Here is a 60,948-nt window from a genome sequence, read left to right on the forward strand (position 1 = left end):
GGCATCTCACAGAAGAATGCATTGCACTGAGAAAAGAAATTGGATACTAATTGAGCAAGGGGCACTTGAAAGAATTATTGGGGAGAAAAAAATCAAGGACTCAGGATCCTGAAAGGATCCCCGAGAAAGCTCCGGCCCCTCCAGCAGATGCACAAGTAATAAACTTTATTTCTGGAGGATCAGACATTTGTGGCACATCCTTCTTTGCAGCTAAAAGGCATGCAAAGGAAACCAAGATGGATAATGGAGATAGGCTTGTCCGAACATCCAGTGTCTCCAAAGGAAAAGTCATAACCTTTGACGAGGATGATCGTGTTGATATCCAGGATCCTCATCACGATGGTTTGGTTATCACTCTTTTTATTTCTAACCATTTTGTCCGCAGGATCCTTATAGACGGAGGAAGCTCTGTGAACATTATCCAGCTCGATGTTCTAAAGTAGATGGGTATCCCCGAATCAGATATCATACCGAGATCCTCTGTGCTCGTGGGGTTCAGTGGCGATACTAAGAATACTCTGGGGGACATCAAACTCCCAATTTATGTTTTTTGTTTTATTGACTGTTTATCTTGTTGCAATGTTATGAAGGCAGTCCCATCCACCTACCATCAATGTGTGAAGCTCCCTAGTTCTTGGGGAATAGTGAAGATTGATAGTGATCAGTAGGAGGCTAAGAACTGTTACACTTCGTCGATGAAACCATCCTCAAAGTCAAGGGAACAATAGCAATCAAAGTATCCTCCAAGGGATGTCTTGGAGGCAAAAAAAAAGGATGTCGCAGAAATCCTCATCGATCCTGGTGATCCTGAATCCAAAATTTATATTGGATCAGGGATCCTTGGCAAAATGAAAGAAGTCCTCATATCCTTCCTCAAAAGGAGGAAAACTACCTTTGCATGGAAACATGAGGATATGACAGGTATATCTAAGGATATTATCACTCACAAACTTGGCATTGACAGGTCATTCAAACCAATCCATCAGAAAAGGAGGAAGTTTGCACCAGAAAGAAATGCCATTATCCAGGAAGAGGTAGAGAAATTGCTCCGAGCAGGTATGATTAGAGAGGTCAAATATCCAAGATGGTTGGCCAATGTGGTTGTTGTTCAAAAGAAAAATGGAAAGTGGAGGGTATGTGTCGATTTCATAGATTTAAATAAGGCATGTCCCAAGGATCCTTTCCCGTTACCCCACATTGACTCCATGGTGGATGCAACGGCGGGTCATGAACTGTTGACTTTTATGGATGCTTCATCTGGATTTCAACAAATTCAGATGGAACCATCTGATCAAGAGGATACGGCCTTTATGACCCCAACCGGTATATATTGTTATATTGCTATGCCGTTTGGACTAAGGAATGCAGGTGCAACTTATCAAAGGCTGGTGAATATGATGTTCAAGGATCAGATTGGACAAACTATGGAGGTTTACATAGATGATATGGTGGTAAAATCCATAAAAGCTGAGGATCACCTAAGGGACTTGGAGGAAGCATTCGATATCCTTGACAAATATAAAATGAAACTTAATCCTTCTAAATGTCACTTTGGTGTTAAAGCAGGTAAATTCTTAGGATATATGGTGACAAAAAGAGGCATTGAAGCTAGCCTAGAACAAATCAAAGCCTTAGTGAATATCAAATCTCCTACCAATGCTAAGGATGTCCAGAGGCTAACAGGCAGGATAGCAGCTTTGAACAGATTTATATCCAAATCCTCAGATAAGGTCAAAGAATTCTATGATATCCTAAGGAAAAACAAGAAATTTGAGTGGACTGAGAAGCATGAAAGTGCCTTAAGAGCTCTCAAGGATTACCTATCCGCAGCCCCGGCCATGATGAAACCAGAAAAAGGAAATGTGCTATCCTTATATCTTGCAGTATCCTTAAAAGCAGTAAGTGTAGTCCTTGTTAAGGATCATGAAGGTACACAACATCATGTCTATTATGTAAGTAAGAGTTTACTTGATGCTGAATCCATGTATTCACACCTTGAAAAGCTTATCCTTGCTTTAATTATGGCATCTACTAAATTAAGACATTATTTTGAAACTCATGCTATTATTGTTAAAACTAATTTTCCAATTAAGAATGTCCTCAGGAAACCTGAAATGTCAAGGAGGATGGCTAAGTGGGCAGTGAAGCTTAGTACATATGATATAAGATATGAGCCTAGGACAGCCATTAAATCCCAAGCATTAGCTGACTTTGTGGCAGATTTCAGTAGTGATTTGCAAAAGGAAGCTGACTTGGAAGTCCAGCACCTAGAAGAGACAAAGGATCCTTGGATACTCTATACTGATGGATCCTCAAATGTCAAAGGCACAGGGTTGGAATACTACTAAAATCGCCACAAGGGGACATAATACCCCACTCTATAGCTTGTGAGTTCCAAACCACTAACAATGAGGCTGAGTATGAAGCCTTGATAGCTGGTTTGCAAATTGCTAAGCATATGGGGATCAGGTATCTTGAGGTACATGTAGATTCATTGCTAATCACTAATCACTTTAATGGATCCTATGCAGTTAAAGGTGAAAAGCTAACCAAATATTTAGAGATAGTCAAAGAATTAGCACTCTCTTTTGTTTCCTTTAGTTTGACACAGGTACCAAGGGAAGAAAATACAGAAGCTGATGCATTGGCTAATCTAGGATCATCTTTGAAGATCCTGGAGGATATAAGTATCCCCATTATCCATATCCTGGCTCCTGCCATCGAGGATCATGTGGCCATGGAAATAGGAGAGGATTCTGCAATTACCTAGTGAGGATACTCGATCTCATTCAGGATCAGGATCATGGATCCTACCAATCATGAGATACTTACAACATGGAGAGATTCCTACAGGAGAAAACCCTAGAGCTTTCAAAGTTAAGGTATCTCAATTCACAATTCTAAATAATATGTTGTATAAGCGATCTCTTGTAGGACCATATTTAAGATGCATTGAGGATCCTGAAATCCAAGAAGTTTTAAAAGACTTCCATGAAGGAGATTGTGGAAACCACACTGGGGGCAGGGCATTATTCTCAAGGATCCTGAGGACAGGATACTACAGGCCAACTATGAAAAGAGATGCTGTAGAATATGCTAAGAAGTGTGATCCTTGTCAGAGACACAGCAATATCCTTCATCAGCCGGCCGAATTTTTGCATCCCATATCCTCCTCTTGGCCATTTATGAAATGGGGTATGGATATAGTTGGTAAGCTCCCTAAGGCACCTGGTGGAAAAGTGTTCATGCTTGCTATGACTGATTACTTCTCCAAATGGATAGAGGCTGAAGCTTTTGCCCAAGTCAGAGAAAAGGAAGTTATATCCTTTATTAAAAGAAATATTATAACTAGATTTGGTATTCCTTCTGAAATTATATGTGATAATGGTTCCCAATTTATTGGGGGCTGAACTACTAACTTTTGTGACAGCTGGGGGATTAAGATGATAACATCAACACCAGTCCACCCACAAGCTAATGGTCAGGCAGAATCATCCAACAAGATCATTATCAATAATTTGAAGAAGAAGCTTGGATCTAAAAAAGGGAAATGGGCAGAAGAACTACCTTATGTGCTTTGGGCTGATAGGACAACCCCCAAGAATGCTACAGGCCAGACTCCATTCTCTTGGGTATTTGGGGCAGAATCAGTGATCCCTACAGAAATGGTGGTTCCAACTGCTAGAACAAGTATCCGTGATCTTGAGGAAAATAATGAGAACTTGGTTCAATACCTGGATACTATTGATGAAATCAGGGATATGGCTAGGATAAGGATGGCCAGTTATCAACAAAGAATGGCTGGTATTTACAACAAAAATGTCAGGATCAGGAAGTTTCAAATTGGTGATATGGTGTTAAGGAAAGCATTTCATAATACCACCAATCCTGCTGATGGAAAATTGGCACCAAAATGGGAAGGCCCTTACATGATTGAAGCTGAGGCAGGAAAGGAGGCATATCGATTGCTGACTATGGAAGGTGATTTGCTACCAAGAGCCTGGAATGCTGTCCATTTGAAGAAATATTTCATGTGAGCAGGATCCTCATAGAACAGATGATCCTTACATTATGGGTATCCTTGAAGGATCCTTAAAGCACAGATGATCCTTACTTTGGTAATATCCTAGTCTCAAACTATTTCATTTCCTTATTTTCTCATATAAGGATAAGGATCATGTATCCTTTATCCACCTCTCACGTGATTCTGAGTTTTGAAAGTTTAGGTATCCTTAGCAAAATGTTGGTTATCCACAGAAGCAATCAGTTCCTTCCCCAGTTATTTGCGCTTGACCCCAGTTCCGCCTGTAGCGCATGATGATCCTGGTATAGTTCATGGCAGTGGGACCAGTACTCGCTTTAGGGGCTGATAATTCCATTGTACTGGCTATACCTAGGATCCTACGTATAATGGTAGACGTACCATACATCCGTTCCTAAGGTTTCTAACGTTTTCACGTTAGCTAAGGTTTTGGCATCTTCATGTCACTAAGTTTGGATAATCGTCAGTTAGGGCCATACTCCAGTTTACATACGATCCTTGGGCTTGTCCCCAGTTACCCTTGGGCTTGTCCCCAGTTATCCTTGGGCTTGTCCCCAATTGCTAACTTTTATCTTATATTGGCTTAGTCCCAAGTTATGCTCTATTTCAGGTCTTTGAAGTTAAACAACTAAGGATCCTTGATCCTTACTTCTCTCTAAGGCTTGTCTTATAGTTATCCTGGTTATGGTATTAAGGGTTTAGGATCCTAACTTGGATCCTCGGGTATGATCCTTAACTATTTTAATTTTGTTCATTGTTTATTTGAATAACCCTTGTAACTTGACAACTGAACTTATGATCCTTAAAAATATACTACTTTTTGGGATTTTTCAACTATAGGATATTTGATCCTAGATCATATCCTAAATATTTTCAATCTAACTTATTCAAGATTTCATATTTAGATAAGTATACGTCAAAACAATTGAAAATTAAAAAGACAAAAAAGGATAACAACACAAGATAAGCCAAAAAAGATTAAAGTTATTTTATTAACAAAGATTAAACCACCAAAAGTTGTCAAGATTGCCAACCCACGTTTCTACCAGCAAAACGTGGCCCGTCCACATGGGTTGGCAACGGGTGTCCATTGTTTGTGTGGTCTTAGCATGCAGGTAATTAAAAGGCGGCAGGATCACAATGGCTTCATCCCCCAAGCAGAGGATCCCTCCACCATTTGCAATCCTACCTATTATCTAAAGGATCCTGGATCCTTAACCCTAAAACTATTGTTCAAGTACAAACCAACAATTGTTTAACAAAAACAACCATGAAACTAAAAAATTGGGCTCCGGCTATGTCTAGAAGTGTCCATCATTGCCCAATCACGCAGCTTAGACCTTCGCTGCATCACCACCACCAGCTCCACTTGCTTCACCACCTTGATCCTTGCCACTGCCTCCAGCCTCAATCGTCAGGATCTCCTCAGCCTCCTCTTCATCATCCAGCTCAGCCAGCCTTGCCTTCCAGCCTTCCACATCCCAGTTGCTCCTGTCAAAATCAGGATCCTGAGCTTCCAAGGCCATCTGCAGTTTGGTCTTGTACATCGCTATGGCGGCAGAGACTTTGGCATCCTCGGTGATCTCGTGCTTCTCGTAGTCAACATTGATCAACACCTTGGCCGTCTCATTTTTGGCATTCTGGAGTTCCTTCTGAAGGTCGGAAATCTTGAGATCCTTAAGCAGTGCAACCTGTTGGAGGTCAGCAATCTTCCTATCCTGATCCTCAACGTTGCCCACGTAATCCTCAATCTCAGCTAATTTCTGCAAAAGAGGATAAAGGATAGTTCAAGACCAGGTAATCCTCAAACAAGCAGGATATACAAGCAAGGACAGTGATCCTTACCTCATTGAAGTACTCAAGGAATTGTTGGCGGATCAAGGGCAGACCTTGCAGATCCTCAGCTTCAGAGGCCTTTCTTTTCTTGCCTCCCCTTCCCTTGGAAGGTGCCTTGGGGATTGAAGCAGTTGGGCTAGCAGGAGTCTTCTTCTTGGAGGATCTGACATTGGCATGATCAGTGACGCTGAACTTTGAGGTAGACTTTGAGGATTTTCCAGCACCTGCACAAACAAAACAAGATAAGTATCCTTTTCCTACTTATATTTAACTATTTATTAGAATTTTTAAACAAGATACTTACTTGACATCGTGACAGAACCTGAGGATACCTCTTGTGAATCCTGGGTGGTTGTCTTGAATGATCTTATTTCAGGATTGAGTCTTTTGAAGGCAGCAAGCCTCTCTTTGGCAGCAGGAGACAGTCGGAGGTGTGAGACGGTAATAGCTGCATAACAAAGAACAAAAGGGTGTTAGTGATCCTCATACAAAAGGAGACTGTCTGGTGATCCTTCTCAGGATCCTCTATCCTACCATGGATGGCCCATTTTCTTGGTAGATCCTTTCCATTGGGGATAGTATCTCTTCTGACAAAAAAGAAACGCCATTTCCAGCTGGTGTCATTCTTGGTGGCTTTAAAGATCGGGTGTTCTTCACCAGGCTTTCGTTTGAACAAGTACCGGTGGGATCCAAAGGTAGTGAGATCATACATCTCTCCCAGCTCTGACATTCCTAGGTCATTCCCCTCCTGCTCAATGATCCTTTCAAGGGTATTCAAAACCCTCCAGATCATCGGCATGGCTTGGATATAAGAGATGCCAGTTAGAGAGAAGAAAGATTGGGTAAACGCCAGGAAAGGATAGGTGTATCCTATGGTGAACGGAGTAACAGGGAACGCAACCCATGTTTTAGAAATGTGATCGCTCAGGGCAGTGGGATCGAAGGATTTAAATACGCTATCTGCAGGGAAGCAATAGCGGATCCTATCGATCTGAGGATCAGTGAAGCAGCAGCGTTCCTTTGCGGAATCTGTGATGATTCCTTGACTTTTAAAAGGGCTGTTTTCTGGTGATCCTTAGCAGGAGAGTTCCGGAGCAACATTTTTGGCGAGATGATGGAAAAAGAAATAAAACAGAGTAAGAGAAGGAAGAAGATGAAGAGAGAATACATGTTTGATCTTCGGATGAGATTATAAAGGGAGTATCTCCGAAATTTAAATGCTAATTGATCCTATCTCTATCTCCTATTTATAATCATGATTTTGCAGGGTAGTCACTTCTGTGACGTCAGGATTACAACGGATAGTTCGATTACAACGGCTATATATCCGTTAGTTAGTTGCGGATAAGATCAACAAAATATAACTCGTTTATATGACATAATTACTCCTTATATTTTGGGGGCAATTGTTAGGGTAGGATTTTTGATGACCTATGATCCTCATGTGTTATCCTAATAGTGATCCTTACTTCTGTGACAGATAGTGATCCTTAGAAGTGCTTCAGGATCAGGATCATGGATCACCTTAAGGATCCTCATACTAATGATTGTTTATTTGAATTTCGTATTGCTTTGCAGAAGTAACAAGTTGGACTTGGTCTTGCTAACGTTACTAAGGAATATTCCACGGTTATTTCGCACATGTTTGACTGGAAATGGACGTTGTGGAGAACGTGGGAGCATGGCACGAATTGCGGATAGTTAGTTAGCATAGTTAACTTCTATTTTTAAAGGGGTAACGAGCAAGTAGTTAGAACACTTGGCTAATTTTGGCTACACACACTCGTAAAACTGCACTCTCGAGCATACAGCAAAACACTAAACAGTTTTCACACATTCTTGCACGTTACACCATAGTGATCCTTGTACCTAGCTCGTTATTATCCGAAGTTGTAAACATTTGTTGGTTAATTTGAAGTTGGTGATCGGTAGTTTCCATCACCTGAGGTTTTTTATGCCGGAGATCATTCATTGATCAAGGGCTTTTTCCTCGTATAAATCTTTGTGTCACTTGTGCAATTTACATTTAAGTGATCCTTATCGTTATTCCACATTTCAAGCATCATACCCCGTAACAAAGAGTTTGGTTGCAATATCCTCATCAGATTTTTGACCAAAACATATGTAATGTGCAAAAAAGTGTGTAATCGTCGAGCAAACTATTGAGAGCTGATGATAATAGTTACGAGTGTGTGTGTTTAGCCAAAAATAGCCAAGTGTTCTAATCAAGCTCGCTATCCCCTTTTAAATTTAGTAAATATCTAATATAACTAACTATCCTCAATTTGTGCACTCTCCCCACGATCTCCATAACGTTCACAATGGTCAAGCACGTGCGGAATATAGAGGGAATATGCTCCAGGAATTTCGATGAGACTTGGTCCATGCTCTCGTTCCTGCAAAACAAGTTTACTTACAAGGAAAATAATTGTTATTAGTAGGATAACAACAGTGATCCTGAATCCTGATCATGTGACACCTGCTGAGGATCCTTAATTCAAACAGAATTGAGGATCCATGATCCTGGTAGCACTTGAGGATCCGTGATCCTTAGGAACTGTAAAATCCTCCCCTAACAATAATAAACAGGATACTGTTGACCCCTAACAATAGGAATTGTCAAATCCTTTACAAGGACAGCACTTACTGCATTCCCTGATACTGCAAGATACAGGGATAATGGTTCACCATCCTCAGGCTTCATTAGTAGAGGTGCAGTTGAGAGGTATTGCTTCAAATCCTGCAAGGCTGCTTCATGCTTCTCCCCATTTTTCTTCAGGATATCATAAAAATCCTTGCATTTTTCCGAGGATCTTGAGATAAATCTATTTAATGCTGCTACTCGTCTTGTCAGTCTTTGAACATCCTTCATGTTAGAAGGTGTTTTGATATCCAGGATGGCTCTGATCTATTCTGGGCTCGCTTCTATCCCTCTTTTAGTCACCATATATCCTAGAAACTTTCCTGGCCCCACTCCAAAATGTCACTTAGCAGGATTTAGCTTCATGTTATACAGATCCAGGATATCAAATGCTTCTTTAATATCCTAGAGGTGATCCTCAGCCTTCTTAGATTTCACCACCATGTCATCGATGTAAACCTCCATAGTGTCCCCCAATTTTTCTTTGAACATCATGTTTACCAATCTTTGTTATGTTGCACCTGCATTTTTCAAACCAAAAGGCATAGCAATATAACAATAAATACCTGTTGTTGTCATGAAGGCCGTATCCTCCTGGTCTGAAGGTTCCATCTGGTTCTGCTGAAATCCTGAGGATGCATCCATGAAGGTTAACATTTCATGGCCGGAAGTAGCATCCACCATTGAGTCAATATGAGGAAGAGGGAATGGATCTTTTGGACAAGCTTTGTTTAGGTCTGTGTAATCTACACAAACTCCACATTTCCCGTTTTTCTTTTGTACCACCACTACATTTGCTAGCCACCTTGGAAACTTGACCTCTCTGATCATTTTGGACTTCAATAATCTATCTACTTCTTCCTGAATAATTGCATTTCATTCTGGAGAGAATTTCCTTCTTTTCTGTTGGACTGGCTTGAATGACCTGTCAATACCAAGCTTGTGTGTTATAATATCCTTGGAAATACCTGTCATATCCCCGTGCTTCCACGCGAATGTTGACATCCTGCATTTCAAAAAATTAGTCAATTGGTCCTCGATATCCTGAGGGATGTTGGTTCCCACGAGCACCGAGATATCCGGATTATCCTGATCCAGGATAATTTTCTTTACATCCTGCTCCGAAGCCTCCGCGATATCCTGGGCCCGTATCTTTAATTTCTATGCTACATTAGGCTTGGTAGAGGATTTCATGGAGGATGAGTAGCACTCCTTTGCCTCCTGCTGGTCACTATCTACTTTGACAACTACCCAGGGTGTAGGGATATTGATGCACTGATGATAAGTTGACGGCACAGCTTTCATATCATGGATCCCTGGCCTGCCTAATATGATATTGTAGCAGGATAAGGAGTCCATCACACAGAAGCGCTGTATTCAATTGACCCCTTCAACATATACTGGTAATTTAATCTCTCCCACGGTATTCCTAGCTTCTCCACTGAAGCCGACGAGTACAGTGGATTTTGAAGTTATATCCATTGGAGATACATTCATCCTTTTCAACGTCTCTAGTTGGATTATGTTGACGGAGCTTCCATTGTCCACCAATATCCTGCGTACAAAATGGTTAGCCACATATAATGTTATTACCAGAGCATCATGGTGAGGATCCTGGACAGTATCCCTGTCATCACTATCAAAAGTGATCACTTTGTCAGCTGTGAGGGTTGTCATCCTGGTTGGTCTTTCCCCTCTTTCGGCTTTAGCCTCCTTTGCATGTCTCTTGGCCGCAGAATATGAAGTCCCGCAAATGCCGGATCCTCCTGAAATAAAGTTAATTATCTTGGCATCCGCAGGAGGTGATGCTCCTCGTTCAGGATCCTTCTCAGTATCCTGACCCTTGTTTTTCTTTCTTCCCAGGAGATCCTTCAGATAACCTTTGCTCAAGAGATAGCTTGTTTCCTTCCTCAGAGCAATGCAATCCTCTGTAACATGTCTAAAATCTTCATGGAAGGCACACCATTTGGACTTATCCTTCCAATCACCCTTTTGTTGATTCTTCCGAGGCCACCTGGCTTTGTCTCCTAAACCCTGCATAGCGTACATTAGTTCAGGTATATTAACAGAAAAACAGTATTCAGATAACTCAGGATACTCCTCAGGATCCTCGTCTTCAACAGCATTCACTTTCTTGTTGTCATTTCTACCATATGGCTTTTAGCGATATGGTTTGTATGAGGATGCATTCATCCTCTCTTGCATTTTCTTATCATCTTCCAACCTGATATATCTCAAAGCCCTGTTCCGAGCTTCATCCAAGTTCCTGCAAGGGTTCATCACAAGATCTTGATAAAATTGGGAATCCTTTTGCAGTCCCATCTTGAATGCTTGGACTGCTGTAGCAATATCAAGGTGCGGGATATCCAAGGATTCCCTGCTGAATTTGTTCACATAATCCCTTAAGGATTCTTGAGGTCCTTGAGTTATCCTGTAGAGATCACTTGTTAATTTTTCAAAACTCCTACTACAAGAAAATTGACTATTAAATAAATTTACTAAATGAGCAAATGATGTAATTGAGTGCGGAGGAACATTCAAGAGCCATTTCAAGTCTGATCCTGTTAAGGTAGAACCAAAGCCCTTGCACAAGCATGCTTCTTTTAGATCTGGAGGGATAAGATTGATTTACATCCTTTCCCTATACTGGGCAATATGCTCCTCAGGATCCGTGGTTCCATCATAAAGCTTCATGTTGGTAGTCTGAAATCTTTTTGGGATTTCAGCATCACAAATAGGATGCACAAACCAAGATATCCTGTGGCTATCCTGGGACACTTCAGGAATTGGCTGAACCACCCCAGGTACACTGGATATCATATCCTTTAGCTTCTGAAGTTCTCTAGACAATGCTGATGTCACACCTGCATCCTACAAAGATCCAATACCGTTAGTAGCAAGTGTATTATTATTAGATACACTACCGGTCTGAGGATTCTGTCCATATCCTGAAGCATATCCTGAGCTTCTCTCAGTTGACACTCTAACGGAAGAAGGTATCTCAGGAGTGTGATTCTGGGGACGGCTAGGCACAATATTTCCCCGGTTATCTTCAGTATAAACCGCAGAACTGAAGTTCAAAGCCCAGGGTTGCAGGGGAGTGACAGTATCCTCAGTGGGCCTGCTCGAGCTGGATTTCAAGAGTTGTATTTCTCTTAAAATCATTCGGTTGGTCTCCTGCTGCTGCCTCATCTGTTCCTGCACACTACCAAACAAGGTCAGAATTTCATCATTAGAGGCCAAAACAGGGGCCGATTCCTGAATACTCCAAGTAGGTATAATATCCTTAGGCTGTGAGGAGGTTTGCGTCCTTGGTGGAGGTGGAGGAAGCACCGAACCAACTGTTGCAGAAGTTGTAGCAGACACAGTAGAAGAGCTCATGCTTGATCTCGAGGCCATTGCAAACAATGTAGTTAAAAGTTTGGAAAATACAAAACCATGTAGTGATCTAGCAAAAGTTTTTAGAAAAAATAGCACCACTTGCCCACGGTGGGCGCCAAATTGTTTTGGTCAAACATTACCGAGGCAATTTAGTGATCAAATTAGTTAAGTGAGGTAGTGTGCTAAAAAATGTGTTGAAAATATGTTGATTAAGTTGTTTGTAAAAACAATTTTCAGGATACGGCTCAGGATATTGAGCTGTATCTATGATCAAAGTATGAGCAAAAAGTAAAGGGGATGACACAAGATATACGAGGAAAGCCCTTGATCAATCTAGATCGTCGGCACAAAACCTCGGGAGCTGACAATCGCAGCTGCCTTGTTCTTCTTATTGCTTTAAACGTCAGGATACAGTGCAAGATATTGATCAGATTGCTAAGTGTTACAATGCTTGTTGTGAAAGTGAAAGTAGCGAGAGAGTAAAGTGTGAGAGAGCAGTGACTGTTGTTGTGTCCTATTCGATCTGATTTATCCAATTATTTATAGCTAAGAATTATAAACAAAAACTCCTATAAACGGGGGATGCTTCCGAATATTCCATAGTTAACGTTATGGACCGAGTAAAGCGGCTTCAACGTCTTCCTTTGAATGACTTAGACCGAGTGTCCCAAGGAAAGAGTCCTCATGAACGTTACCAGCTTGGACTCGTACTCCTGCACATAATCCGTTAGTGATCCTTAGGATACGTATTCAGGATGTTACCAATATCCTGAATCAGCATCCCGGGTATGAACATGTATCGTACAAATAAGATATAGCTTAAGATATTGACCAGGATATGGGCTCAGAATACCACCCATAACAATAGGTAGTTTATATGCCTTAGGAAAAATGACCAAAATGCCCTTTTTACGCATAATTTCATTTCAAGCATATGTAACCTAAATTTTGACATCTAAACCGATTAGGGAACATTATTAAACATGTTAGGGCATATAATACTTGTAATAGGACTAGTTAGGCTACTCGTTTGCGCTTTTGCGAAAATGACGCGTTAAAGTAGCGTAAGCTACCTAAACGGGTCATAACGGGTCATAAGCACTTAGGTTAGGTTCCGACTTAGAATTTAGGCTTTGTTAAACCATATCATATAGGCTCCAATACTCTTTTGGTTTACGAAAACCTCATTCTATCCGATCTTCCTACTTAGGTCTGGTTTATTAACATAGTTACCTATATTAGGTGCCGATTGATTCCGTGATCCTTCTAGCTTTGTTTGGTTGTTATTACAAGACTTCTAAGCAATATCAAGTGAGTACGTAGTCCCCTCTTTTACTGTTTTCAAACATTTTGGGGTGAAACACATGTGCCTACTTGTTACTTTCGTGCTTTTACGCTTTTATAACATATGCTTGCTATGTTCATGTCGTACAAATATAGTACATGATTTCATCCATGTTTATGCTATGTATGTTTAATTAATATGCTAGCACCTTGATTTCATAAGCACATTTGTTTCATATGTTTATGTACACTTTGATTTACATCACATTTTTGCTATGTATGTTCTTTTAGCATACTTAGTACATTGTTTACACATAACATGCTTACATTTGGTATGACATTTGGTTTGTTTAACGGGACACATAACATGCTTACATTTGGTATGACATTTGGTTTGTATGAGGATGCATTCATCCTCTCTTGCATTTTCTTATCATCTTCCAGCCTGATATATCTCAAAGCCCTGTTCCGAGCTTCATCCAAGTTCCTGCAAGGGTTCATCACAAGATCTTGATAAAATTGGGAATCCTTTTGCAGTCCCATCTTGAATGCTTTGACTGCTGTAGCAATATCAAGGTGCGGGATATCCAAGGATTCCCTGCTGAATTTGTTCACATAATCCCTTAAGGATTCTTGAGGTCCTTGAGTTATCCTGTAGAGATCACTTGTTAATTTTTCAAAACTCCTACTGCAAGAAAATTGACTATTAGATAAATTTACAAAATGAGCAAATGATGTAATTGAGTGCGGAGGAACATTCAAGAGCCATTTCAAGGCTGATCCTGTTAAGGTAGAACCAAAGCCCTTGCACAAGCATGCTTCTTTAAGATCTGGAGGGATAAGATTGATTTACATCCTTTCCCTATACTAGGCAATATGCTCCTCAGGATCCGTGGTTCCATCATAAAGCTTCATGTTGGTAGTCGGAAATCTTTTTGGGATTTCAGCATCACAAATAGGATGCACAAACCAAGATATCCTGTGGCTATCCTGGGACACTTCAGGAATTGGCTGAACCACCCAGGTACACTGGATATCATATCCTTTAGCTTCTGAAGTTCCCTAGACAATGCTGATGTCACACCTGCATCCTGCAAAGATCCAATACCGTTAGTAGCAAGTGTATTATTATTATTAGATACACTACCGATCTGAGGATTCTGTCCATATCCTGAAGCATATCCAGAGCTTCTCTCAGTTGACACTCTAACTGAAGAAGGTATCTCAGGAGTGTGATTCTGGGGACGGCTAGGCACAATATTTCCCCGGTTATCTTCAGTATAAACCGCAGAACTGAAGTTCAAAGCCCTGGGTTGCAGGGGAGTGACAGTATCCTCAGTGGGCCTGCTCGAGCTGGATTTCAAGAGTTGTATTTCTCTTAAAATCATTCAGTTGGTTTCCTGCTGCTGCTTCATCTGTTCCTACACACTACCAAACAAGGTCAGAATTTCATCATTAGAGGCCAGAACAGGGGCCGATTCCTGAATACTCCGAGTAGGTATAATATCCTCAGGCTGTGAGGAGGTTTGCGTCCTTGGTGGAGGTGGAGGAAGCACCGAACCAACTGTTGCAGAAGTTGTAGCAGACACAGTAGAAGAGCTCATGCTTGATCTCGAGGCCATTGCAAACAATGTAGTAAAAAGTTTGGAAAATACAAAACCAAGTAGTGATCTACCAAAAGTTTTTAGAAAAAATAGCACCACTTGCCCACGGTGGGCGCCAAATTGTTTTGGTCAAACATTACCGAGGCAATTTAGTGATCAAATTAGTTAAGTGAGGTAGTGTGCTAAAAAATGCGTTGAAAATATGTTGATTAAGTTGTTTGTAAAAACAATTTTCAGGATACGGCTCAGGATATTGAGCTGTATCTATGATCAAACTATGAGCAAAAAGTAAACAGGATGACAAGAGATATACGAGGAAAGCCCTTGATCAATCTAGATCACCGGCACAAAACCTCGGGAGCTGACAATCGCAGCTGCCTTGTTCTTCTTATTTCTTTAAACGTCAGGATACAGTGCAGGATATTGATCAGATCGCTAAGTGTTACAATGCTTGTTGTGAAAGTGAAAGTAGCGAGAGAGTAAAGTGTGAGAGAGCAGTGAGTGTTGTTGTGTCCTATTCGATCTGATTTATCCAATTATTTATAGCTAAGAATTATAAACAAAAACTCCTATAAACGGGGGATGCTTCCGAATATTCCATAGTTAACGTTATGGACCGAGTAAAGCGGCTTCAACGTCTTCCTTTGAATGACTTAGACCGAGTGTTCCAAGGAAAGAGTCCTCATGAACGTTACCAGCTTGGACTAGTACTCCTGCACATAATCCGTTAATGATCCTCAGGATACGTATTCAGGATGTTACCAATATCCTGAATCAGCATCCCGGGTATGAACATGTATCGTACAAATAAGATATAGCTTAAGATATTGACCAGGATATGGGCTCATAATACCACCCATAACAATAGGCAGTTTATATGCCTTAGGAAAAATGACCAAAATGCCCTTTTTACGCATAATTTCATTTCAAGCATATGTAACCTAAATTTTGACATCTAAACCGATTAGGCAACATTATTAAACATGTTAGGGCATATAATACTTGTAATAGGACTAGTTAGGCTACTCGTTTGCGCTTTTGCGAAAATGACGCGTTAAAGTAGCGTAAGCTACCTAAACGGGTCATAACGGGTCATAAGCACTTAGGTTAGGTTCCGACTTAGAATTTAGGCTTTGTTAAACCATATCATATAGGCTCCAATACTCTTTTGGTTTACGAAAACCTCATTCTATCCGATCTTCCTACTTAGGTCTGGTTAATTAACATAGTTACCTATATTAGGTGCCGATTGATTCCGTGATCCTTCTAGCTTTGTTTGGTTGTTATTACAAGACTTCTAAGCAATATCAAGTGAGTACGTAGTCCCCTCTTTTACTGTTTTCAAACATTTTGGGGTGAAACACATGTGCCTACTTGTTACTTTCGTGCTTTTACGCTTTTATAACATATGCTTGCTATGTTCATGTAGTACATATATAGTACATGATTTCATCCATGTTTATGCTATGTATGTTTAATTAATATGCTAGCACCTTGATTTCATAAGCACATTTGTTTCATATGTTTATTTCAGCATATGTACACTTTGATTTACATCACATTTTTGCTATGTATGTTCTTTTAGCATACTTAGTACATTGTTTACACATAACATGCTTACATTTGGTATGACATTTGGTTTGTTTAACGGGACAAAAATACGTTCATTATCATTGATCACGCCGCTCGGTAGTATGTAGTGGTACCATAGGACTTGACAAATCCCATTCCTGGCTTCCTAGGTTTGTTGGAAGTTGGGAATGACAGAATCCGATATACATAATTTTTGATAAATCTTTAGTTTGTTTAAAGGTTTGTCTCCACAATCGCAAGGTTTGTATGTATGCGATAAACATTACCACATAAGTGTTTGTATCAATAAAGCATGGATTTTGCAAAACATAACTTTTGACTTAAACTATGATTTATATCAAATACATTGTTTTGTACATTTTTACCTATCGGGTTGAGTAAATGTTTTTATTCACCATACATTTTCATTTGGTTACACATAAACATATACATATGGTTTGAGTAGTTACTTTTACTTGCCATACATGACATTTAATTATATAAGACATGGATTACATTTAACAATTGGATATTTATTTCACATAAACATTTTGACATTTGTTTAAATATGACATTTGATGGTTATTGATAAGTGGTTTAAATAACGAGGCGACGTGTAATATGATAAAAGCATAGTGGATATGCCGCTGGTACTTCCTATATATAAGTTCTTTTATGATATTACATATCGTGGCGTTATTTAAATCATTTAGACATGATACATTGTATTCAAATAACATATTTTCACAAGATACTGTTTTATAAACGACGCAACTCTTACAAATTCAGTATTACTTGCTTATTTATTTAACCAAGCAGTATTCTTTTATATATCATCTGATTTATTATCGCTTTTTGTATGATTTATAAAAGAAAACATTTTCCAAAGATTCATGACTTAGTTTTTGTTAAACATTTCTTTCAACTACAAGTCAAGAACCCAAAATCAATAAACCTATGTATCTCACAGGCATTTTTATGCTGACGTACCTATTTTCACATGTGTTTTCAGGAGCTAATGCATAGGGTTGTTCAAGATACACTTAGGCAGACTTGGGCCTTAGTGACAATAAAAGATGCAAGACTAGTTTACTTTATGTTATGTACTCTTTGTTTCCTTTTGTTATAAGACAATGTAACCACTTTTAATTCAATAAAACTAAACTTTAAATACCATGGTTGTGAAACAATAATTCTGCCAATCCACTCCCCGACGTTTCCGCCGCGGTTTGTTGTTTTACGCGGTCGGGGTGTGATAAAAGAGTTGGTATCAGAGCTAATGGTTATAGGGAATTAGGTTATTAGTAATGCTTTGACCTAGAATATAACTTTTCTAGGACTCTAACACAAGTTATCTTGTGTTTAGATCTTAAAACATTACCGTCACCTATCTTTAGGTGATTACTATAACAAGAACACAATTTTCCAGAACGATTTTTTTGAAAATCAATCATCTATTCTTAGATGATTTATTATAAGGTTTTGAACCCTCTATGTTTTCAAAATCTCGTCAAAGTTTGGGTCTAAATAATGTGAACACGTGCAATCTGGGAGGGTGGGTGCCTGTACCTCGAGTTTTCTCTCTAGGCTAGAGTGTTCCTACAAATCCACATAATCGAACCAGTCACTCTTACCTAGGAACTCTTGGGGTGAGTGTCCACTTATAGGCTAAAGCATGTCTTCGCGATACATTATTATGACCCGTTTACTTTGATTAGTCACTGTGTGTCGTTTCTTTGCTTTGCGGTACGAACGAATGACCACCATCCTTGCTTTTTGTCGATATTTGTATCATCTCATTTTGTTTCATCTAATCATCTCACTCGTTTTCTCTCATGTTTCCTCTTTTAGAATGCCTCCTCGACGCGACAATCAGTTACCTAATGCCGAACTGGCAGCAATCATTGCGCAACAAATGGCTGATGCACTCCCGAATCTCATTGTTCAAGTTAACCAAGCCAACAATAACAACAATAATGCTCCATGCAACTTTAAAAGTTTCAATTCGGCTAAACCACTCAAGTTTAGTGGTTCTGACGGAGCAACTGGGCTCATATAGTGGTTTGAAAGCATTGAGAGTACTTTTTGTCATGTTCAGTGTTCTGATAATCGCAAAGTCGAGTTCTCTTCTAGTGTGTTCCAAAAGAGGGCTCTTACTTGGTGGAATGGGTTAATGAGAGATCGTGGTGCTAATGTCACTTTGGGTCAGACTTGGGAAGAGCTTAGGGCTCTTATGATGAGGGAATTATGTCCTCGTGATGAACAAAGGGCGTTAGAAAGAGAGTTTGATAATCTGAAACAGGATAGTGGTAAACATCAGGCTTATACTGACAGGTACGAGGAGCTGATTTTGTTATGCCTTACAATGGTTACCCCACTCAAGAAAGCTATTAAGAGGTATGTTGATGGTTTACCTGACCCCGTGCAAGACATCGTCACTGGTAGCAACCCTACCACAGTTCGTCAGGCAATTGAGTTGGCTGCAACTTTGACTGAGTCGCAAATCAGAAAGGGTAAACTACACAGGAAAGGTGACAAGAATCAGAAACAATCGTATGACAAGAGTGAAAACTAGAAGGGTAAGAAAGCTGGATCTTCAAAGAGGTCTAGGAAGCACAAGGCTTCCCAAAGTTTCGCTGTTACTGCACAAGCCAATCAGGCAGCCCCCAACCAACCTGCACCACCACCAGCAAAGAAACAATATGTGGGGAATGCACCATTGTGCAACAGGTGTAACAGTCACCATCAACCGCAAGTTCAGTGTCGTTTTTGTGCTAACTGTCGGAAATCTGGTCATCTTGCGAATGTTTGTCGTTTTGCTCCTAACCAAGCCGCACAAAACCCTGCTCTGCAAGGTGCTCAACCGCCTTCTCAACAACAGGCTCAATCTGCACGACCTCACTATCCTCCTGGTTCCCTCCTGGTTCATGCTACAATTGTGGGGATCTGACCCACTACAGAAATCAGTGTCCAAGGTTGGTTAATGCAAATCAGGCGCATGCTCGTGGTCAAGCGTTTAACATGAATGCAAATGAGGCGCATGCAGACAACGAGGTGGTCAATGGTACGTTCTTTGTTAACAATCAGCCTGCATCTGTTCTTTTTTATTCGGGGGCCGATAAGAGTTTTGTGTCATTATCTTTTGAGCCTTTTCTATGCAAGACTAGAACAAAACTAGGAAAGCCCTTGACAGTAGAAGTTGCTAGGGGTGAACCCGTTGTTCTCGATTTTGTTCTTCGAAACTGCTAGTTGAACCTTAATAACCATCTTTTTCCTATCAACCTCACACCAATGCAACTTCGAAGTTTCAACATTATAGTGGGAATGGATTGGTTAGCCAAGTATCACGCAGAGGTAGTTTGTTTTGAGAAGATTGTCCGTATACCGCTTTCGACTGGTGAGATCTTTGAAGTTCGTGGTGAGAAACCTGCTAGTAGTCTCAAACTCATGTCATGTACTCAAGCTTAGAAGTATCTACGAAAGAACTATGTGGCTTTCTTGGCACATGTAGTAGAGGAGAAAGGCGAAGGTAAATCTATTCAAGACATCCCTGTTGTTCGGGATTATCCTGAAGTTTTTCCTGAAGAATTATTTGGTTTACCCCCAGCACGTTAAGTTGAGTTTCGTATTGGTCTTGTACCTGGCGCTAATCCTATTGCTAGATCTCCGTATCGTCTTGCACCGTCTGAGATGCAAGAGTTATCTAAACAGCGTCAGGAGCTTTCTGACAAAGGTTTTATTCATCCTAGCTTTTCACCTTGGGGTGCTCCCGTTCTTTTTGTCAAGAAGAAGGATGGATCTTTCAGAATGTGCATCGATTACCGTGAGCTTAACAAGCTTACCATCAAGAATCGATATCCCCTACCTCTCATTTATGATCTCTTTAATCAGTTACAGGGTGCTACTTGTTTTTCAAAGATTGATCTACGTTCTAGGTATCATCAACTTCGAGTGCTCGAGGAAGATATTCCCAAGACTGCATTCCGCACAAGATATGGGCATTATGAGTTCACTATTATGCCTTTCGGTTTGACTAATGCTCCTGCTGTTTTCATGGACTTGATGAATAGGGTTCGTAAGCCTTATTTGGACAAATTCATCATCGTTTTCATTGATGACATCTTGATTTATTCTAAGACACGAGCAGATCATGAGCAACATCTCCGTTTTACTTTGAAACTCCTAAAGAAAGAACAACTTTTCGCCAAATTCTCCAAGTTTGAATTTTGGCTTAAGGAAGTTCAATTTTTGGGACACATCGTCAACGAACAAGGTATTCATGTAGACCCCTCCAAGATCAGTGCGATTAAGGATTGGGATACACCTACTACTCATACTGAGGTTCGTTCATTTCTTGGTTTCGCGGGTTATTATCGCCGCTTCATCGAAAACTTCTCCAAGATTGCAGTTCCTCTAACTGCTCTAACTCAGAAGAATAAACCCTTTGATTGGGGATCCAAACAGGAAGAAGCTTTTCAGACCTTGAAACAGAAACTTTGTGATACACCTATTCTATATTTACCTGAGAGTAACGGTGATTTTGTCGTGTATTGTGATGCATCCAATTTGGGTCTTGGCTGTGTTCTCATGCAAAGGAACAACGTCATATCCTATGCATCAAGACAATTGAAGATTCACGAGAAGAACTACACGACTCATGATCTTGAGTTAGGTGTTGTAGTTTTCGCTCTCAGAATCTGGAGACACTACTTGTATGGTACAAAATGTGTGGTTTTCACTGACCACAAAAGTCTTCAGCATATTTTCGATCAGAAAGAACTTAATATGAGGCAACGACGTTGGGTTGAACTTTTAAACGACTACGATTGTGAAATTTGCTACCATCCTGGTAAGGCGAATGTCGTGGCTGACGCATTGAGTCGTAAAGAGCGTGTCAAGCTTCACTGTGTTCAAGTTCGATCTGATATTCAAACTCGCATTTCTCAGGCTCAGCATACTTGTGTTTCACAAGACTTGATGGGTAAGGAATTACCATATCATATCAAGCCTGATCTTGAATTGAAGAACAATGGATTGTATTATTTCATGGATCGTTTGTGGGTCCCAAGTCAAGATAATCTCTGCACCTTGCTAATGGATGAAGCTCATAAGTCTCGTTATTCTATTCATCTTGGTGCAGATAAAATGTATAAGGATCTTCGAACCCAATACTGGTGGCCCGGTATAAAGAAAGACATTGCTTTATACGTATCCAAATGCCTTACTTGTCTTAAGGTTAAGGCTGAACATCAACATCCCTCTGGCTTATTGGAGCAACCAGAGATTTCAGTTTGGAAATGGGAAAACGCTGCTATGGATGTTATTACCAAATTTCCACGCACTAAAAGAGGTCATAACGCTATCTGGGTAGTTGTTGATCATCTTACAAAGTCAGCACATTTCTTGCCAATCCGTGAGGATCTATCTGCCGACAAACTTGCTAAAATCTATGTGGATGAGATTGTATCCCGTCATGGCGTTCCTTTGAACATCATATCTGACAGAGATACTTGATTCTCGTCTCGCTTTTGGAGAGCCATGCAATCTGCTATGGGAACCCAACTTATTTTGAGCACAGCTTATCATCCGCAAACGGATGGTCAATCTGAAAAAACAATCCAGACATTGGAGGATATGCTTAGAGCTTGTGTGATCGATTTTTGTGGTAGTTGGGATTCATATCTACCGTTGATTGAATTCTCCTACAATAATAGTTATCACTCCGGCATCAACATGGCTCCTTTCGAGGCTCTTTACGGTCGAAAATGTCGTTCACCAGTCTGCTGGAATGAGATCGGTGAAGCTCAGCTTACTGGACCTGAGCTCATTCTATAGACAACAGATAAGGTTAAGAAAGTTTGCGATAACCTTCAGACAGCTAGAAGCCGTCAAAAGAGTTACTCGGATCGACGACGCAAGCCCTTGGAATTTCAAGCCGGTGATCGCGTCTACTTAAGGTTTCACCTTGGAAAGGTGTGATCAGATTTGGAAAGACAGGAAAACTTGCACCTAGATATGTTGGACCATTCAAGATTGTCGAAAGAATCAGAAAGGTAGCCTACAGACTTGAGTTACCTCCTAAACTTGGAAACGTTCATTCAACCTTCCACGTGTCCAATCATAAAAAGTGTTTAGCTAATGAGAACCTCCACATACCACTTGATGAAATTCGTGTTGATGACACCATGCACTTTGTTGAGAAGCCTGTGGAAATAATGGATCGTGAAGTCAAATGGCTCAAACGTAAGCGCATTCCACTTGTTGAAGTTCGCTGGGAATCTAAACATGGACCATAATTTACTTGGGAACGTGAAGATCAAATGAAGGCGAAATATCCACATCTATTCTCACAAGTTTCCTCTAAATAAATTTCGGGATGAAATTTCCACAAGTAGGGGAGACTGTGATATCTGTGCTTGTAATCATTGTACCCACTCTGAATAGTTCAATTATCAATACAACAATATGATTTGATCCCAATATTTGTTTATTTATGTTTGACATTTTGCACGTTTTGATTTTTGTTCGATTTCAAACTCTATATCGCTTTCTGGGAAGTTATACGCAAACTGATGCGTAAACGTAATCAGTTTAACGCAACAAACACTCCAGAACATCAATATATGCTTAACATACCTTAAATAACCTTTACATAACTTAGAAATAAGTTTTTAAGGGTTTGGTATGGCAAAAACAAGTTTATTCGCTTATAGGGACTAATTTTGACAAACTGTGAAAGTATGCCGATTCGTATAGTAACGAACATTCCGGAACTTGATCATAAGCTAAACATACCCAAAATATCCTTTACATATCCAGAACATCAATATATGCTTAACATACCTTAAATAACCTTTACATAACTTAGAAATAAGTTTTTAAGGGTTTGGTATGGCAAAAACAAGTTTATTCGCTTATAGGGACTAATTTTGACAAACTGTGAAAGTATGCCGATTCGTATAGTAACGAACATTCCGGAACTTGATCATAAGCTAAACATACCCAAAATATCCTTTACATAGCTTAGAAATAGGCTTTGAGGGGTTCGGTATGAGAAAATAAACTTATTGGTCAATCAGGGACTAAAAGCGTCAAAAAGTGCATAAGTTTGCATTTACGCGCATATCTTACGTTCTGAACATATCCGGACATCCAAAAAAATTTTTAATCATTAAAATATTTTATTTTAGTGATTGTAATGCTAAAACTTCATTCGTTTCGCAATTTGGATCGTTTTCGCGTCCGTTACGAAATCCGTCGTAATTAACCGAACAACGCAACTGTACAGCCAAACGAACCAACATCCGTGACATTTCTGAGCATGTTTCAAGTTCCCTATGTTTTAACATCCTTATGGAGCTTAAAAATGGGCTTGACGGGTGTTAGAAGTGCCAAAACGCATCAAAAATCAAGTTTGGAGTCACAGGGGCCTGTTCTGCCAATTTGTAAAAGTTACTGCCAGCAACAAAGACCATACGGACTGTATGGGTTCCTTTACGGTCCGTAAAGCATCATTTGATCAGCAGAAACCATTTTCTTTAATCAGCAACTGATATCTGGGTTTTAGATATGGTTTCTTCATTCCATGGACTAGTTTTCAAGCTCCCATGGTATACAAAACAATGGGTAACACATGGAGGGCCAGGATTGAAGCTCGAAATCCAAGAAACGATCCTAATAGTTGTCCGAAATCTATAAATACCCATGATTTTTCATTCCACACCTGCTCAAATCTGATCTTTCTCTCATCTCTGCTATATTGGGACTATCCCTTCTGGTTGAAGGTCCCAATCTTCAAGTTTTCTTCTTCTATCTTCAAGGCTTGGACCTCTTGTAAGCTTCTTTCATGCTTTTTATGCATTTTAAGTAAGAAAGTCAAACAGTGTTTGACTTTCTGCTTTGACCAGTCTTTGGTCAACACAAAGTTCGTTTGAACTTTGCAACGTGAGCGTAATCACGATGGTCATAGTCCTTTGTGACTATACCTACTGATTACCACGTTGATTAGGCGTAGTGACGACTCATAGTTTCGGTCAAAGTACGTGTTTATGCGTATTTTGCAACGAAACTATCTTTAGGTATCAAAACACTTCGTTTTGATATCAAACTTGTTTTCTAACTTAGTTAAACATGTTTTAACATGTTTAACTCGTCACTTTTAGTTTAGTGCTTATATAGGGTCGTAAGATAAGCGGTCTAAACAACCGCTTAGACTTTGGAACCCGACCCATTTGGTCAATCATTAGGATCCGATAAACATATTTTGTGACCAGAGTTGTATAGGGAGTAACCTTCTGAGGTTATACCTTATGGTCACTTAGTTTAGTTAGTTGTACGATAGGTAGTTTATATGCCTTAGGAAAAATGACCAAAATGCCCTTTTTACGCATAATTTCATTTCAAGCATATGTAACCTAAATTTTGACATCTAAACCGATTAGGGAACATTATTAAACATGTTAGGGCATATAATACTTGTAATAGGACTAGTTAGGCTACTCGTTTGCGCTTTTGCGAAAATGACTCGTTAAAGTAGCGTAAGCTACCTAAACGGGTCATAACGGGTCATAAGCACTTAGGTTAGGTTCCGACTTAGAATTTAGGCTTTGTTAAACCATATCATATAGGCTCCAATACTCTTTTGGTTTACGAAAACCTCATTCTATCCGATCTTCCTACTTAGGTCTGGTTTATTAACATAGTTACCTATATTAGGTGCCGATTGATTCCGTGATCCTTCTAGCTTTGTTTGGTTGTTATTACAAGACTTCTAAGCAATATCAATTGAGTACGTAGTCCCCTCTTTTACTGTTTTCAAACATTTTGGGGTGAAACACATGTGCCTACTTGTTACTTTCGTGCTTTTACGCTTTTAAAACATATGCTTGCTATGTTCATGTCGTACAAATATAGTACATGATTTCATCCATGTTTATGCTATGTATGTTTAATTAACATGTTAGCACCTTGATTTCATAAACACATTTGTTTCATATGTTTATTTCAGCATATGTACACATTTGTTTCATATGTTTATTTCAGCATATGTACACATTGATTTACATCACATTTTTGCTATGTATGTTCTTTTAGCATACTTAGTACATTGTTTACACATAACATGCTTACATTTGGTTTGTTTAACGGGACAAAAATACATTCATTAACATTCATGACGCCGCTCGGTAGTATGCAGTGGTACCATAGAACATGACAAATCCCGTTCCTGGCTTCCTAGGTTTTTTTTGGAAGTAGGGACTGACAGAATCCGATATACATAATTTTTGATAAATCTTTAATTTGTTTAAAGGTTTGTCTCCACAGTCGCAAGGCTTGAATGTATGCGATAAACATTACCACATAAGTGTTTGTATCAATAAAGCATGGATTTTGCAAAACATAACTTTTGACTTAAACTATGATTTATCTCAAATACATTGTTTTGTACATTTTTACCTATGGGGTTGAGTAATTGTTTTTATTCACCATACATTTTCATTTGGTTACAGATAAACATATATATGTGGTTTGAGTAGTTACTTTTACTTGCCATACATGACATTTGATTATACCAAACATGGATTACATTTAACAATTGGATATTTATTTCACTTAAACATTTTGACATTTGTTTAAACAAGATATTTGATGGTTATTGATTAGTGGTTTAAATAACGAGGTGACGTGTAATATGATAAAAGCATGGTGGATACGCCGCTGGTACTTCCTATATATAAGTTCTATTATGATATTACATATCGTGGCGTTATTTAAATCATTTAGACATGATACATTTTATTCAAACAACATATTTTCACAAGATACTGTTTTATAAACGACGCAACTTTTACAAATTCATTATTACTTGGTTATTTATTTAACCAAGCAGTATTCTTTTATATATCATCTGATTTATTTTCGCTTTTTGTATGATTTATGAAAGAAAACATTTTCCAAAGATTCATGACTAACTTTTTGTTAAACATTTCTTTCAACTACAAGTCATGAATCCAAAATCAATAAACCTATGTATCTCACAGGCATTTTTATGCTGACGTATCTATTTTCACATGTGTTTTCAGGAGCTGATGCATAGGGTTGTTCAAAATACACTTAGGCGGACTTGGGCCTTAGTGACAATAAAAGATGCCAGACTAGTTTACATTATGTTATGTACTCTTTGTTTCCTTTTGTTCTAAGACAATGTAACCACTTTTAATTCAATAAAACTAAAATTTAAATACCATGGTTGTGAAACAATAATTCTGCCACTCCACTCCCCGACATTTCCGCCGCGGTTTGTTGTTTTACGCAGTCGGGGTGTGACACCGATGATGAAAAAAAGAAGTATCTCTATTTTTTTATAATAGTTTTTAATTATTCAATTTGAAAATTTCCATTTTCTTGAATATGGATTGAATTATTGGTCTAATCTCTTTAAAGCGGAATTTGAGTCTATATATTTTCAAATCCTCAATACGGACTATAGAAAATAAATCTATTTTTCATATAAATATAAAATTAAAAACAATACTCGCTCCCTAATTAATATAATTGTTCCAATTGTGTAATCGGTCAATTATTGACATTGATAACTGACCCAAAGCAATTTTATTACAATTCAATTCGTGACGATCATAAGTAGAACCTTCACATTTTTCAGTCATTCATTGATAAACAATCTCAATGCAATTACCACATGATATACATATTCCAAAATCAATATTGTAATTAAGCAATCGTTTCTTTCTAATATTAGTTTCCAATTTACAATCAACAACGGGTATATCTATAGGACATACACGAACACATACTTCACAAAAAAACGCATTTATCAAATTGAAAGTGGATTCGACCGCGGAAGCTCTCGGTTGTGCTCAAATTTCGTTGCGGTATTGACTAGTTACAGGTAAACGATTCTTGTATGATTAGGTAATTATGAAACGTTGAACAATATACCTTGCGGCTCGTACCGTTTAAAAAGCCACCAAGTCATAACGGAGAATTTGTTAATGGAACAAAAAAAAAAAAAAAAAACTCACAACAATAGGCAAGGAAGATCTCTTTTGAGTTTGGATTATTTGTATGTTATCACGACACTTAGTTTTAAATAGAACTTACATTAAAACGTAAGTAAAAATGACCACATCGTTATAAAAAACAACGTACTTTAAAAGTTATAAAAAAAGTGTTGCGAGTGTGACACATGCTATCTTACAGTTGGTTGGAAAAAATGGAAGTGAAAAAACATATAACAGATAAGATTTACTATAAAGTTTAAGTGGAATATATGCTAGGACCGAAATTATTATAGAAAGTTCATGTGTTGATGATGCTTGTAATCGGATCATCACTTGTTAAAAACCATTGTGTTTTCTGGATAAAAGGTTAAAAAATTTATACCTACCATGCATGCATGCACAACGGGTGCTACACGTGTGAAACAACCACCACTTATCTTTCTCTCTTCCTACTTACCATCCTTATTATTTATTTATTTATCTTTTTTGTTTTTAACACATAAAGCCAAACAACAACCACTTGGTTATCCACTTATCTTTCTCTCTTTCTAGTTACCATCCTTATTAACTTAATCCAATAATCCACACTCCTCAGGCTGTATCCGACAACCCCACCACACACAGACAACCCCACCACACACACTCTTACTGCACACAGCATACAAAAAACTATATATACTTCATCGTTTAGATACTTCACACTTAAAACGAAACCAAAACAATTCACTCACAACTAGCAAACTCTAACTACCAACTGAAACCAAATTAGTAATCAGATAATGGACATCTCTTCAGCTTCTGAATGTAGCAGCAGCACCGAAGAACTAATGCTGGCTTCGTGAATCCCTAAAAAGAGAGCCGGAAGGAAGAAGTTCAAAGAGACTCGACACCCGTTTTACCGAGGAGTGAGGAGAAGAAATCCCGGCAAGTGGGTGTGTGAAGTGAGAGAACCAAATAATCAATCAAGAGTGTGGCTGGGGACGTATCCGACAGCAGCAATGGCGGCCCGGGCACACGATGTGGCGGTTTTGGCCATGAGGGGGCGGTCGGCTTGTTTAAATTTTGCTGACTCAGTGTGGCGGCTGCCTGTACCGGAGTCTAACAATGTAAAGGATATACAAAAGGCAGCGGCTGAGGCTGCAGAGGGGTTTAGACAGACGGAAGACGCCATGGAGTTGTTTAAGCAGACGGTGGTGGGAACCAATGAATTGCCGGAAGTAGTGGTCTACGCCGATGAGGAGGAGATATTTGGAATGTCTGGATATATTGCTAGCATGGCTGAGGGACTCATGGTACCGCCACCTCAGATGGTGGGGTATGCTAACTTTGTGGATGATGAAGATTTTTGTGTTGACATGTCTTTATGGAGTTTTATGTAATTTCTTTTAGTAAGATATATTTTCATGGGGATGGCCGGATGGCTGGCTTAAACCTTTTTGTATACAAGCCAATCAACTATATATATCATCTATTAAATTCAATTCAAATATAAACAATATATTCTATTTAATATTAGAATTATGAATGATTGGTGATCAATGCCTTTAATGGATTATGTTATATATCAGAGTTGATTATTTCATATTTACCACCAATATGGGGTTGGGATCCACTTGTTTGTCTAAGGTTGCATCATTTACACATGGTAGATCATCTATGTTAACCAGATTTAATTTCGTGGTTCTTCGAGCGACAGGTTTACCTCAGAACCAGAGATGGTGGGTATAGGATAACCCATCGTCGGTTCCCATCATAAACGTATGTATGGGCACATTTTGCCATTGGGTTATCCCAGTTAATGTCTATGTCTGGACTTCTATTCGTTAGTTGTTTAAAAAAAGATCATATTTGATAAATGGTTATGACGATTTACTAATTTAGTTTATAAACAAAGTGGCGCCTTTGTTTGTTAGTCAATTAACAAATTCCTACAACGATGGCTTAAAAGTTCTGCTCTTTGTATCTGGTGCTGAGATCATTGCAAGGTAAATGATAACCTCAGGAAAAAAAAGATGGATTTTTCTATTGTTTTTTGGGGTGCCGCTAAATAAACAAAACTGTATGGCGTAATCTGTGTGTGCTGGTGCAAATGAAATCATTACTTTATTTAAGATGACATTTTTGAACGGTTAGATTGACCGTTATGGGGTAGCGTCTTATGCCACAATGGCATAACGTGACCACAATACCATCCCAAGCTTGCTAAAGGGGGCGCTATCAATGGGTTCGTGAGGCTGTTGGCGTGCGCCAAGGCACGATGAGAGAATTGACTGTTGTTTTGACCGTTGTTGAACCGTAACATTTAAAAAAATTATTTTTGTATAATATAAAAATATAAAAAAGATAGTTTTATCGTTTGTTATCATGGGGATGGCTTAAACATTTTTGTATACAAGCCAATCAAGAATATGTATCATGAATTAGTGCCTTTAACAGTTTACTTTAACGGATTACATTAAATCATAGCTGATTTTTCATATTCATGATGAATATCGGGTTGGATGGGATCCACTTGTTTGCCAAAGGTTGCACCATTTACTCATCCATGTTAACCAAACTTTACTGTTGTGGTTCTTCGAGCGACAAGTTTACTTCAGAACAAGAGATGGTGGGCATAGGTTTACCCAACGTTGTCTTTAATCGTAAACGTATGTGGTCACATTTTACCATTGGGTTATCCTATGTGACTGTGTATTATTCATTAGTTGTTTAAAAAAATCATCTTTGCTAAAAAGTTGGGTGATTTACCAATTTAGCTTATCAACAAGGTGGCGCCTTTGTGTGTCAGTCAATTAACAAATGCCAATTAACTAATTCCAACAACAGTGGTTTTAAAAATTATGCTCATTGTATCTAGTGCATACATTAATGCAAAGTAAATGATAAGCTCAGAAAACATGATAGATCTTCCGAGTGTTTTTTTCGCTTGACGTAACCCCAACACCGTCCCAAGGTTGCAAAAGGGGCGCTATCAATGGTTCACATGATGAGAGAATTGAATGTTGTTTTGACCGTTGTTGAATCAGACCATTTAAAAACATGTTTAATAGAAAAATATACCACACCATATAAACATATATAACCTAACCATTTTAACCATTTTATTACACACCTCCTACAAAAACTCTTCCATCTCTACAAAAATTTTTCTCATTACCATGTTTCCCAACAACAATGTCAACGCGTCTAGCCCTAATCACTTGATTTTTGTTCAACGTCAAGCGATGGACACCTAGAACCCGTACCAAACGAACCCACAAACGGGTAAAGTAGAGTACCATCCGATCATACCTTTTTCACTATCCCCACAAATGTCGATACCCGGTTTCATGTTTTACTCGCAAATGCCAAATTCGGTTCAAAATTCTCCACGATCCCCATTTCCGCTACAATCTTCTGTGAAGCTTCACGATTAGGACCAGGATGCGTTTTGATGCAACGTGAGAAAGTAATTGCCTATGCATCCAGACAGATGAAGAAGCACGAGGAGAATTATCCAACTCATGATTTAGAGTTAGGAGCAATAATTTTTGCCCTTAAAATTTGGAGACATTATTTGTATGGTAGTAAGTTTACCATCTTTACAGATTATAAGAGCTTAAGGTATATTTTTGGATAAAAAGAATTAAACATAAGACAAAGGAGATGGACGGAAATTCTAAGTGACTACGACTGTGATATCCAATATCACAAAGGTTAAGTTAATGTAGTAGCTGATGCCTTAAGTCGTAAGTATCATGAGAAGCCAAAACGGGTACGTGCTCTCAGATTAAATCTCTAGATAGATTTAATGGAACAATTGAAGAATACCCAAGAAACAACAATCAAGGACGATGCTGAAGGAAGGAAAGGAATGATGAAAGAATTAGAACAAGGAACAGATGGAATTTGGAGATTCCGTAAGAAAAGAATTTGGGTACCTATACAAGGAAATCTAAGAGATAAAATTTTGGAGGAAGCCCATAAATCTAGGTATACGATGCATCCTGGTAGTAACAAGATGTATCAAGATTTGAGGAATAATTTGTGGTGGATAGGAATGAAAAAGGAAATAGCATGTTACATTTCTAAGTGTTTAACTTGTTCACAAGTTAAAGCTGAACATTAGAAACTTCATGTTTACTTTAGCAATTAGAAATGCCAGTATAGAAATGAGAATTAATAACAATGGATTTTGTTAATAAGTTACCCAGAACCAGGAAATGTAACGACACAATCTGGGTGATTGTGGATCGATTAACCAAATCAACTCATTTCCTACCAATGAAGGAAACCTTTAGTATGGAGAGACTAGCAAAGCTATATGTGGATGAGATAGTGTCTTTACATGGAATTCCGCTACCCATTGTATCTAATAGAGATAGTTGTTTCACTTCTCTCTATTGGAAAAAGTTTCCAAAAAGCTATGGGAACATGATTAAACCTAAGTACAGGTTATCATCGACAGACGGACGGAAAAAGTGAAAGGACAATCCAAACCTTAGAAGACATGCTAAGGGCATTTGTTATAGATTTTGGAGGAAGTTGGGACGATCATCTACCCTTGATAGAATTATCCTATAACAATAGTTATCACACAAGCATTAATGCTGCCCCATTTGAGGTACTTTATGGACGAAAGTTGCAAACTCTGGTATGTTGGGCAGAAATGGGAAAAAGTCAATTATCGTGTAACACCTCGTAAATCGCGACCAATATAATGGAGAGACGTGTCATAGACTTTAAACGTATAAAGAATTATTTCTGAGGGACTGAAGTTGTCAAACACCGTAAATATGTGATTAAAGGGATCCAAAGTGTCAATATGCCATTCTTGTGCCTCTGATTGACCTTACACGACGTTCGTATTCTTTAAAGAATAATTTATCGAACTTGAAAGTCGTTTGTGCTTAAAATAAGGATCTTATGAAACATAGGGGTTAAAAGTGTCAACATGTCGAAAGTAAACTCTGAGTGACCTTTTAATGAACCCAAAAACATTGTAACAATTATATATATTTTGATATCAAAGATAATGGATATTAATCTTGTGGAATTTCGATGTATACAAGACTTCAAGGCAACACAAATGCATGGAATACATTCTCAATAATGCAGACTTGAAATTGAGGGCCCTTACTACTGATAATGACCAGAGATTCAAGGTATTATAGGTTGCATGGTCAAATGTCAAAGTTCTCAAATTTTTGTCTTCTGACCAAGTTTTACGGACCGCAAAGAGACCGCCTTACGGACCGTAAGGTGGCTGATCTGGGCGATAAAGATTAAAAAGCGAATACGGACCGTAAGACCCTTAGCTTAGGGTCCGTAAGATATGTAACTGGGCAGAAAAAATGGACAGCTGCCTGTTCAGCCTGTTCCACCGCCTTAGATGAATGGTTTCCAAATTCAAGGGCTACACCAGTGGTATTTCATGCATAGGGGACACCTGGGATGATCAGGAAACATGTATAAACCTTGTTGGATTGATCTTGTTGCATCTAAATCACTATATAAGGACCTTATGTTAAAACCATGAACTTGCTCATTCACAAAATCATTCTTAACTTATTCTTTGGAGCTCTCTGGACTTCAAGCAAGATTTCTTAGGCTTCTAATTCGTGCTAAGAGCCTTTGTAAGCATTCTTAGCTTCTCTAATTCATGTTTTATTAGTCTGATGACCAAAAGTCAAAGCCGTCGTAATTAAGCTTTGACTTAGTGATTAATCACTAATGGTCCAGTCATTTCTCGAATTGAAAATGGCTATGAGTTGGTAATTATGTGGGTAATAACCCATTAAAAGGGCACCCTCTGATTTCCACTCTAACTAGGTCAATTGTCGGGTCAAACTTAATATTAAAAAGTCAACAGAAAGTTATTTTGCAAATAAAATCATAATTAGCAATGTAGAAGCTATGAAACCTTTTTTAACACTTATATAACTTGGTAATTAATGTAAAAACATGTCTATGCATGTTCAACCCGACAATTTTGAGTTTAGGCTCGGTTCGGAACCGAAAGTCGCAAAAATAGACTTTTGCTTAGACTTTCAGTTCTGACCCGATATAGCTTAATTTAGACATGCCTTAGAGTTCCATTAGGACCAGGTTATAGGTTAGTATAACCCTCTGAGGTTATTCAACTTGGTTCCTAATTAATCTGATTCATTTGCATGTTTCCGTTAAATTGCTTAAATGTTGACCATTATGCCCTTTTGACCTAAAAACGAGATTTTTAAAATGTGAGAGGACAAAAACCTTTATTACTAATTATTAAACATGTCCTAAAAAATTTGACATCAGTTTGAGGTCTAACTTAGGAGTTATGCTCAATATCATAATTAGAAAGCTTTTTATTAATTAAACGGCATTATTAGCATAAAGCCTATCTAAACCCAAATTTTGACACCAAACTTCTAACCCACTGATGTAATATAATATTTTGAGATTTTTGAAGATTTTTATTTATTTTTAAACTGAACATAAAGTAGGGTTCTTGCTTTAATTCGGTAATTGTCGGTTATACCCTTTTTGCTAATAAAATGAGTTTTACATAACATTTTGATACCAAACTTTTTGCTACTAATTTTATATGATAAATAAAATATTTTGAGCCTTCTGTACTGATAAAAATCTCAGCTTTTCTTATATAACCTGAAAATCGCTTAAAACCGACTTTTTACGCATTTTAAACGCATAGTATGGGTTAAAACTATTTTTGACATATAAGACTTAATACCTACTGATATTTTAAGTAAATTTTTATACTTTAACAGTAAGCAAAAGTTTTAAACTCAGATTTCCAAATTTGACCTTTAAAGCTTATGTGAAATTACCAAAATGCCCCTACGGTGCATAGTTTGGTTATAAATGATAAATTTCACATATACGCAACACCCTACTGATATGACCTGCAAAAATAATTACTTTTACTGATCATTTCAGACCAGAACCTCAGATTTATATTTAACCTCTTTTATAACCTTTAAAATGACCAAAATACCCCTACGTGGCTTAATTTGAGTTTAAATCCGTTTTTGGCATAATGGGAGGTATCCTACTGATATCACAACATATTTAAGGCATATTAACTTAGGAAACCTGTTCATCACTCATTTGTTTACCCGTTATGCATTTTTCGCATTCGGTGCGGTTTTTGTAACTAGTTTGCATAAATTAACCGAAACGGGTCAAACATTATCATTTTTATCTCAAAATCCAGAATGTGTTTAGTTTACCCATATTATACAAATCTTCAAACTTGTCGGGTCTAAATCACATTCTATTCCGACCTTCGCTTAATCTTGCTTTTTGAACCGTATACCTTTCTTTAAAACTAACCGGTCTAAGTTAAACTTAAGTAAGACCCGAAAGGAATCTAATAGGTTATTAAAAACCTTCATTCCAGATTTAGGACCCAGTAAAAGATATTTGCACTTGCTGATTGTATACGGCTGGGATAAATTGTATAATTTGCTCAGGTAAATACTTTTAACTAACGGACTTGGGATAAGGTATTATAATAATACCGCTTGGTCAGGTGTGTAATTATCTAAATCAGATTGTGATTAATATATTTACATAACTCGTTTTAATCTGTTTTGTTGGGTATATGGCCTTTGGGGGGTTAATGACCATGTCCTGGATATCCTCGGCTCATTCATTGAAATGGCCACGACTTAAGCACGGGGTGTAGGCATACACCTGACAGTTGCGTATGTATAAAAGGTACTCCACAATAAGGAAATTCCTTGTGGGTATTATACCTGTGGTGTGTCAGTTAATCTTGTCCGACTCTTCTAACCGGCCCTGACGGACAGCAAACATATAAATCTGTATACAAGATTATTTTTAAAATAATTGTCCTAAGTTATAAAAGATTATTTGTGCCTTTTGCATTTAAATCAATTTTCTTAAAACACTTTCAAAAGAGTCAGTTAATTGTATTTACCAGTGTAGTGTAAACTGACGTATTTTCCAAAAGGCTAAAGTGCAGGTACTAGGCGAAATAGGCTGGCTACTCCTAGCATCAATAAAGAGTCTTGCAAGCTTAGATGTTTATAAATCTGTTGAACAATGTTCCTTTTATCTTGATCCGCCTGTGGATCCCTTACAACCGTTTTTGTAATAATTGATATTGTCAGTTTGTAATGTTGTTATCTTTAGCTTCCGTTGTGCATTAAACTGTGATAATTTGACTATGATGATATCAACTACGTCACGATACTCCCCACCGGGCCCACCGGTATACGTGGAAATATCGGGGTGTGACAGGTTGGTATCAGAGCCAACATTGAGTGAATTAAAAACTAGCCTTTTGTGTTTAATCTCAATGACACAGTTGCACATTCCTTGACCTCCGAGTCTAGGCAACGGACTTAGGACTAACCATAAAACTTTATTTTTTCCTTTATTGTTTCCTTGGTTGTTTCTTTTGTTTTTGTTGACAGGAACAGAAAACGCCGCCACGATTCAGAAGAGGAGGACGAGGCAAGGCGCCATTCACCAACCATGATCATGAGGCCGGACCTTCTCACCGGCGAACTCCATCAGTGACAATGAGCACGAGTCCCCAAGAGGATTGGAGGACATACTTAGAGCCTGTGAGGCGTTCGGTCTCGCTAAGCTCCTCACCTTCGTACTATCACTCTTTTGGGCCGCAATCGGAGAACGAGCCCAACGATTCGCACCACTCTTACCTACCACTGCAGCGGTCAGGGTCACATCGCGCATTTCAAGACCAGACCCCATATTTCCAGAGCCGATTTAACCCAGAAAGTCAGATTGAAAACCAATGGATCATAACCCATTGGGCCCCGAAGACCATTTCCCTAAGGCTCAGCACATGGAGATGGATGATGACCCAGATCCCGCCGAACCACCATCTGGGACACCGACTCACCCCATCGAGATTTCGGATCGGTCGTCTTTTCGTGGATCACCTTATCGTGGTCCAGACAGCTATGAGGCAAGGTTTGCCCAATACGACTGGGTGTTTACTCCCTCTTAGAACCAGTCTCAGCAGCAGCAGAAGTAGGATCCCTCGGAGGATTCACGTTTTGTAGCGGTTACTCCACCGCTACCACCGCCGCCAGAGCAGCAACCGCCTCCGGAGCCATCGAGGCGTAGGAGATCAGGAGCATGATGTCCGTGCGAGGGGGATCCCATTTCAGCATCCCTCAGCATTCAAGTGGCAGTCATTACCCGCCACTATATGAAGACCCACAGATGGGTGGGCCTTCAAACCCCGTTTCCGAGGTGGACTCTACGCTAGTCGCACCACCACCAATGGGTTATGATAACCCGATACCTTCATACGCCGGTGCAGCGGCGTATAACCCCTTTGAGCAGCCAGCCCATACTAACTACAACTACGCCGAAGTTGACCCATACCTTGTAGCGGCGAACTACAATGCTCTTCATCCCGAGGGGCCCTATGGAGTCCCATATCAAACTGGGTACTCGACCTATGGGTACCAATACCCGCCACCTCCTCAACCTCCACAGCAACAACAGCGGCAGCCGCCGCAGATCTAACCACCACAGCAGCAGGAGATTCTTCAAAGGTTGAGTCAGGTGGAGCGTGAGGTTCGAGAAGAGCGTAGAAGCCAACGGGGATTTCTTAAGGGTTTGGAAAACTTAATCAAAGGGAAGAGCAAGAGGGATTTTTGAATTCCTTGTTTGTTTGTTTATTTTGTATTTCTTTAATTTTCAATTAAGTCCCTGCATGGACATCTATTTGTGTACCTAGTCCCTGCGAGGACTTGTGTTTTCAGTTTAGCCCCTGTGTGGGCAAGTTATTTCTGTTAAAGTCCCGTTTAGGGCAATTATACTCTTTTAATTATTAGTGGAATGTTTGAATTTAAAATTTCATTTTTGTCATCATATGTATGAATATAATATCTGAAATAAATAAAAATATCATTCCTTTTATAAGATCTTCCCTTATTAAACAAAATCTTAAAGGCAAAAACCTAGCCCATGTGTTATTTTAAGACAGGGCCATGATGGTAGTTCCTTATTAAAATTCAGATCCTTGTTGACATCTGAAAACATGTTAACACTCCTGGCAAATGTGATTCGATAAAAATCGCATAAGTCATCATTATATTGGATCCTTCCAATTCCTTCCTGTATTAATTATACATCCTCTTGTGATGAAGTGCTTACGGGCCATGTTTATTGTCCTTTGAGACAAGAAGACAGTTGTAGTCTACTACTCACTGTCAAGAAAAGGTAATGAACTATGTTCCAACCTTAATGCCTTGATTCTATAAAATCATGGCTTATGAATTTAATATGTCCATGTGACTAGGCCTTTTGTATGCCACCCTATTACCCACAATAGTTTATAACTGGGGTAAAATATAATAAAAATTTAAATAAATTAACCAATATGGCTTAAATTTTACCTTGGTTACAAGATTGCCATAATAGACAATCCCATAATAGACATTTGAGTAAATCATTGTCATTATTTTATGTAGCAATCAAGCTACATGGCAGAATCTGAAGAAATCAACAGTCATCTGAGAAAGAATCGTGACACCACCAGAATCAACATAGCTGGTGCAGAACTACAAGCATTAATAGACAATGTCGTTACTCGAGCTCTGGACAGACGAGATAATGAATCAAGTGGTACTCGAAGCAAGACCCTATTTGCACCTCATTCTAAATCACACCCTAAGACTCACTCTGTGGCTCATAGAAAGCCACCATCTAAAACTCATGAGTCGAAGACGGATAATGACCGAAACTCATCAAATCAGCATATTATTCCGTCTAAGAAGATTGTGTTTGATAAGGAGTCACGAGCAAAAACCTGTTTTTATAAGTATTTTGTCTCCTGTAAGCCCAGGGATTTCACTGTGGAAAAAGGATCCATCAATTGCATGACGTGGCTAGACGAGATGGATTCGGTAGTTGATATTAGCAGGTGTGCAGAGCAAGATGTTGTGAAGTATGTTTCACAATGTTTCAAAGGTGAAGCTCTAGCTTGGTGGAGGTCTTTGATCCAAGCTACTGGAAAGATCCCATTGTACAATCTGACATGGGATCAGTTTGTTGCTCTTATCAAAGAGAATTACTGTCCTCAACATGAAGTTGAGAAAATCGACTCCGACTTCTTATCATGGTTATGAAAAACTTAGACTGTCAAGCATACCTCACCAGCTTCAATACCATGTCTCGACTGATTCCATACTTGGTTACACCGGAACCAAAACGTATAGCCCGTTTTATTGGGGGTTTAGCCCCAGAGATTAAAGCTAGTATGAAGGCATCTCGACCTACTACTTTTAGGTCAGCGGCTGATCTGTTGTTATCCCTTACTCTGGATGTGGTCAAGCAGAGATCGCTTAAGAGTTCTGAGGATGGAAAAAGGAAACGTGAGGATGATAGCTCACGATGTTCTGATAAGAAGCGTAAGGGGAACACAGACCACAAGAAGAATTCTAGGTTTAACAAGGGTAGCCAGCAAATGGATGAGAAGCCTAAATGCAAAACCTGCCAGAGACAACATTTTGGAAAATGCAGGTTTGAATCAAAGTTGCAGTCAAAGCCAATTGCATGTGGGATATGCAAATCCAAAGAGCGTAAGACATTGGATTGCAAAAAGATAAAGGATGCAACTTGTTACAACTGTAACGAGAAGGGGTATATTAAGACAAACTACCCAAAGTATGCCAAGAAACCTGAAGAAGGCAAGAAGACCCATGCTAGGGTCTTCCAAATGAATGCACAAGAAGCAATTCAAAATGACAACGTGATAACATGTACCTTTCTTATAAATGATGTTTATGCAAGGGTATTATTCGATTCAGGTGTAGATATGTCGTTTATTGATGATAAGTTTTGTAAGTAATTAAATCTGCCTGTTAAAACCCTAAGCATAAAATATGAAGTAGAATTGGCCGATGGTACCATAGAAACTGCTTTAACTGTGTTAGATGGATGATTTATATCCACTAGGAACCACTCTTTTCCGTTATCTTTGCTTCCTTTGAAATTAGCTGGTTTTGACATAGTAATAGGCATGGATTTGTTATCTCATAACCAAGCCCAGATTGTTTATGACAAGAAACAAGTGGTGATCAAGACTCCGTATGGTGAGCCACTTACCATACAGCGAGACACTCAGTATAGGTTGTGATGTGCACAAAATGCAACATATAAATTACATCAACTGTGGCATAAAACTAACCCTTTTTTAGTACTAATGTTGGAAAAAGTGTGTTTTTGTCGTCCTTTTGTATTTTCAGGATTAAATGAGCTCAAATGAACAAAAGAAGCAAAAAGACAGCTAAATCTAACTTAAATACAAGAAAAGGAACAAAAGTGGCATGTCAGACCTCCCGACAGCATCTTCCCAAGCAAAACAAAGAAGACAGAAGACTGAACACGCCCCGTGCTCAGTGAGCACGGGGCCGTGCCCAAGTGTCAGCAGAAGGCAAACTCATAGAAGCTTCTGTTGCCCACCACGGAGCCGTGCCCAGCGGACACGGGGCCGTGGTCAACTTCCTGCAGGCGCATTTATTGTAATTGCGAATTACAATTAATGAAGAGAGAGAGTCAGATGGACACGAGGCCGTGCCCAGCGGACACGGGGCCGTGCCCAAGCTTCTGTTCAGTCTATAAATAGGAATGTTTGTAGCTCTTGCAACTCATCCCTTGGCACACCACCTCTCTCACACTTCACCCACCACCCACCACCATCACAACACCATCATCCACCACCATCATCCATTGTCCATCATAGAGTGTGTGAGTCATCTCGGGATCCAAGATTGATCGTAAGAGTTCTTGACAATCAAAGGCCATGTTTGCCTAAGTCTCTTACATCACTTGGTGAAGACAAGTGTTTAGTGTAATACTTTTTATTTTTAATCTTTTGCACTTTTTAAATGGTTTTGTATTAATGACTTTAATTACTAGTTTCTTATGTTGAAGGTGATTCTTCCTTATCGTTTGTCCGTGGTGTCTTGCCATTATTTTACTGTCTATATAAAATAAAAGATTTTCACCATTCATATCTCCACGGTCTATATGGAGGTATGTTGGCTACCTGGTCGGGGTTAAGGGAACGGTTTGGTAAGAGTCTTGCCATTGTTCAGTGTATAGATCCTGCAAAGGACCTGGGTCAAATTTAGTAGGACCTCCTTCAATACCCAAAGGTATTGGATGGCGGGGGTCCAAACTCTTTGACCCCCTCATAAGTTAAACTACTATTAAAACTTTAACCCGGCTACTTAGGACTGTATCCCTGCTGACTCAGACTACTTAGCCGAGGGTAACGTCGCCTTCAAAAGAGGGGCCTACCACATTATGCATTAATAACTTAATTAATTATCTTTCAATAATCCGACCCTTTAGGATTGTATCCTTGCTGACTCAAACTACTGGGTTAAGGGTAACGTCACCTTCAAAAGAGGGGCCTACTACAATAACTAAGATAATCTCTTAAACAAGTGCAAAAGTGCGAAAATTATCAAAGGTTACACTACACACGAGTCGGATCCAAGTGATTCATCTTGTCTATCTGTTTTTATTTTTATTTTATTATTCAGCATTTTAGTTAGTTTTATTTTCTTAGTTTAAAAAAAAACTTTTTCTAACATTTTGATTTGATTAGATGTTGAGGATAAACCGGTACTAAAAGCTCTTGTGTCCTTGGACGACCTCGGTATCTTACCAACACTATACTACGTCCACGATGGGTGCACTTGCCCATATGTGTGTTTAGTGTTAGTACATATCGTGTTTTATAAATTTAAAACTTGGCTAAAAAGTGTAAAAAGGGCTTAAAATATATACCTAAAACATATATACACATACGCACATCAAGTTTTTGGCGCCGTTGCTGGGGACACAAGGATTTTAAGAAAGTTAGGAATCAACGGCCTAATCAATTTTTCTATTTTCTTTTTTATTTTTTTAGATTTTTCTTAATTTTTCAGCTTCTGCAGAACTCAGCATGGGTCGTGCCCGCTGAACACGCCCCGTGCCCAATCATTGGAACTGGCAATCTTGTTTTAAGTCAGACAGTAAGCTGAACACGGGGCCGTGCCTACCCAACACGCCCCCGTGCCCAAGATTCAGTTACTGAAAACAGAACCGTAAGATCCCGACGGTTGGTAATTTCTGACACAAAAATGAGTGATAATGATCTTTTTTACTTTCGGCACTCTTATGGTACGTGGTGTCAATTATGTGGAGGCGGTCATAAAGAATTAGAATGCTATTTTCTAAATTATAAGCCCCACTATATAGACCCATCGTTTGCCTGTAGCCTTAAGAGGGGCGAAAGTAAAAATAATCCTTATCTCTCCCTCGAATGCCCCCAGCCAGATATTTTAGGAGAAATGCTTTTTGATGAACTATTTCAACTAGAAGATCTGATTCTTAATTGGTTAAAAGAACTTAAGATGGATTTCCTTAATTCAACTCAAGACAATGACCAAGAAAAAATGTTGGGGTCGCATTCAAACAACCTCGTTGCTCCCGATAATACCTTCAACTCTAGCGAAGACTTGGACGATAGTCGGCCCTGTGTCGACTGTGTCGTGAAGGACTCCCCATCGACTTCGTTCGATGCATACATAGACCTGAGCAATTCGGCATACACCTTCTTTAACGAGAGCCAGGAAAAGGGTTGGACTTGTCCACCTACATTTAGCATAGGAATCACCCTCACCAACAACCTCTTGCGTTCTCGTCTTAATCTAGATCAATTAAGGTATCTTTGGCACTTTGGGGTTGTTCCATCCAATAAGGAACCGCCCGATCTGGATAAGTTCCTTGAAAATAGACAAACTTCATAATCAGCCTTTCGACACAGGGTCGTGCCCATCCAACACGCCCCCGTGTCCACCAAAAGATTCCTTTCTGACTTTACGTTATAATACGGACAAACTGTGTTAGGATTCTGCCTGCACACGGGGCCGTGTCCAGCATGCTGTCGTTTTCTATAAATGCAGCCAAGAATACTGCACATTTGGACCATCCAGGGACAGAGATTTGAAGGGATCTTCTCTCCTACCATCCTAGGTATGTTCTAAAAGAAGGTTCCAACAACTATCTTGTCCTTTCCTCTTTTATCCATTTCCTTCTTCTTCATCTTTCTCCAAAAAAACCCTCCATTAAAGCTTGAGATTTCAAGCTTTATTGCAAGGATTGTTGAGTTTTGTTCAAAGAATCTTGTTAAAAATAAGTTGTATAACACTTTTTTAAGTTATTATTATTCAAAGAGGCTTCACAAATTAGAAAAATAACTTAAAACTTCAAGATTCCTTGCTCTAGAATTCTGCAGAAAGGTGAACACGGGGCCATGCTCGCTGAGCACGGGGCCGTGTCCAAAGTACTGTTTCATTAAAATAAGCTATTTCTGGTTTATTTTCGTAGAATGTCGAGTGAAAACAGTGGAACGTCTTCCGTGCATTCAACAAACAGTCGAAGAGGGAGAAGGCCTTCCATTGAAGCTACCATTGCACACTACGTCATGGTACTATGGGAAGCTCTCGATGAAATGACTTCGGTAGAGGAGGTCCTAATAGACCGTATAAATTATCTTACGGTGGGACTGGAAAATAGTTTACAAGAGATTAACCTCTTGCACCAGAGGTTAAATATTCTTGTAACACCTTCCATGGAACCCGTCCTCCCTCAAGAGGATTGGAACCTAGCACTTGGAGTCAACAACCCTATCGGATGGGGTGACATTCCAGCGGAGACTCCCCTTAAAGATCTACAAGAAGTCCTGGTGGAAGTTGCACCTCCTCAAACCGACGCCAACGAGCCCTCCTTCCTTCTCCTAAGGGAGATAGAGGAGTGGCTCGCCGACATATGAGGAGTCCATGCCCGGAGGAAGGAGTTCTATGAAGCCGCATCCAACCAAGAATATTATCTTCTTGGAAATTTTGCTAATTAAAATAACTTGTAGGCTAGAACTCCTTGGTTTAAGCTTCTTGTGCTTACTTATCTAACTTACTAGCATTCTAGGATAATGTAATTCTCTCTATGATGGTTTTTAATGAAATGATGATTTTAAGATTTGGATGATGTTGTAATAAATAAAATACACTCGGGATGGTGAAGGATAACAAGGGAAATGAGAAACATCACCCCATACACAAAAACAGGGCCATCCGACAACAATTTCTTCATTACAGCAAGTTCAGCACGGGCCGTGTCCGCCCAACACGGTCCCGTGCTGAACAATCTACAGAAAATCGCCCAGTTCAGGTAACTGGACATGGGCCGTGTTCATCGAACACGCCCCCGTGTCCAGGCTTCTGTTTCTTTTTATTAATTTTTGTCACTGGCACCTGAACACGGGGCCGTGCCCGGTCACCACGGGGCCGTGTCCAGGATGCCAGTAACATAACATTTTGCATTCAACACCCTTTTTACACATTCAATCACCTTAAAAACTTATTTTTGGGACACATTGAGGACAATGTGTAATTTAAGTGTGGGGGGGATGGTAAAACCTTGAATCTTGCAAGTCCTAATAACAAGCCTTACACAAAACTCTATTAGAACCGCTAATCACCCCAAATTTTTTCAAAAGTTTTCATTTTTCTTTTTACTTGTCTAAGTTTAAGTTGGGAATTCAAGTTCTAACAAGGTTATATTTTTACAAGTTTACAACCGATAGCGTCGTGATAAAAAGAACCAACATAAGAAAATTATGAAACGGCATAACAAACTTAGTTAAAATTTGATTACATATACTTGATCACATAAAAAAACCCTTTCCTACAAAAGTGATTTTTGAGCCTTTATTGAGCATACAAATACATATCTTTACACTAAATGCTCATTTTTTGTTTCTTGTGTGAATAGCCGCTTGGTTCGTACGACTCTAGAACTTGCCACGACAATACATTCTCGGTCCTTACCAACTTAAACCCAAGTAAGTAAATGATGGAGGCATTAGGACTAACTTTGTTCTTTCTACACCATTATTTTTCATTTTTTTACCACCTACCCAAAAATCCCCCTGGTTAACCCCTTTGAGCCTAAACCTTTTCATTTCTTAACCCAAAACAATCACCCTTTTCACCCACCTAAACCCTTTTATTTTACCCCTTTCTTTTAGTAACAACGTTCGGTTTTCTCATATCGTGAAAAAAAAAGAAGAAAAAAATATATAATATTTTGATGAAACCAAATAAACAAACAAGTTCATTAAAAATAACTTTGTTTGAAAAAGAATGGTTCATCAAAATAAAATAAAAGTATAAAAAATAAAAAGTCTTTCAAAAAAAAAAAAAAACCGACATTTTGTTACGCTTTTCGCCCTTTTACAAACCACTAACCCAACCACCCACCTTTAGCCCAAGCCTAACCCTTCACCCAAAAAGTCCTCTTGATATTTACAAAGGTATATAGCTAAAAAGGAGGAGGATTGATTGCTTGGCAAGCTTATGGTAGGAGTAAGTTCCATGCCGCTCTCGAGTGATCCACTAAAAATACACCTTCGGCCGAGTGTTGAGTGATTCCCCGTGAGGTATGTGAACTTTTATATAAATGGAATTTTAAAAAAGGTATGTTATGCCCTAATAAGTAATTTTTCTTACAAAACGTTTTTAATAAATCATGACGAATAGGATTGTAAATAAATAAAAATAAAACTTAATTAAAGAATCTTGGAAATCCCGACACTCTATGAGAAGCCCAAAAACCTTCCCTTCTACCCATTCCATTTGGGAGTGAAAAAAAAGCCACATTATAAAGAGTTTTGCTTGAGGACAAGCAAAGATTCAAGTGTGGGGGTATTTGATGTGCACAAAATCCAACATATAAATTACATCATTTGTGACATAAAACTAACCCTTTTTAGTACTAATGTTGGAAAAAGTGTGTTTTTGTCTTCCTTTTGTATTTTCAGGATTAAATGAGCTCAAATGAACAAAAGAAGCAAAAAGACAGCTAAATCTAGCATAAATACAAGAAAAGGAACAAAAGTGGCATGCCCGACCTCCCGACAGCATCTTCCCAAGCAAAACAAAGAAGACAGAAGACCGAACACGCCCCGTGCTCAGTAAGCACGGGGCCGTGCCCAAGTGTCAGCAAAAAAGGCAAACTCATAGAAGCTTCTGTTGTCCACCACGGAGCCGTGCCCAGCGGACACGGGGGCGTGGTCAACTTCCTGCAGGCGCATTTATTGTAATTGCGAATTACAATTAATGAAGAGAGAGAGTCAGATGGACACGGGGTCGTGCCCAGCGGACACGGGGCCGTGCCTGAGCTTCTATTTAGCCTATAAATAGGAGTCTTTAGAGTTCTTGCAACTCATCCCTTGGCACACCGCCTCTCTCACACTTCACCCACCACCCACCACCATCACAACACCATTATCCACCACCATCATCCATTGTCCATCACAGAGTGTGTGAGTCGTCTCGGGATCCAAGATTGATCGTAAGAGTTCTTGACAATCAAAGGCCATGTTTGCCTAAGTCTCTTACATCACTTGGTGAAGACAAGTGTTTAGTGTAATACTTTTTATTTTTAAGCTTTTGCACTTTTTAATTGGTTTTGTATTAATGACTTTAATTACTAGTTTCTTATGTTGAAGGTGATTCTTCCTTATCGTTTGTCCGTGGTGTCTTGCCATTATTTTACTGTCTATATAAAATAAAAGATTTTCACCATTCATATCTCCACGGTCTATATGGAGGTATGTTGGCCACCTAGTCGGGGGTTAAGGGAACGGTTTGGTAAGAGTCTTGCCATTGTTCAGTGTATAGATCCTGCAAAGGATCTGGGTCAAATTTAGTAGGACCTCCTTCAATACCCAAAGGTACTGGATGGCGGGGGTCCAAACTCTTTGACCCCCTCATAAGTTAAATTACTATTAAAACTTTAACCCGGCTACTTAAGACTGTATCCCTGCTGACTCAGACTACTTAGCCGAGGGTAACGTCGCCTTCAAAAGAGGGGCCTACCACATTATGCATTAATAACTTAATTAATTATCTTTCAATAATCCGACCCTTTAGGATTGTATCCTTGCTTACTCAAACTACTGGGTTGAGGGTAACGTCACCTTCAAAAGAGGGGTCTACTACAATAACTAAGATAATCTCTTAAACAAGTGCAAAAGTGCGAAAATAATCAAAGGTTACACTACACACGAGTCGGATCCAAGAGATTCGTCTTGTCTATCTGTTTTTATTTTCATTTTATTTTTCAGCATTTTAGTTAGTTTTATTTTCTTAGTTTAAAAAAACCTTTTTCTAACATTTTTATTTGATTAGACGTTGAGGATAAACCGGTACTAAAAGCTCTTGTGTCCTTGGACGACCTCGGTATCTTACCAACACTATACTACGTCCACGATAGGTGCACTTGCCCATATGTGTGTTTAGTGTTAGTAAATATCGTGTTTTATAAATTTAAAACTTGGCTAAAAAGTGTAAAAAGGGCTTAAAATATATACCTAAAACATATATACACTTACGCACATCAGGTTGCCTAAGCAAGTGTCTATGCTTAAGGCGTCAAGGTGTTTGAAGAAGGGTTGTGTCATTTACATGGCACAGGTGACTATTGATGAACCAATGCCCAAGATTGAAGACATCCTTATCATTTCTGAATATCCAGAAGTATTCCCTGAAGAACTACCTTGTTTACCACCAGATAGGCAAGTAGAGTTCAGAATTGACATTATTCCTGGAGCAGCACCTGTTGCAAGAGCACCTTACAGGTTAGCACCGACTAATATGAAAGAGTTGAGAACTCAACTGGATGATTTATTGGCAAAGGGATTTATTAGACCTAGTTCATCTCCCTGGGGAGCACCGATCCTGTTTGTGAAGAAGAAGGATGGATCGATGCGTCTATGCATCAATTATCACGAGCTTAACAAGGTTACAATCAAGAATAGATATCCATTGCCCATGATCGACGATCTGTTCGATCAACTGCAAGGGGCAAGTTACTTCTCCAAGATCGATCTGAGATCTGGATACCATCATCTGAAGGTTAGGGATGAAGATGTGCACAAGACTGCATTTAGGACCTGTTATGGTCACTACGAGTTCTTGGTGATGCCTTTCGGGCTCACTAATGCACCAGCAGTGTTCATGGATCTCATGAATCGCGTTTGCAAACCCTACTTGGACAAGTTTGTCATCGTCTTCATTGATGACATTCTTATTTATTTAAAGAATCAGGCTGACCATGAGAAGCACCTTCGTTGTATTCTTAAACTTCTTCAGCGTGAGAAGCTCTACGCCAAGTTTTCAAAATGTGAGTTTTGGCTTTGTGAAGTCCAATTTCTCGGACATATGGTTAACGAGCGTGGTATCCAGGTAGATCCCGCTAAGATTAAAGCTATCATGAATTGGCAAGAGCCGAAGACGCCCACAAAGATTCGCAGCTTTTTGGGTCTGGCAGGATACTATAGGCGTTTTATTGAAAACTTCTCAAGGATTGCTGCACCCCTAACTTCATTAATTCGCAAGAATATCAAGTTTGTTTGGGGTCCTAAGCAGCAAGAATCTTTTGACTTCCTTAAGCAAAAGTTAAGCAATGCACCTGTGTTGACATTGCCTAAAGGAATTGAAGAATTTGTGGTTTACTGTGATGCATCACACACAGGTATGGGATGTGTGCTTATGCAGAAGGGCAAAGTTATTGCTTATGCTTCCCGTCAATTAAAGGTGCACGAGAAGAATTACACCACCCACGACTTGGAGTTGGGTGCCGTTGTATTTGCACTGAAGCTTTGGAGGCATTACCTATATGGGACTAAATGTGTGATCTATTCTGATCACAAGAGCCTTCAGCATCTGCTCAACCAGAAGGATTTGAACATGAGACAGGGTCGATGGATGGAGACACTGAATGACTATGATTGTGAAATCCGATACCATCCAGGTAAGGCGAATGTGGTCGCCGATTCCTTGAGCATAAAAGCAAGAATTAAGCCCATTAGGATCAATGCCAAGAGCATTGAACCGAGAAACAGCTTGAATGAGAGGTTGCTAGCCGCTCAGAAGGAAGCTGTATTAGAAGCCAACTATCTGAATGAAAAGTTGGGAGTAACTGCTGAACAGTTATCGTATGGCAAGGATGGAATCCTAAGATTGAATGGACAAATATGGGTTCCAATTTATCGTGGACTATGAGATGTGATTCTTCAAGAAGCCCATAGCTCCAAATATTCAGTTCATCCTGGAAGTGACAAGATGTACCAAGATTTAAAGGCAAATTACTGGTGGATAAGTTTGAAGAAATCTATAGCCACTTATGTGGCCAAATGTTTGACGTGCGCACAAGTTAAAGCTTTCAGAAGTTGTCAGGTTTGCTGCAACAGCCTGAACTTCCCACCTGGAAGTGGGAAATGGTAACTATGGATTTTATCACCAAGTTACCGAAGACAAAGCGAGGAAATGATACTATTTGGGTTATAGTAGGCAGATTGACCAAGTCAGCCCACTTCCTACCTATTAAGGAAACACACAGCTCAGATAAGTTAGCTCAACTGTACATGGATGAGATAGTATCTCTCCACGGAGTGCCAATGTCTATCATCTCTGATAGGGATACAACATATACATCGCACTTTTGGAAAAGCTTTCAGCAATCATTGGGCACTCGATTAAACTTCAGCCACTGCATATCATCCTCAGACGGATGGTCAAAGTGAGCGTACAATTCAAACGCTGGAAGATATGTTAAGGTCTTGTGTTATTGATCTAGGTGGAAGTTGGGATGATCATCTTCCATTGATTAAATTTTCATATAATAATAGTTACAGTGGCGGAACTAGAACATTAACTCAGGGGTATCCAAAAAAAAATTCACCGTGCAATCGTACAATACTAAAAAAAACGACAATAAATAAATAAAGTAAAACAAATACCTAATAGATTTGTCCTCTTCTTTTTTTTCATAGCTTGAAATCGTTCCATCACATCGTTGTCTTTTACTTCACGTAAAAAATCCTTTTCGACCGCACAAACCATAGCATTGTTCAAAAATTCCGGGCCCATTCGATTGCGTAAATCAATCTTGACAAGCTTCAGTTTCGAAAAACATCTTTCAACGGTTGCGGTTGCAACCGGTAAAAGCAAAGTTAGCTTCACTACCCGATAAACTAAAGGACAAGAACTATGCGTTCCTGTTTTAACCATGACACACGCAAGATAACTTATTCCATTCAAGTTTGCAAATTTATCATCATCGCTTATAGTGTAACGAAATGAGCAATTGGGATTTGGGCTTATTACTTTCAATTGATTGGTATCCTCGTAGTTGTGTCGTGCCGTGCATTAAAACTACAGGCTAATTATTTACAATCTTTTATTATTTTGGGCTAACATATTGGGATTGGGCTTATTATTTACAATCTTCAATTGATTTGGGCTAACATATTGGGCAATTGGGATTTGGGCTTATTATTTTCAATTGATTTGGGCTTACAGATTTTTTTAGGGGTGTCCTCGTAGTTGTTCAGGGGTATCCTTGATATAAAAACCGAAAAAAAAATTAGACTACCGATTAAAAGTTGAGTCGTAGCCCGGGCTACGGCTCGGTATACATAGGGTCCGCCCCTGAATAGTTATCATTCAAGTATTCAAGCTGCACCTTTTGAAGCTTTGTATTGAGGAAAGTGCTGGACGCCAGTTTGCTGGGCGGAAGTTGGAGATGTCAAACTAACAGGGCCTGATATAGTCCTAGAGACGACAGATAAGATTGTACAGATACGTGATCGTCTCAAAGCTGCCGGGGATAGGCAGAAAAGCTACGCAGATAAAAGGCGTAAACCTCTGAAATTCAAGGTAGGTGACAAAGTGTTACTTAAAGTATCACCATGGAAAGGGGTAATGCGTTTTGGCAAGAAAGGCAAGTTAAGCCCAAGATACATAGGACCATTCAATATCATTAAATGTGTTGGAACAGTGGCTTATAAGTTAAACCTGCCTGAAGAGCTTAGTGGAATTCATAATGTGTTCCACATCTACAATATGAATAAATGTCTAGCTGATGAATCACTAGTCATGCCACACACGGATGTGCATATAGATGAGAGCTTGAAATTTGTTGAAAAACCTTTGTCAATCGAGGATCGACAGGTTAAGAAACTTCGAAAGAAGCATGTACCGATTGTAAAGGTTAAATGGGATGCCCGTAGAGGCCCCGAGTACACGTGGGAGGTAGAATCCGCAATGAAACAGAAGTACCCTTATTTATTCCAGTAAATCTCGAGGTCGAGATTTCTTTTAAGGGGGTGAGGATGTAACACCTCGTAAATCGCGACCAATATAATGGAGACACGTGTCACAGACTTTAAACGTATAAAGAATTATTTTTGAGGGACTGAAGTTGTCAAACAATGTAAATATGTAATTAAAGGGTTCCAAAGTGTCAACATGCCATTCTTGTGCCTCCGATTGACCTTACACGATGTTCGTATTCTTTAAAGAATAATTTATCGAACTTGAAAGTCGTTTGGGCTTAAAATAAGGATCTTATGAAACATAGGGGTTAAAAGTGTCAACATGTCAAAAGTAAACTCTGAGTGACCTTTTAACGAACCCAAAAACATTATAACAATTATATATATTTTGATATCAAAGATAACGGATATTAATCTTGTGAAATTTCGATGTAAACAAGACTTCGAGGAAACACAAATGCATGGAAGCCATTCTGAATAATGTAGACCTAAAATTGAGGGCCCTTACAACTGATAGTGACCAGAGATTCAAGGTATTATAGGTTGCATTGTCAAATGTCAAAGTTCTCAAATTTTTGTCTTCTGACCAAGTTTTACGGACCGCAAAGAGACCGCCTTACGGACCGTAAGGTGGCTGATCTGGGCGAGGAAGATTAAAAAGCGGATACGGACCGTAAGACCCTTAGCTTACGGTCCGTAAGACCTGTAACTGGGCAGAAAAATGGACAGCTGCCTGTTCAGCCTGTTCCACCGCCTTAGATGAATGGTGTCCAAATTCAGTTGGCTGCACCAGTGGTATTTCATGCATAGGGGACACCTGGGATGATCAGGAAACATGTATGGACCTTGTTGGATTGATCTTGTTGCATCTAAATCACTATATAAGGAACTTATGTTGCAACTATGAACTTGCTCGTTGCATCTAAATCACTATATAAGGAACTTATGTTGCAACTATGAACTTGCTCATTCACAAAATCATTCTTAACTTATTCTCTGGAGCTCTCTGGACTTCAAGCAAGATTTCTTAACCTTCTAATTCGTGCTAAGAGCCTTTGTAAGCATTCTTAGCTTCTCTAATTCATGTTTTATTAGTCTAATGACCAAAAGTCAAAGTCGTCGTAATTAAGCTTTGACTTAGTGATTAATCACTAATGGTCCAGTCATTTCTCGAATTGCAAATGGCTATGAGTTGGTAATTATGTGGGTAATAAACCCTTAAAAGGGCACCCTCTGATTTCCACTCTAACTAGGTCAACTGTCAGGTTAAACTTAATATTAAAAAGCCAATAGAAAGCTATTTTGCAAATAAAATCATAATTAGCAATGTAGAAGCTATGAAACCTGTTTTAACACTTATATAACTTGGTAATTAATGTAAGAACATGTCTAAGCATGTTCAACCCGACAATTTTGAGTTTAGGCTCGGTTCGGAACCGAAAGTGGCAAAAGTAGACTTTTGCTTAGACTTTCAGTTCTGACCCGATATACCTTAATTTAGACATGCCTTAGAGTTCCATTAGGACCAGGTTATAGGTTAGTATAACCCTCTGAGGTTATAAAACTTGGTTCCTAATTAATCCTATTCATTTGCATGTTTCCGTTAAATTGCTTAAATGTTGACCATTATGCCCTTTTGACCTAAAAACGAGATTTTTGAAAATGTGAGAGTACAAAAACCTTTATTACTAATTATTAAACATGTCCTAAAAAATTTGACATCAGTTTGAGGTCTAACTTAGGAGTTATGCTCAATTTCGTAATTAGAAAGCCTTTTATTAACTAAACGGCATTATTAGCATAAAGCCTATCTAAACCCAAATTTTGACACGAAAATTTTTACCCACTGATGTAATATAATATTTTGAAATTTTTGAAGATTTTTATTTATTTTTAAACTGAACATAACGTAGGGTTCATGCTTTAATTCGGTAAGTATCGGTTATACCCTTTTTGCTAATAAAATGAGTTTTACATAACATTTTGATACCAAAGTTTTTGCTACTGATTTTATATGATAAATAAAATATTTTGAGCCTTCTGGACTGATAAAAATCTCAGCTTTTCTTATATAACCTGAAAATCGCTTAAAACCGACCTTTTACGCATTTTAAACGCATCGTATGGGTTAAAACTATTTTTGACATATAAGAGTTAATACCTACTGATATTTGAAGTAAATTTTTATAATTTAACAGTAAGCAAAAGTTTTAAACTCAGATTTCCAAATTTGACCTTTAAAGCTTATGTGAAATTACCAAAATGCTCATACGGTGCATAGTTTGGTTATAAATGATAAATTTCACATATATGCAACACCCTACTGATATGACCTGCAAAAATAACAATTTTTACTGATCATTTTAGACCAGAACCTCAGATTTATATTTAACCTCTTTTATAACCTTTAAAATGACCAAAATACCCCTACGGGGCTTAATTTGAGTTTAAATCCGTTTTGGGCATAATGGGAGGTATCCTACTGATATCACAACATATTTGAGGCATATTAACTTAGGAAACCTGTTCATGACTCATTTGTTTACCCGTTATGCATTTTTCGCATTCGGTGCGGTTTTTGTAACTACTTTGCATAAATTAACCAAAACGGGTCAAACCTTATCATTTTTATCTCAAAATCCAGAATGTGTTTAGCTTACCCATATTATACAAGTCTTCAAACTTGTTGGGTCTAAATCACATTCTATTCCGGTCTTCGCTTAATCTTGCGTTTTGAACCGTATACCTTTCTTTAAAACTAACCGGTCTAAGTTAAACTTAAGTAAGACCCGTTAGGAATCTAATAGGTTATTAAAAACCTTCGTTCCAGATTTAGGAGCCCAGTAAAAGATATTTGCACTTGCTGATTATATACGGCTGGGATAAATTGTATAATTTGCTCAGGTAAATACTTTTAACTTATTTTCTGTTATACGGGCTTAGTATACGGTATTATAATAATACCGCTTTGTCGGGTGTGTAATTATTTAAATCGGATTGTGATTAATATATTTACATAACTCGTTTTAATCTGTTTTCTTTGGTATATGGCCTTTGGGGGGTTAATGAGCATGTCCTGGATATCCTCGGCTCATTCATTGAAATGGCCACGACTTAAGCACGAGGTGTAGGCATACACCTGACAGTTGTGTATATATAAAAGGTACTCCACAATAAGGAAAATCCTTGTGGGTATTATACCTGTGGTGTGTCAGTTAATCTTGTCCGGCTCTTCTAACTGGCCCTGACGGACGGCAAACATATAAATCTGTATACAAGATTATTTTTAAAATAATTGTCCCAAGTTATAAAAGATTATTTGTGCCTTGTGCATTTAAATCAATTTTCTTAAAACACTTTCAAAAGAGCCAGTTAATTGTATTTACCAGTGTAAACTGACGTATTTTCCAAAAGGCTAAAGTGCATAGGCGGAATAGGTTGGCTACTCCTAGCATCAATAAAGAGTCTTGCAAGCTTAGATGTTTATAAATCTGTTGAACAATGTTCCTTTTATGTTGATCTGCCTGTAGATCCTTTACAACCGTTTTGTATTAATTGATATTGCTTTCATTCGGTTTGTAATGTTGTTATCTTTAGCTTCCACTGTGCATTAAACTTTGATAATTTGACTATGATGATATCAACTACGTCACGATACTCCCCACCGGGCCCACCAGTAATACGTGAAAATATCGGGGTTTGACATATCGGGTCACAAAATTGTACAAGAAACCACTGACAAAGTGATTCAGGTCAAGGAAAGATTGATACCCGAGATCGACGAAAGAGCTATGCCGATCACCGACGAAAGCCACTGGAATTTCAAGTTGGAGACAACGTACTATTAAAAGTTTCTCCTTGGAAATGAGTAGTCTAATTCGGTAAGAAAAGAAAGTTAAGCCCATGGTATGTCGGACCATTTAAAGTCATCCAACTAATAGGACCAGTCACTTATCAGCTACAACTACTGGAGGAGATGGCAGGTGTGCATGATGTATTTCATGTATGTAACCTTAAGAAATATTTAGCTGATGAATCACTTATAGTACCTCTTTAAGACATAGAGGTAAATGAAAAGTTGAAGTTTGTGGAGAAACCTCTGCAAATAGAAGATAGAAAGATTAAGAATCTTAAACATAAGAGGTTAGTTCTGGTCAAAGTGAAATGGGATTCAAGAAGAGGACTAGTATACACATGGGAGCTAGAGTCAGAAATGAAACGAAAATATCCTTACTTATTCCAGTAAATCTCGAGGACGAGATTTAAAATAAGTTGGGAAGGATGTAACGACCATCGAAAAACGACCTAAACGACTCGTAACCGAAACTACAAACCAGTACAACTAGAACCAGCACCTAAAATGAGAAATATTGAGTGATGACAACATCGTGCTACGCGACGGTCCTAATATAATCTGGTCGCGTAGCGCGACCAACCAGCTGTAAAGTGACCGGGGACACCTATCACCACGTGGCATGCCTACGTGGTGACTCAAGCCACCTATGCCCTAGACTAGCCCGTTGTGCTACGCGGAGGGATTATGCCAATTCATTCTTGCGACGCGGCGTGGTAATCTGCGCCTATATAAGGGACGTGCATGGGACGGTTTAAATTTGCTCAAAACTTTTGTTTTCTCTCAAGATATTCTGCTATTATATCCCGCTATTTCCGAAGCCCAGAAACTTTGCCCCGTTATCAAGGCAGTAACTCTGATCACTGATACGGTACTATATCCGATCAATTGACACCGATCCAACGGATGTTTAAGTACTGCTGGTATACGGCTATACTTTATCATTCATTGTTGGTTTTGATCTCGTGATTATCGTTAAAGTTGAATTGAGTTCATACACTATTACGTGTGCATGATGTATTTAATTAGGTAAACAAGCATTAAACCAGTTGGCCAATATCGCCAACCCTAATCTTCAATGTGAGTCATTCTCTTTTTATCAAATCCTTTCAAAACCCTATTTGTTTTCCAAGGTGTAATTACAGTGATTAAGTTTTTGTATTCTGAAATTACTGCTGGTATGTGGGGTTTTATATACATTACTTACTAATTGTTACGTTACTATTGGACGACAAGTTAGCTAATAGTAATATGACCACGAGCACAGGGGTTGGCCTTAGTCACAATACTGATATGGATTAATTTTTAGATATAAAAAAAATGTAAAAACCCTTAATCATGTAAAATATAACAAATGTGTTTTTACAACTAAATGAAGTCACTAGGATTTTTCGCTGACCAAATGTTTTTAAACATGTTTCAGGTGATTTACTGTGAAGCGAAGAAAAGTGTTGTGGACCACTTCAACATAAATAAGTGGCTATGTAAACCCGAAATAAACGTGTTTTCTGTAATCAAGAACTTCCCAATGAAATTGCTTTATGTAAATACGGGTTTTACCCACAGGTTTTGAAATGAAAACTTGGTGTTTTGAAAACTCTAATAAAATTTCCTGACACCCGATCTTGATGATTTTCCGCTGCGAAATTAATAAACATCGGTACTACTGTTGTCTCCCTCGTAGCCCCCGAACCGTGGTATGGGTCGGGAGCCGTGACACAAAGTAACTGGTTAATTAACTGTACTGGATCAACAAATTTTCAATTTTTCAAAGGAAATAACCACAATCAACAACAACTCTTACCTTATACCAGATCTAAAAATTTGACCGTATTAGGGTTTGGGGGCCACAGATATAAAAGTAGCAGTTGCACCCCTTCTTCGTTGCACCTCTTCTCCGTCGATCTGTGGTGAACACATGTTAAATCATAAAATTTTCAAAGGAAATAACTACAACCAACAACAAATCTTACCTTATACCAGATCTAAAAGTTTGACCGTATTTGGGTTTGGGGGCCACATATCTAAAAGTCTCAGTTGCACCTCTTCTTCGTTGCATCTCTTCTCCGTCAATCTGTGGTGAACACATGCTCAAAGGAAATAACCACAATCAAATTTTCAAAGCAAATAAGCACAATGAACAACAAATCTTACCTTATACCAGATCTAAAAGTTTGACTGTATTAGGGTTTAGGGGCCGCAGATCTAAAATTCTCAGTTGCACCTCTTGAAGGGAAATAACCACAATCAAAAAACAAATCTTACCTTAGGGTTGTTAGTGGTCAGAATGCCAACTTAACCAGACAACTACCATCAATAGCAGCCGAACATAGCAAAATCTCAACATGATCTAGTGAAGATAGCTTCATGTTTCTGTATCGCTGCAAGAGAGGGAAAGAGAAAGAGAGAGAGAGAGAGAGAGAGAGAGAGAGAGAGAGAGAAAGAGAGAGAGAGAGAAACGAAGGCAGATAAGAATGAGATATGTGAAACCCTAATCTGTATCTTTGTTTTTGGTTACTTTGTTTTGTGCACTCGAAGCTAGTACAAAAAGCTGTAGAGACTTGTAACGTTTAAAATGTGTAAAATGACCTAGGTTACCCTTGCAATATACATATTATATAAATATGTATGTACATATATATATATATATATCAATAACTATATATATATATGTATATATGTGTATGTATAATAAGACTCAAATTCACTCACCTAAAACGAAATAATTAGGTTAACTATACAAACTAATGTGTTTGACTAATAGGCTTCAATAACTAAACATGTGTTCTTTTTTATATTTTTCTTTAAAGGTTGACTTGTTTTCAGAAAACTATATCCTAAATCTTGCAACCCTCGTTAAAATAGTCAAGATGCATATATTATACGCCCTGTAAACAAAATTGATGCGACCTGAACTTTGATATTGTTTAAAACTTTACATAAACCACTGAAGATACTCCATCTCCCATGGTCCAAAGATGAAAATCTTTGGAATATTCTCAACCATTTATGAATATCACAAGAAGAATGATTAAAACATTTATGACTCCTACGTAAATAAGGAGCTACGCGGCAGCTACAAAATGAGAGTTTAATAGAATATCGAATAACGATATACAAACAAAAACCAATCCCAATGAAAAGGCAGAATAAATGGGACTGGCAAGTAATACTACTCCCATACCCCCTAATATAAGACCCAATCCAAAAAAGACAAAATGAATATCAAGTATTAGTCCAGGTAATTCCATTATATATAAAATCAGAGATGAATAAATCCAAATCTTACATAACTTTATTGACCCGATGATGAAAAATGAAGTAACTCTAATTTTTATAATAGTTTTTAATTATTCAATTTGAAAAATTCCATTTTCGTATGATAAGGTAATTATAAAACATTACGGTATTGAATAGTTACAGGTAAATGATGCTCGTACCGTATAAAAAGTCACCAAGTCATAACGGAGAATTTGTTAATGGAATAAAAAAAAACTCACAACAATAGAAAAGAAAAAAAAAAGCAAGGAAGATGTATTTTTGAGTTTTGATTATTTGTAACAACAATAGAAAAGAAAAAAAAAAGGCAAGGAAGATGTACTTTTGAGTTTTGATTATTTGTATGTTATCACGACACTTAGTTTTAAATAAAACTTACGTTAAAACGTAAATAAAAATGATCATATCGTTACGGTATGTTCGAAGAAGTGTATAAAACAACGTATTTTAAAAGTTATAAAAAAGTGCTGTGAGTGTGACATATGCTATCTTACCGTTGGTTGGAAAAATTGGAAGTGAAGAAACATATAACAAATAACATTAACTATAAAGTTATAGTGGCATATATGCTAGGACCGATTAAAGAAAGTTCATGTGTTGATGATGCTTGTAATCGGATCAGCACTTGTTAAAAACCATAGTGTTTTCTGGCGAAAAAGTTAAAAAATTAATACCTACCATCCATGCATGCGCAACGGGTGCTACACGTGTCAAACAACAACGATTTATCTTTCTCTCTTCCTACCAGTGTTGTAAAAGTCGGATTACTCGGCCGAGTACTCGGCGAGTACTCGGTCCTCGGACCCCCTCCGAGGCGACTTCCTCCTAGGCGGTCTCAATTAGTCGGCCTCAGGATTACTCGGGAGTACTCGGTGCCTAGTCGGCCTAGTCGGCGCCTAGTCGGATGTAGTCGGCCTAGTCGGTCTAGGCGGTCAACGTGGTTTGTTGACTTTTAATCGGTCAAACTCGGTCAAAATCGGCCTACTCGGCCTTGTACTCGGACTACTCGGCCTTGTACTCAGACTAGTCGGACTTGTATTCAGAATATTTGAACTTTAAACATGTTTCATTTTAAATTATACTCAGTTGACATGAATTATGCTTATTTTAACACATAAACAATATATAACAATTAATTTTCTTTATATTTACCATGTTCGCGTACTCCCCGAGTACTCTCCGAATACTCCGATTACTTCCAACTCCCCAGTCGGCCAACTAGGAACCGCCTAGCGACTTTTACAACACTGCTCCCTACTTACCATCCGTATTATTTATTTATTTATCTTTTTTTGTTTTTAACACATAAAGCCAAACAGCAGCCACTTGGTTATCCACTTGTCTTTCTCTCTTTCTAGTTACCATCCTTATTAACTTAATATCCTTATTAGGCCACATGTAATGGGGCGCGTTCAAGCAACATAGCGCCGGTATGGCGCCGATTACACCGCCCCCCGGGGCGCTTTGAGAAAAAAAAAAAGAAAGGCGTGAAAAATATAGCGGCGCGAGGAAGAAGAAAAATTCAATTTTTTACCGTTACAAAACGGTCATATTTTAAAAAAAAAAAAAAAATTCAATTTTTCTAATTTTTCACACTATAAAACCTCATATTCTTCCACTTTTTTTTACAACTCAAACCTCATACTCATTCTCCATACTCATTCTTCATATATTTTTTAAAAAGCTAGTCTCACTTTATAAAAAATGGGTTCCCCGTCGGAAGAGTCTTTCACCGAAATTTACCGAAGATATTTTTCGCCCGACGAAGACGCGGCCGAGGAAGAAGCGGTTACGAGTGCATGTACTTTTGTGCTACAAACATTTGCGCACATTCGGCCACCTCCCCCTCCACGACCCATCTTGCGACGCACCTATATCTTGCGAGATCGTGAAGCCGCGAACGAGCGTTTGATGAAAGACTATTTTGACGCGGCACCGGTTCACGGACCAAATGTTTTTAGACGACGTTTTCGTATGAGCCAAAGGTTATTTTTGCGCATTAACTTAATACAATAATCCACACTCCCCCAGGCTGTATCCGACAACCCCATCACACACACTCTTACTGCACACAGAATACAAAAAAACTATATATACTTCATCGTTTAGATACTTCACACTTAAAACGAAACCAAAACAATTCACTCACAACTAGCAAACTCTAACTACCAACTGAAACCAAATTAGTAATCAGATAATGGACATCTCTTCAGCTTCTGAATGTAGCAGCAGCACCGAAGAACGAATGCTGGCTTCGCGAATCCCGAAAAAGTGAGCCGGAAGGAAGAAGTTCAAGGAGACTCGACACCCGGTTTACCGAGGAGTGAGGAGAAGAAATCCCGGCAAGTGGGTGTGTGAAGTGAGAGAACCAAATAATCAATCAAGAGTGTGGCTGGGGACATATCCGACAGCAGAAATGGCAGCCCGGGCACACGATGTGGCGGTTTTGGCCATGAGGGGGCGGTCGGCTTGTTTAAATTTTGCTGACTCAGTTTGGCGGCTGCCTGTACCGGAGTCTAACAATGTAAAGGATATACAAAAGGCAGCGACTGAGGCTGCAAAGGCGTTTAGGCAGACGGAGGACGGGGTGGTGGGAACGAATGAATTGCCGGAAGTAGTGGTCTACGCCGATGAGGAGGAGATGTTTGGAATGCCTGGATATATTGCTAGCATGGCTGAGGGACTCATGGTACCGCCACCTCAGATGGTGGGGTATGCTAACTTTGTGGATGATGAAGATTTTTGTAGTTTCTTTTAGTAAGATAGATATTTATGGAGATGGCTGGCTTAAACCTTTTTGTATACAAGCCAATCAAGTATATATATCATGTATTAAAGTCAATTCAAATATAAATAATATATTCTATTTAATATTAGAATTATGAACGATTGGTGATCAATGCCTTTAATGGATTATGTTAAATCAGAGTTAATTATTTCATATTTACCACGAATATGGGGTTGGGATCCACTTTTGTCTAAGGTTGCATCATTTACACATGGTAGATCATCTATGTTAACCAGACTTAATTTCTAGGTTCTTCGAGCGACTGGTTTACCTCAGAACCAGAGATGGTGGGTATAGGGTAACCCATCATCGATTCCCATCATAAACGTATGGGATCGCATTTTGCCATTGTATACAAGCCAATCAACTATATATATATATATATATATATATATATATATATATATATATATATATATATATATATATATATCATGTATTAAAGTCAATTCAAATACAAACAATATATTCTAT

General features: G+C 38.7%; 2 protein-coding genes and 1 pseudogene across 2 annotated transcripts; all 3 read left to right on the forward strand.

Annotated features, from left to right (window-relative positions):
• The first annotated feature begins 28,128 nt into the window (after positions 1-28,128).
• Positions 28,129-28,784, forward strand: LOC110903183 (dehydration-responsive element-binding protein 1D). The gene is given in 1 exon segment (XM_022149313.2): positions 28,129-28,784. A coding segment is annotated over 1 exon segment (600 nt). The 5' UTR covers positions 28,129-28,160; the 3' UTR covers positions 28,761-28,784.
• Positions 28,785-36,154: 7,370 nt separating this feature from the next.
• On the forward strand, positions 36,155-36,897 carry LOC110888436 (protein FREE1-like). The gene is made up of 2 exons (XM_022135964.1): positions 36,155-36,333; positions 36,534-36,897. The coding sequence occupies exons 1-2, from the start codon at positions 36,155-36,157 to the stop codon at positions 36,895-36,897; spliced, it is 543 nt and encodes a 180-aa protein (XP_021991656.1).
• Positions 36,898-59,898: 23,001 nt separating this feature from the next.
• LOC110888430 lies at positions 59,899-60,444 on the forward strand (annotated as a pseudogene).
• The last annotated feature ends 504 nt before the right edge of the window (positions 60,445-60,948 follow it).

The sequence above is a fragment of the Helianthus annuus genome, chromosome 2 (genome assembly GCF_002127325.2).
Source record: "Helianthus annuus cultivar XRQ/B chromosome 2, HanXRQr2.0-SUNRISE, whole genome shotgun sequence".
NCBI classification, from domain to species: Eukaryota; Viridiplantae; Streptophyta; class Magnoliopsida; order Asterales; family Asteraceae; genus Helianthus; species Helianthus annuus.

Excerpts from the sequence above, each read along its gene's own strand:
- LOC110888436 (XM_022135964.1), top strand. The coding sequence starts at position 36,155 with ATGGATCATAACCCATTGGGCCCCGAAGACCATTTCCCTAAGGCTCAG. Across the intron at positions 36,334-36,533 it reads CCAGACAGCTATGAGGCAAG|CATCCCTCAGCATTCAAGTG; the intron begins GTTTGCCCAATA and ends ATCCCATTTCAG.